General features: G+C 42.8%; 1 protein-coding gene across 2 annotated transcripts; it reads left to right on the top strand.

The window, feature by feature from the left end:
• Positions 1-30,316: 30,316 nt before the first annotated feature.
• Positions 30,317-36,541, top strand: LOC101016328 (putative spermatogenesis-associated protein 31C1). Of its 2 annotated transcripts, none has more exons than XM_031654030.1 (4): positions 30,317-30,601; positions 31,687-31,798; positions 32,367-32,427; positions 32,670-36,417. In XM_031654030.1, exons 1-4 carry the CDS (start codon positions 30,371-30,373, stop codon positions 36,388-36,390), a joined length of 4,125 nt encoding a protein of 1,374 aa, XP_031509890.1. In that variant the 5' UTR covers positions 30,317-30,370; the 3' UTR covers positions 36,391-36,417. The 2 variants fall into 2 exon arrangements, with proteins under 2 accessions (XP_031509890.1, XP_031509889.1); XM_031654029.1 differs by having other exon boundaries at positions 30,350-30,601; positions 31,741-31,798; positions 32,670-36,541.
• Positions 36,542-72,089: the final 35,548 nt, after the last annotated feature.

Raw genomic sequence — 72,089 nt, forward strand, 5'->3', positions numbered from 1 at the left:
AAATAATGTCCCTTGAGGGCATACTGGTGTTGGTTATTGCCTCTAGTGGTTGTGACAGAGGTTAGAGGAGCTAACCTAGAGTAGACTCCAAAGAGAGAGTTATAAACATCATCTTTTAAGCAACTGGGTACTTTGGTACCATTTAGCCAGCAATTTTTTTTTTGCCCACTCTTTCAGTTCACCAAAATATTGATCCTGGGTAAAATAATTTCCTATGATACTGGTATTGCATGGGTATTGCAGACAATGCTGTCTTTAATGGGAGCTTGGCCCTTACAAAGAATGTCTGTTTCTTGAAAATAGATTTCATCTTGTCACAAGGCCATGGAGCATTTACTGTGTTCCACGGGGTGACTGTATTTATTAGACTGATTTCTAGTAAAACACCACGTTTCGTAGGTTAAAGAGGCCACATCATACTCCCAGTCATAAGGGCTTTTAAGAAATAGCCCAATATCTTTCTAAAAGGGAGACCTAAATGGCTGTATATTTATAATGTTTTCTGCCAAGGCCATATCTAAAGCATAAGGGAGACAATTATTAAGGGAATACCAGTTTTAGGATTGAGTGGGGAATGGGCATAGATCCAGCAATTACTTTCATTAATTTCATGGGTACTTTGTCAGCTAAGAGAACGAGGGAATTATGGTCATGAGAGGAAAGCACGAGATAGAGTAAGATAAGGAGGAAATAGGAGAATCGTGACAGGGCTGTTGAGGCTGGAGATGGAGTATATGTGTTGCAAGTAGGACATGTCACTAGGATGAAGATGGGACGTTGTAGAGGACACAGGAGTAGCAGGAGAACACATAGACCCGAAAATCAAGTCAGAGACAAAGAAGGGGAATCTGAGTGAATCTAGTTCCATGATCTTCGGCAGAAGCTGACTTCTTCATCATACCATTTTCTTGCTCTGTACTTCTTGGGATGGATGTCTATCTCCAGCTGTTGGCTACTTTTTAGAGATTCTTTTCTTTTCTGTCTTTTTTTTTTTTTTTTTTTTTTTTTTTGAGAACAAGTCTTGCTCTGTCACCCAGGCTAAAGTGCAGTGGTGCAATCTGCTCGCTGCAAAGTTTGGAGGTTCTCTTCTTTTCTTTCTTTTTTTGGTTTTTTTTTTTTTGTTTTTTGTTTGTTTGTTTGTTTGTTTTTTGAGACTGAGTGTCACTCTGTTGCCAAGGCCGCAGTGGTGCAATCTCAGCTCACTGCAAGCTCCACTTCCCGGGTTCATGCCATTCTCCTACCTCAGCCTCCCGAGTAGCTGGGATTACAGGCGCCCGTCAATTATCGCTCGGCTAATTTTTTTGGTATTTTTAGCAGAGATGGAGTTTCACCATGTTAGCCAGGATGGTCTCAATCTGCTGACCTCGTGATCCGCCCGCCTCGGCCTCCCAAAGTTCTGGGATTCTGTAATCCCAGGCGTGAGCCACGGCGCCTGGCCTGGAGGTTCTTCGTAGAGTCTCAGTGTGAGTCTCTGGTTAGAGTGCCTTCTAATCTAAATAGATTTTGTATTTTTTCAACTAAAAGACATGCACCCAAGTTCAAACACTCCGTAATTTGTTAGCAGCGTTAGCAATGAGCGAAACAATAAAAGGTCCCCTCCCTCTGGGTTCAAGGTTAGTTTTCTGATGTTGGTGTTTTTTCAAAATGCCAGATCAGTCACTTATGAATCAAGTCAGGACCAATGAGGGAGTTTAAAGATACAGGAAGCCTCAATTGTGGAGTATAGTGGGTCTGTGGGTACTTAATTAATCCTTGACAATCTCGGAGGATGTTGAACTTAGTTTGGAATCTTCTGCTAGTTTGCATTAGTAGGATATTCTCATGAGTATTCCCGTAATGATTCAAAGAGGATCATTTGTGTGGAGGTAGGCGCAAGGATCTGAGAGTCACTGTGATGGGTAATATCTGTGGCCATGGCAAGTTCTTTTTTCAGACCGTTTAGCCAGTTTAGCTTGAGGATGCTGTTGGCTCTTTGTAGAGAACTTTATCACTGAGGATGGTAAGGACAGTGGAATCTTTGGCTGCTGTGTGTTACCTTTCCTATTTCCTGAATAATTTTGCCTATGAAATGTGATCAGTGATGGCATATCCAGGCTGGAAGGTCCCAACCTCCTTCCAGAGGTAGGAGCCATTGACATAGAGCATAAGATCAACTTAGGGGATAAGGGATTCTGGCACACCTAACCTAGTGTGAGACAGTGATCTGGTTTCAGTAGCACCATTGCGTGTGTGAGTGTGTGTGTGTGTGTGTGTGTGTGTGTGTTGAGGGGGTTCCCTTATTGGACAAAATGTACATGGTAGCAGGGTAGAGGCAGTAGAGGGGGTAACCCATGTGGGGAAGATTCACTCTTGATAAATCTTGGCAACTGACGTCCTTGAGGAGTTTCAACAGGGAAAGCCTCTAATCATTCTGAAAACACGTGGATTATAATGAGTGCATATTGGTAGTCATGTGCTATTGATGATTGAATACAGCCTATTTTCCAGTGAAGGAAGGACGTAAAGGGAACCACTTTCCTTTTTTGCTCCACCTTTATCTTTTTGGGGGATTATGTTTTTGGTAGGTGCAGCAAATGGCAACAGCTTGGTCCAAATAAAATCTAAAGGGTCCAAGCCATATTGTTTTGTTTAATATATACTACATGTTGTCCTTTCTGTGGTAAATCTGGGTGAGTAAATTGTACACAATGACTTGGGAGACAGACTTAGGAGTTACCAAATGGCCATCTGGGTATTTCCGAAGTCCACTTCAGTGGATCAAGCATCCACCTTTTTCTCATCCAATTCTTTTTGACTCTGACATTGTTATCTGAGCTGTTTGAATTTTACATTTTCTTTAGAAGCACTGTAAAGAAATTGCCTCTGTCAATTTATTTAAAGAGGGTAAATAATCCTAGCAAGACTGTGGGTATTTGAAACGAAGCCCACGTATCTAGTCACAAGGTTTGGAGACTTCCTGGATTTCTTAGGTGGCCAAGGAAGAGGATGTTAACTTAGCATCTTTATCAGCCAGTTTATTTCCCTGACCCTCATCTGAGTATTTTATACTATATCCCTCAGTTTTAATTGTAACAACTAGCTGGGGCAATAGCAATGACACTAGAAGTTCTGCTATTTGGGGTTTACTTTTGACTGGGGACAAGTTGCTGTCATGAATCCTCTGTTTTCAAAACATACCAAAATCATGCACTATGCCAAAGACCCAGGGTCTGTCACTACAGATGCTTACCTGAATTCCCTCTGTCCTATGTAAGCCCGAATGAGAACAATTAATTTAGCCACTTTGGCTGATTTAACGTGTGGCAAACTTGGTATTCAAGAGTTTTGTGTAGATCAGTGATGGCATATCCAGGCTAGAAGGTCCCAACCTCCTCCCAGAGGTAGGAGCCATTGACATAGAGCATAAGATCAACTTAGGGGAGAAGGATTTCTGGCACATCTAACCTAGCGTGAGATAGTGATCTGGTTTCAGTAGCACCATTGTGTGCATGTGTGTGTTCAGGGGGTTCCCTTATTGGACAAAATGTACAGGGTAGCAAGGGATTTTGGCAGCAGTGGACTGTGATTGGGTGAGGAGGAGGAGTAATATTTCATGAGAAGCAAGTCAAGAAGCAAACGAGTGCCATGTGTTTTCATGAAGCAACAGGGTTGACACAGCACGGTAACGTACACATCAAGTGGGCGGCCTAACACTAAACCAGAAGTAACCTGGACGAGTTTGGAAGTCATGGCCACGGTTTGTAGGCCAGGAGGATATGCTTTAGCACTGGCTGGTTTTGTGGGAAAACAGAGATAAAGACTTGGTTGAGTCTCAGGGTGCTCAGAGAAGACCACAGCCTTGGGGTGCCATGGTGGCCACAAACTCTTCCTCCATCCCTTACCAGTCTTTAAGAGCCTTTTCCTTCTTAAAGGCCTGTCACTTAGCAAAGAGCTTTCAATGAATCCTCCTCTCTGGGCCACTTGTTGGATTGCAGCCAATCAGTGATGGAGGGCTGGACACAACTGTGGGATGCTGTGATTTTGTTTAGCTCCTGGGTCTAGAGTGCTCTGGGGTCCACTGTACTTCTGGGATAAAACACAAGGCCATAACTCTCTTGCTCATTTACGAACAAAAAATTGAGGGCTAGCTAAACAGGGACAGAGCAGAAGCAGCTTTCTGTAAGACACACCCACCAGTGTGCCATGTCAGTTTACCATTGCCATGGCAACACTCAGGCATTACCACCCCTTTCAGCGGCAATGACCTGATGACCCAAAGGTCACCACCCTTTTCCTAGCAATTTCTGCACAGACCACCCCTTCATCTACATGTAATTAAAAGTAGGTATACGTATGACTGCAAAATGGGGCTGAGCCGCTACTCGGGCACCCTGCCTATGGGGCAACCCTGGGAGCAGTCGCTGAGCGGTGACACCACAGGAGCTGTAACAGTGTTGCTTTGATAAAGGTGTTTTCTTCCACCTTACCACTGACTTGCCCTTGAGTCCTTTCCTGGGTGAAGCCAAGAACCCTTGCAGGCTAAGCCCCACTTTGGGGTTCGCCTGCCCTGCATCAGCATCAGTTTTTTTTTTAACTTATAAAATGGTTTTTGTGATTCTGTTATGTATTTTTTAGTCATGAACTAACATTTTTTTCCTCAATTGGTAGTTGCAGTTTCCTCAAAGCTCATTATAAATACTCCTTAACCTGCAAAGTTCGGCAGTCACAGCCTGCTCTTCTAGGAGCAGCCTGACTCACCACCAAGCAGCTCCCCAGGTGGTTTTACCTCCCATATTTCCCACATGAGGAACTATGCCTCAGTGATCCCTGGCGAAAGTTGTATTCTCTATTAGTATGGTGCTAACTTTGGAGTGAGTTTGTTTTGGGGAGTAATAATTTTAGTCAACAGTACTACTGATTATTTTATCTTTTTTAGGCTTATGATGAATACCTGATTTATAATGAATATGTTTTTCTACTTTTACATGTTTCAAGGAAGGAAACAAGAACATACAGAAACACGACATACTTCATCAAGCCACATTTTAGCATCCTGGCTGAGTATTCATCACTCAGCAAGATAGAGAGACATAAACTATTTCCAGCAAGAATACTTCATAAATGATGAATAGAAGAAAAATAGAAGTCCTAAAAATCTTGTAGAACTGTCTTAATTTGCTAGTATCTTTACACTGTATCCTAAGTCACTCTCTAGCTTCTTGCTCTAAGAATATGAAATGTAAGAGCTAATGGGACCACCAGTGCCTGTATAAATAACAAGAACCAGCATGTCTTTATTTATGGCAGGGAATACTCTACAAACTGGGACAAATGCCACTCTGGTTCAGTTTGGGGAAGCTCCTCACTTCACCATCCTGACGTTGAATAAATGATTCAAAGGCAACTACAGATGCAACCTGAGCCACCAGATAGGCTTTTGTAAATGAAGTCATCTCACCTGGCATTCATTACAGAGAAAACAAGAAATAATGTACTATATGCCATAGTTGTCTAGATCTTATACATATTTAGGTTCACATTAAATTGAAGAGAAAACAACATAGGCTGAGAATCAGAAAACCTGAACTCTGTCCCGGCTCAGCCACTGACCAAAGGGAATTAACCAATCTCTTTGAATGTCAGTTTCTTCATTAAGCATCGCAGAGAATGTCAAAACCAACTTTACAAATACTGTCATTCCAATAACCACACAATTCAGATATAAATCATCTTTACAAGGTGAAACAAAAATGTACATAATATTTTACATAAACATTTTTAGAATAACTTTATTATAACTGCATAAGCAAAATAATCCAAACCTTTATACATTTCTACAAGGATCGTTACGTATATCAATTTTTCGGTTTTCTCTCGTGCCTATTGTGTCTCCTGAGCAGGCCCCTTTCCGGCTGACACATGTGTGCTCAGTGTTCTCCCACAATAGCCTGACCTGGCCTGAGCCCGCACCCCTGTGAGCCTCCTTTCTTTGCTTACAACAGCAGCTTGCCTGGTGTCAGTTATGGACCATTCTTTCTCTCAGCCTTGTTTCAGGGTCCTCTGCCTCTTAAAGCTGCTGCTGTAGCTTGGCTAGAGACCCGCTGCTCTTGCATCATGGAAAAGTGTCACACATATGCATATGTGAAAGAATAAGCAGAGCTTCATGTTGTGATTTAGTTTTTTAAAAAGTCAGAAGTACCTTCACTTGATTTAAGCTTGTAAAGACATAGGAGGGAGGCAACTGAGAATCACCGTGGCAAAAAGCAAACATCAAAAATCACGTTAACATGCTAAAGTGTTGTGGAGCACAAAGCTAGCTTTATTGGATCAAGTATTCATGAGAGTTTTTCTATTTGCTTTGTTATGCTTTCTATCAGACAGGCCTCATTCTCTGTGTTTTTTTTTAAACACACTCATTTTTTTCTTTGGTCTGTTTGGATCATTATCACATCTTATGTTTTAAAACTAGCAAAATGTTATATGTAAGTTATAAGACAGTGTAAGAAATAATAAAATGAACACTGATGTACACATTACCTGCCTAAGAATCAAAAACTACCCATATTTTTAGAGTCCTTAACACCATCCTGTTAATTAGTCCCATTTCTTATCTTTATAATTTTACCAAAATAAATGCGTTAGTAAAGGACATTGAACATTATTGTTTTACGTATTTTTTTAGTTTCAACAAATGGAATCACACTGAATATATTTTTCTGAAATTGCTTATTGGTTCAATATTACATTTGTAAGATACATTCTTATGATATGTTCGTCTGTACTTTCTGTGCATTGATTTATAATATTCTGTCACAGGATAATACTGTAATGAGCATTCCATTTTATTAGATTGGGGTTATTATCCATTTTTTTTCTATTACAAAAAGTAGGCGTCCTTTTCTTGTATGAGTCTCCCAGACATAAGAGTTAGATTTTCTCTAAGGTATAAACCCAACATTCAAATCATTGTGTCAAAAGATTTGTACACTGTTGGTTTTACTAAGTTAAAATGAACTGTTTTCCAATTTATGCTCCCAGGAGAAGTTAAAGGTTCTGGTAGATCTATATTCTCAACAATACTTAATAGTATCACACTTTTTAACGTTAGTCAACTTGGTTTGTCATGGAATTTTAATCTGCATTTTTTGGAAGTCCTGAATCAAGAAAAAAAATCAAGTAATGAAAAACTATTATTTTACTAAATAAAAATGCTATCAACACAATAAAGCAAGTAAACGTAGTCAAAAGTGGAGACGGACTATTTCATTCTGATAGTCAAAGATGGCCTTGCTGGTCATCTGAGTTGAGAGGTGGCTGGTAAGATGAGATGTTAAGTAGTTGTGGAAGGGGCCTACTGGCACAGGGCATGCTCTAAGGCCCTGAAAACAAGCAAACATTCTTTCCCTGTAAATACCTGAACTAAGTAAAAACAGTCCTGGCTTTGCACATTTTAATATGTATAAGTTTAATTAGCATAGTGTAGTTAAATAGCACTAGTCTCTCAACAACATGGTTACAATTTCAGTTACCACAATATGCTAACTGTGAACAACTGTACAAAATACGAACTTCGTTCCTAGCTCTTAATTCCACAGATTCCCATGTAAGTAAATAACAGACAAGCGTCATGATCAGTGACTATTAATCTTCTGGGGATGCTGCAACAAAGCACGAAAAACCCGGTCGCTTAAAACAACAGAAATGTATCGGCTCATAGTTCTGGAGGCTGGAAGTCAAAACTCAATGTGCTGGCAGGTTCATGCTCTCTGCTGGCTCTAGGGGAGAATCCTTCTTCCACTCTCCTTCCTGTTTGGGTTTCCCAGCCATCCTCGGTGTTGTTCGAACTACAGATAGGTCACTCCGTTTTCTCTGTGCGTCTTCACATCATCTTTTTTCTGTGTGTGTCTGGAGCTGTATCCAAATTCTCCTTTACTTTAAGACACCAGTTAGTCTGTTGGATTAGGGCCCACCCTAATGACCTCATTTTAACTTGAGAACCTCTGTAAATATGCTGTTTCCAAATAAGCTCATATTGTTTTGAGATATTGGGCATTAGGATTTCAAACATATCTTTTTTGAGGGGACACAATTCACTTATTTCAAAACCTGTCAGTGACTGATCACTGCGCATCTGCTAGTTTGCACACAGCCAGCAAAGTCTGCAATCATCTTGATAACTTGTCTCCCAGTGAGAAACCCATGTGACATTTATAAATATGAATAATCAGAAGAAAAAAACTGGTCAACAACCATTGATGTGCAGCAAAGAAATAAAAAATGTGATAACACTGGAAGTGGAATTCAAATACAATGTAAATGGAATAATAAAATTGGCTCACCACAGGAAATACAGAAGAGAAACTTGGCACAACGCAGTGTTTTGACATAAATGAGGAACGTAATTGTGATGAAAAGGATGAAGAAGCCCCAGAGGAAGTGACGCCAGCAAAGACAGCCACAAACTTCATATTAAAGGAAGTCTTGTAGATATTTCATGACACTGACAATGTTAGATGCTGTTCCGAAAACAGCACGACAATTCACCAAGGCATAGAAACTTCTGGCTCCTTATCATAAGCTATACGACAAGAAGGAGGCAAGCACTATTCAAACTGGGCTTGATACACTTCTATAAATAAATGAAACACTTTAATTGGCTGTTGTTTAATGTTTTAAATTACAGTGTAAAAACTAAGTACTGGCCAGGCGCAGTGGCTCACTCCTGTAATCCCAGCACTTTAGGAGGCCAAGGCGGGCGGATCACGAGGTCAGATCAAGACCATCCTGGCTAACATGGTGAAACCCTGTCTCTACTAACAATACAAAAAATCAGCTGGGCATGGTGACGGGTGCCTGTAGTCCCAGCTACTTGGCAGGCTGAGGCAGGAGAATCGCTTGAACCCAGGAGGTGAAGGTTGCAGTGAACCAAGATTGTGCCAAGCCTGGGCGACAGAGTGAGAATCCATCTCCAAAAAAAAAAAAAAAGAAAGAAAGAAAAGTACAAATTTCACTATGCTTCATTTACTTATATATTTATAACCAACAGTAAGAGATTTTTAATGTTTTGGCCAAAATTTTTAAATGACACAGAACAGTCCATTTTTCACGTGGATTATTTAGGTCACTTTACAGAGATCTTCAGTTTACATAGTGATTTTTATGGCCCTGCACTGCCGTGCAAAGAGAGGACTGTCTGTGTCTTAACCAGTAAGAAGGACGGCAAGAAAGAGGTTCTCAGCCAGATATTGCATTTGTAATAAAATGATGGGAGAGGGAACAGCACTTCAGATATGAAATGTACTGTGTGGGGAAGCTATTTGAACAAAAAAAAAAAATAGCTTAATTTAACCCGATGAAGCACACTCAGCCACCTCTAGATGTCCCTGCTTATTCTTCAAATCTTCTCTTTTGTGGCCCCAAAGAATGATTCCCTTTCTGGAGTGAAAAATAACCATTGCTTTCTTTGCCTGGAACTTGAAACTGAGTTGTGCTGTATCATCCAAAACTGATCAATTCTCTCTTTTCTGTTAATCAGTGAGGTTCAAAGGAGCCAAAGACAAACCTCTCCTGTTTTTCTTAGAAACAGAAAGATGTTGCAGCTGTAACCACAGGCTGCTTTTAATCCTGAAAGTCAGCCTGATAATGAAATCCAGTGATTAATTTCTGTCTTCTAATCAATGAGTAGACATATCCATTTATAGTACGTTAGAAAGCCTCAATTCCACTGAAACAAAAAGCAAGAGGCCTTGCGAATGTTGGAGTGTGCTAAAGGAAAAGCATGGACTGATGTTTGGGGAGAGGCTGGTCAATGTGATGAGGTCATCTGCGTTTGCTAATAATGCTTATCAGGCCGGGTGTGGTGGCTCACGCCTGTAATCCCAGCACTTTGGGAGGCAGAGGCAGGCGGATCATGAGATCAGGAGAGCGAGACCATCCTGGCGAACACGGTGAAACCCCATCTCTACTAAAAATACAAAGAGATTAGCTGGGCGTGGTAGCGGGCACCTGTAGTCCCAGTTACTCGGGAGGCTGAGGCAGGAGAATGGTGTGAACCCGGGAAGCAGAGCTTGCAGTGAGCCGAGATTGCGTCACTGCACTCCAGCCTGGGCGACAGAGCCAGACCCCGTCTCAGCAAAATAAAATAAAATAAAATAAAATAAAATAAAATAAAATAAATAGTGCTTATCAAAGCTAGGCTGCTATGCAGAGACAGAGACAATCCTCTATACTTCTTTATTATTAGTGTTCAAAGGGATGGCTCCCAAGTCTTTGAGAAAGACATTTCCATGTTGTAGGAGATTTATAGGGGCAGAGAAAAGGGTTATAACTACAGGACTTCTGATTTTTTTCCAAAAGGAATCTCACTCTCTCGCTAGGCTGGAGTGCAGTGGTGTGATCTCGGCTCACTTCAACCTCCGCCTTCCAGGTTCAAACGATTCTCCTGCCTCAGCCTCCCGAGTAGCTGGGACTACATGTGTTTACCACCACGCTCAACTAATTTTTGTGTTTTTAATAGAGACGGGGTTTCACCATGTTGGCCAGGATGGTCTCGCTCTCTTGACCTCGTGATCCGCCCTCCTCGGCCTCCCAAAGTGCTAGGATTACAGGTGTAAGCCACCATGCTCAGACATAATTGCAAGTTTTCTAAAGTTAAGGCTCTTAGAAATGGGAGGTCAGGGGCCTATAGTCAGGTTTTGGGTGGGACAAACAGTAAATTCTTTGGGCAGAATTGAATGTTCCCAGGCAGGCGCTTTAGAGGGGGCTGGGGCTTCCTAGGGGCATGGCTCTGAGCTGATAGAGGCTGTGTTGGAATTTGGCCAAGTCTCTTAGTGTATGTATGAGGAGGAGGGGCGTGCAGAAGAAGCTGTTTGTGCCAAGAATTTGCGGTTTTCACAGGTTAAGACCGTGGTGCCTGGGATCATCTGCAAGGTATTAGTCAAATGTTGATACAATGATTGTTTGCAGACTTGTCCGAGGGCTTAGGCAGATCTGGACCTGTTGATACTGAAGGATCTGAAGGTAGAGGAAGAAAACATAATGTCTCAATAATATTTGAAGTAGGAGTAGGAAAACAGAGATTTAAGGAGGTGAGATCCCTTAAGGCTTCAGAAAGAAGTTCACTTCCAGTGCCTGCCTTCAGAGTAAATGGGTCATTAAATTAGTTCCTTGAAACTAACCTAGGAATGATGGTGAAGAAGGGAATGAGAGGAAGAACTTTAATAAGAATGCCTGACAGATAATACTAGGTTAATGGGAGAGAAAGAAATTTCCAAGAAGTTGTCACAGGAAAGGGTTCATGAACAATAATTTAAAAATTAGTTATTAATAATATGAATAAATACATAAAAATAAATAAATAAAAAGAGATCTGCCAACAGCCATACTTACAGCACTAGATGGATTTTAACTAAATTGAAACTTGAGTTTTTAATGAATGTTCTACAATCCAAAATTTATTTCAGTTTAATTTTTGCAACAAAACACCATTTCTTTACTTTTTGCAAAAGTAAAAGTAAAATGCTACTTGTACTTTTTAAAGAAAAACTAATTTTAAAGAAAAAAATAAATAGCCAGACGTGGTGGCAGGCACCTGTAATCCCAGCTACTCGGGAGGCTGAGGTTGCAGTGAGCCTAGACGGCTGCACTGCACTCCAGCCTGGGTGACAGAGCAACACTCTCTCTCAAGCTTCCTCAGTACTCATATGTAAACTTCTACTTTCTCCTTCAGATTACAACCACCATCATGCCAAAGCTGTACACTCTCAGGGAATCCCTGTGGATTTCACTGATGACCACTTGACCAACTATTATAAAGATCAAGGCCAGGGGTTCTCAAACTCTCAACATTTGTGTGCTCATCTCCCCTTCACCCAGAGACTCCCCAGGGCTGCCGGGCCACACTTTTTTTTTGTTTGACTGGAAGGTAATTCGAAAGGGATGGAGATTTCCAAGAGGTGTTAAGAGACACATAAAGATTTTTAAATATTAAAAAGAAAGAAAGAAAGAAATGGGCATTTGTGAGCTTTGGTCATGAGAAGGCAGGCCTCGCAGTACTTAACTACTCCTTGCAAACCCCTGTCCAAAGACAGGACCAAACTCCAGCGAGGCTTCCAGCAGCACAAGGGTGTCCCTCAGATGATCCCAGCCCTCCTTAAAATGACTGCCTGAAAAAGCTCACTTGCAAGGAGAATTTAACCCTTTGTTTCAGGCAAAACCTGGTGATGGGCAGGTAGAGCCCTGAATCCCCTCTTAGAACCTTAGAAAGCTTGCAATTATAAATGTTTTCTCCACCTTTGAAGTGTAAATCTACACCCAGAATTGTCTCCTCAAAGACCTGAGAGCTGTCTCTTTGAAATGCAAACATTCAGGAAGCTAACTCTTGCTCTTGCTGCCAGTTCCTGAGGGAGGGGAAAGGCCTAGCTTTGGTGAGCACCTTGCTCCAGCTTGCACAGTTGACTCTTCTATTGCCATCAAAATCAACATGTAGAGTTTTTTCAAACCCAATGACAGCCCATTACAATGGAGGCCATAGCAATGGAGGTCTCTAAATGCAAACAGATGGTGGGACAGTTTCCTGATAACAGCCAACTTTATTCCAAGCATAAGCATGTCATGAAATTATTGGATGGCAGATTATGCTTGAGTTATCTATGGTCTTCCTTTTTCTCCCTGGTCTCATCCCAATAGCTTATAGATCCTTTAAAGGCAAAGGCCAAATATTCAGCTAAGTTAGGCATAGTTTAGATGCCCAATATCAATTTTAGCTATGCGGGAGAACCTATTTAAGATGTTGAGGACGATCATGTGTGTACAGGGCAAAAAGTATGGCACAAAGAGATAAGGGGATGGAGAATCACACCCTCCCCTCCCAACCACAGACCGTGACCTTGGGCAGATCCTCTAACACCAGGCCCACCCAGGCCCCATCTGACAATGTGCCGCATTCTACATGACCTCAGAGTTCTTTTGGGATTCCAGCTGAAAAGCTATACTATAATGTAGCTGTGGTTTCCAGCTGGCCCCTGTTAGTACATCTAGCTTTTCTTCCTCGCCACGGAAGCACCATGGGAGAACGAAGCCCGATGCTGAGCATGCTTTGGCCAGGTGGGTGCCGCTGATTCGCAGACCTCAGCGACTGTGTTCCGCCTCCACAGAGGCCAGGGATGTTTGTTTCCCCAGTGTGGTCATATATTTCAGCCAGTTTTGTGCACTTTGCCCTCTTAATTTGCTTCACTTTCAGGCTCAGTGAACCTGACCTGCAAGTCGCCCTCCAGTTTCCCTCAGCAAGTACTCACTGGGCAGCCCCAACATATGAGAAGTGTGCACAGAGGTGAACTAAATTACTAAAAACTATTACTTTTCTAAAATGCTTCCTGGCTTCCAGAACTCACCATCTGGGAGAAAGGTCAGATGCACACGGAGACAACTCAACAACACAAATGATCATCAGTGATTTAAAGAAGGTACTGGAAATCATGGAATAAGAACAAGAAGAGATTACTTTCCAGGGCTCTCAGAAAGTTTCTAAAAAGAGGTGCCATTGACCCTGACCTAAGTATTGTGATGGAGACATTACAGAGCTGGTAGGAAGGAGAAGGAGACCTTACAGAGCTGGTAGGAAGTGTGCTGGAGCACACTTGGGGTGAGATGAGTGGCACTTTCGTGTGGGAGCTGCAGACCCGGTTTTGGAGGAAGAGTTAGGAGCCAGGATCTTGTCAGGAATAATTCTGTGTCCAAGTGCAGAATTGTGGTTTGCTCCATTACTGCCAGTAACTCCATTTCTCAATCATGATGGTGATGCTTTTTTTTTTGGCTCCAAATCCCAGAGATTGGCAGTACTGAAGACATATTACAACAATTAACTTTTCTACTTTGAGATGATTAATTTTTACAAAGTACCAAGAACAGCTGTTTGGCATGTAGCAGTGCAGCACGAGTGTCTCGTAAATGAATTAAACAAAATATCTCTCCAACACACACACGGTAATTCTTGCTGCATGTCAGCCTCCACTTCTCCCTCCATTATCTGGTGCCGTGAAGCTGAGGCAGCTGGCTTGAGTGAAAGCTTTCAGATCTCACTCCAACAAAGAGCTTTGATTGAGTCACTTAGTATAAGGATGTCCAGGATGGTCTCGATCTCCTGAACTCATGATCTTCCCGCCTCGGCCTCCCAAACTGTTGGGAGTACAGGCGTGAACCACCTTGCCCGGCCTATAAATAATTTTTAAAACAGATGTAGAAACTTAGCATGCTTCTCTTTAGAAATCCTAGATTTATGCAGAAGGCATTTTAGCCTATATTCCTCCCTACACGGGCATCAGCCTCTGTCTCCTGAATTAGGTGCTCATGGGTCTGGGCCAATAGTTACTGGGAGACACCCCAGGGCAAATGCCAGATGAGGCACTCACACCTCTGGATTCAAACTTTTTTTGCTCTTCTAGATATCTGAAAATTTGCCTTACTTTGACTCAGCCCATGCATTAAAGCAGATGCTTTTAAATATTTTATGATGCATGTTTTAGGAAAGGGTCTGTCTGGATATTTTTTCCTTCAATTTGCATTTTTCATTCAATTCTTCTTTCACACTATCCTAAGCGTTAATCAATTCTTGTCATTTATGTCAGTTAGTACAAAACTTCACTATCCTGTTCATTATCACCATTTCATTTTGTTCTGCATAGCCCAGGCTATTTATCTAAAAATTTTTAAAAGATATCTAAGACCTTGAAGGATTCTTTCTCAGGGACTATACTGTTTGTGTTGAGGGAAATGCTCATCTGTTCCCCTGCTTTACTTTCTTCTTGGGTCACGGTCTTTGATGACTGCGACCTTACAGAGGATGACAAAAGAGGGCCCACACTGAGACAATGATACCTGCTTGCCCCTTTGGATTTTATTTTCTTAGTGTTCCCAGAATATTAATAAAATGTTGAAAACAGATTGATATCATCAGAATGTGCGCCTCACTTAAGATTTCTCTCTCTAATAAGAAGTTTTTGTTTCTTAGTTCCTTTGGTACCCTAATGTTTAGGTAAATCATCTCTGAGGAAAGGATATGAAAGTCATAGCAAAATATGTGCTGGACTTGAATGAAAAATATCTGTTTCATAAAAGTTAAGCAGGCAACCAAAATTTACCTTTTTAACTTAAATTATCTAGACATGTATTTACATTTCTGCTTCATTAAAATATATTTGAGATTGAATGTTCCTGAGACAGACTTTGGAATGCCCTATCTTTCTAAAATATATTTTTTATCTTTTGTGGACTAAACAGGTATTTTAAAATGAACTTAATGATTGCTAATTACTAAGTTATCTAAACACTTATTTAAAAATAAACTTAATGATTGCTAATTACTCAGTTATTTATGATGCATTTCAAGATTAACTTTATTGTCTAAACCTTTTAACACAAATGTATTAAATTATGAAACAGGGAATTGGCTATTTTTGCTCAAATATCTATTGTCACCAGACTGTTTTTCAGAGTTAGGCAAGGTTTATCATTTTCTTTTTTTACTATATGCTATTCTCTTGAACTGTAAATAATATTTTATAATCACCTAATTTGTTTTATCAATTTTAAGTAATATCCCTTGATGTTTTATGAATGGTAGAGAATATAGCTCATTTGCCCCACTCTCTTCTTCTAAAACTGTATTTCCAATTTAGTCTTTAATATATAATTTTAAGGAATTTTTTAAAAATTTGCTTTCTCTAAATAATATAGTTACAGTGCTTAATTCTTTGCTTAAATAATATACTGTATAAATAATATACTGTCCATCCAATTTGAACACCACTGATTGGCTCAGTAGGATGTGGAGATTAGTATACAATTTCCCTGCCCTCCAACATTCCCTGTCATAGCTTTCGACTTGCATCAAATATGGTTCTAGGCTTATATTTTCACATTTTATGTAAATTACATCCTATTTTGTAATTATAATAAAGTCTGTGCTTTGTTCATAGGTTAATTTTGATCATAGAATCTCAAGTGAATTGACAGCATCATTATTATGTTTTCTTTTTTTTTCAAACCAGTCACAAGTGGTGTCATTTGATTTGTGTGAAGGCAAGGAAATGATACACAGATACACCGAAGCCTCCCAAAAGAATCCTGTTTCCAAGATTCAAGAAGATGAATTAATATTTTTCCATTAATTGTTTGAAATTATGTCATTTTTTCACTATGTGTCATCAATTTTAAAGCACTTCTGAAAAGACATAACAATCTACATGAGATGGCATTTTAAATTCATAAAAATATAGTATTTTCCTCAACTTTTATACATTTATGATGCATTATTTCTGATTTCCCAGGAATTTTACTTTCCTTTGTTTTGAATGATTAAAAAAGAGACATAGCACCTTTTTCCAGCACATCATCAAGGTAGCCTAGTTATTATTCTTCTCTTTATGAAGGAATTGAATTGGGATGGACGGCTTGCCAGGCCTGCTGCCACTTGTCAGCATTGCATCCCTACAGTCAACCACACTTGCATCTAATGACCATCTCTTTTATTAAATTTCTTTTGTACCTTTTCTTCCTGAATGAATGCATGATAGTTAATTTTCCTGTTCACTTGCATGTGTCAAGAAGGTTTTAATTCTTTTTATATTGCATTAATATTTAACTTAAGTTTATAATTGCAAAATGATTTATACTCAGAACATTGAAGACTCCTTTGTTTTGTGACATCCTGTCAAAATGACGAGATGACAGATCATCCTTTAGGGAAAAATTGGTTTTGATTGGCATCAGCCTTTCCAACAGCAATGCTGGAGATAAGAATAAAATGAAGTAATATTTTTCAAAAATTAAAAGGAAACAAATTTTAATCCTTGGATTATTTGCAGCCAAAATCTTTTAAATAAGAAAGCACAGAAAAAGACATTATAAAATAAGGCCTCAAAAGTTTTATTTCAAATAAATCCCTTAGAAAATGCCTAGAGGACATACTCCAGTAAGAAGAGAAATACACTGTGGTGTTAGAATTGAGGGTTCAAGAATCAATGGTAGTGGTGTTTATCATACCCTAAAAAATACATGAAAACATAACATTGAAGACAACCCCGAGTAAATTTCAGAAAGCACCCCCTTCAACAAAGGGCTGTCGTAATGGAGAAAGCAAAACCAGAGGTGGCAAGAGAAGGCTAGAGTACTTACTTGGTTTGCTGAGATGAGATTAATCTTGACACATGTAGGAAATTGAGAAAATTAACAAAAATAATGATATAACCACCATTACAATGTTAAATTTTCCAGATTTCAAACAAATGGAAAAAGATTTGATCTGTAGAGTGAGAGGTACAAATAGAGAGGAAAAAGAAACAGGAAAGAAAGTATGAAAAATCATAAAATGAGATGACAGAATAAGTCATAATGGAACAACAATTACATAAATCAAACGTTAAGATTGCCAGGTAAAATTTTTAAGTGTCAAAAAGACACACAATATAACCTATCGAAAATAAATTAGTGGAAAAAATGTAGCAGGAAAATATGAATAAAAAGAGCTAGGTCCAATTTTTGATAAAAATTTGAATTCAAGTTGATAATATCCTAAAGAAGGAAAATTCTGTAGACCAATAGAAAAAATAGCAGATGCACAGGTGTGCTCACAAACATGCACGCTCATGACGCTAGTGATACAAACTCAAATTCCCATTACAGTTGTATACAAACATTATGACCGACAAGAAGAAAGTTCCTTTAAGCCCACTTGGAGCATTAAGACAAATTTACCATGTGAATCCCTAAGTGAACCCTGAGTTACTTCTGTGAAGGAATGTAGAATGATATCATAAGTGAATTTCATATAGCACTCAAAGCTCCCCCTCTACATGGTTCAGGATAGACTTGAGTATCCACGGTTCTGGAGTGGAACGGAGGAGGAAGGAAAGTTGCATTCAGACAAAGAAACTGTGTACAGAGCACACTAGAGATATCAGAAGAGGCTGCTCATGGCCAGTCGTGGTGGCTCATACCTGTAATCCCAGCACTATGGGAGGCCAAGGCAGGTGGATTGCCTGAGCTCAGGAGTTCAGGACCAGCCTGGGCAGCAAGGCAAAACCCCATCTCTACCAAAAATACAAAACAAAACAAAACAAAACAAAAAATTAGCTAGGCATAGTGGCACATGCCTGTGGTTCCAGTTACTTGGGATGCTGAGGTGGCAGGATCGTTGAGCCCGGGAGGTGGAGGTTGCAGTGAGCCCAGATGGTGCCACTGCACTCCAGCCTGGGCAACAAAATGAGACCCCATCTCAAAACAAAACAAAACAGAAAGAGGCTACTCAAGACCAGACTCAGCGGCTAGGCCTTGAACTCCAGTCCCACCTCACACCCTAAGGTTCCTAAAGAGTCAGTAACTTAGTTCACCCTACCCCACTCCTGGCTTTGGGATGTAGCACAAGTTTCTAAACTTATGCAAACAGTGAGGACTATGTATTTTGACGAAATATGAAGAAATGGAGTCAAGACAACATATAAAAGATATTTTTGCCAGTTTTATTGATTAACAAAGAAAAATTGTATATAGTTAAGGTGTGCAGTGTGATATTTTGATATCCATATACATTGTGAAGTGATGATGACCACAATCAAGCTAACATAGTCATCACTTCACTTGGTTACCTTTGTACTTGTGTTTGTTTGGTGGAGAACACTTGAGATCTACTCTTTCAGCAAATTTCAAGTATACATTATCATTGACTTTAGTCACTATGCTGTACTTTAGATCTCCAGAACTTATTAATCTTATAACTGAAAGTTTGTATCTTCTGACAAACATTTTTTCTTTTCCCCCAACTCCCAGGCCCTGGTAAGCACTGTTCTACTCTGTTACCATGAGTTTGACATTTTTAAAGCATGCATATAAGTGAAATCATGCAGGATTTTTTTGTGTGTGTATTCATGGCTTATTTTTCTTACCATAATAAACTCCACGTTTATCCATGTTGTTACAAATGTCAATATTTCCTCATTTTTAAAGGCTAAATGATATTCCATTACGTGTGTGTGTGTGTGTGTGTGTGTGTAATACATTTAAAACATCCATTCATCTGTCAATAGACACAGGTAGTTTCCATATCTTTTCTGTGTAAATAACACTACAATGAACACGTAAGTATATATATCTCTTTGAGACAGTGATTTTCTTTACTTTGGATATATACCCAGATGTGGGATTGCTGGATTATATGGGAGTTCCATTTTTAATTTTTTGAGGAAACTCCATACTGTTATCTGTAATGGCTGTACCAATTTACATTCCCATCAACTAAGCACAAGGGTTTCCTTTTCTCAGTATCGTCAGCAACATTTGTTACCTTTTTACTGTTATAATAGCCTTCCTAATAGATGTGAGCTGATATCTCATTGCGCATTTTCCTGATGATTAGTGATGGCAAACATCTTTTTCTTAGTATATACCTATTGTCAATCGTATGTCTTTTAGAAATGTATCTCTTCGGGTCTGATATGGTTTGGCTGTGTCCCCACCCAAATCTCGTCTTGAATTGTAGCTCCCATAATTCCCACATGTTATGGGGGGAACCCAGTAGGAGATAGTTGAATCATGGGAGTAGTTTCCCCCACACTGTTCTCGTGGTAGGAAATAAGCCTCATAAGATCTGATTGTTTTATAAGGGGTTTCCTTTTTCACTTGCTTTCATTCTGTCTTGCCTGCTGCTGTGTAATATGTGCCTTTAGCCTCCCGCCATGAGCGAGGCCTTCCCAGCCACGTGGAACTGTGAGTCCGTTAAACCTCTTTTCCCTTATAAATCACACATGCCTTTATCAGCAGCATGAGAACAGATGAATATAGTAAATTGGTACTGGTAGAGTGGGGTGTGGTTGTAAAGATATCCAAAAATGTGGAATCAACTTTGGAACTGGGTAACAGGCAGAGGTTGGCACAGTTTGCAGGGTTCACAAAAAGACAGAAAAACGTGAGAAAGTTTGGAACTCCCTAGAGACTTGTTGAGTAGCTTTGACCAAAATGCTAATAATGATACGGACAATGAAATTCAGGCTGAGGTTGTCTGAGATGGAGATGAGGAACTTGTTGGGAACTGGAGTAAAGGTGAATCTTGCTATGTTTTAGCAAAGAGACTGGTGGCATTTTGCCCCTGCCCCAGAGATTTGTGGAACTTTGAACTTGAGGGAGATGATTTAGGGTAGCTGGCAGAAGAAATTTCTAAGCAGCAAGGCATTCAAGAGGTGACTTGGGTGCTGTTAAAAGCATTCAGTTTTAAAAGGAAACAGAGCATAAAACTCTGGGAAATTTGTAGCCAAATGATGTGATAGAAAAGAAAAACCAATTTTCTGAGGAGAAATTCAAGCTAGTTGCAGAAATTTGCATGAGCAACAAGGAGCCAAATGTTCATCCCCAAGACAATGTGGAACATATCTCCAGGACCTGTCAGAGACCTTTGCAGCAGCCTCTCCCATCACAGGCCAGGAGGCCTAAAAGGAAAAAATGGTTTCCTGGGCTGGATTCAGGGCCCCCCTGCTGTGTGCCACCTAGGGACTTGATGCCCTGCATCCCAGCCACTCTAGCCATGGCTAAAAGGGGCCAAGGTACAGCTTGGACTGTGGCTTCAGAGGTTGCAAGCCCCAAACCTTGGCAGTTTCACATGGTGTTGAGCCTGTGGGTGCACGGAAGTCAAGAATCGAGGTTTGGAAACCTCTGCCTAGATTTCAGAGGATGTATGGAAACACCTAAATGTACAGGCAGAATTTTGCTGCAGGGGTGGAGTCCTCATTGAAAACCTCTGCTAGGACAGTGCAGAAGGGAAATGTGGGGTTGAATCCCCCACACAGGGTCCCCACTGGGGTACTGCCTACTGGAGCTGTGAGAGGAAGGCCACTGTCCTCTGGACCCCAGAATGGCAGATCCACCAACAGCCTGACCATGCACACGGGAAGGCTGCAGACAATGCCAGCCCATGAAAGCAACCAGGAGGGGGGCTATGCCCTGCAAAGCCACAGGGGTGGAGCTGCTCAAGGCCATGGGAGCCCATCTCTCACATAAGTGTGACCTGGATGTGAGACATGGAGTCAAAGGAGTTCATTCTGGTGTTTTAAGATTTGACTGGCCTGCTGGATTTTGGACTTGGGGCCTGTAGCCCCTTTGTTTTGGCCAATTTCACCCACTTGGAACAGGTATATTTACCCCCCTCCCTGTACCTCCATTGTATCTGGAAAGTAACTAACTTGCTTTTGACTTTATGGGCTCATAGCTTGAAGGGACTAATCTTGTCTCAGATAAGACTTTGGACTGTGGACTTTTGAGTTAATGCTGAAATGAGTTAAGATGTTGGGGGACTGTTGGGAAGGCATAATTTGTTTTCAAACGTGAGGACTTGAGATTTGGGAGGAGCCAGGTCAGCATGATATGATTTGGCTGTGTCCCTACCCAAATCTCATCTTGCACTGTAGTTCCCATAATTCCCACATGTTGTGGAGGGACCTGGTGGAAGGTAAGTGAATCATGGGGGCAGTTTCTCCCATACTGTTCTCATGGTAGTAAATAAGTCTCACGGGATCTGACTGCTTTATAAGGTGTCTCCCTTTCACTTGGCTTTCATCCTGTCTTGCCTGCTGTCATGTAAGATGTGCCTTTCATCTTCCACTGTGATCGTGAGACCTCCCCAGCTACGTGGAACTGTGAGTCCTTCAAACTTCTTTTTCTCTATAAATCACCCAGTCTCAGGTATGTCTTTATCAGCAACATGAAAACAGACTAATACAAGGTCCTTTGGAATCATCTGAATTCCTAATGTATTTGGATATTAACTTCTTATTAGATGTATAGTGTGTAAATATTTTCTCCTCTTCTTTAGGTTGTCTTTTCATTGTATTGATTGTCTCCTTTGCTGTGCTGAATCTTTTAGTTTGATTTAGTCCCATTTGTCTATTTTTGCTTTTGTTGTCTATACTTTTGGGGTCAAATCTGAAAATTTATTACCAATACCAGTGTCAAGGAGCTTTTCTCCTATATTTATGTCTAAGAGTTTTACAATATTGGTCCTAGGTTGAGGTCTTTCATCCATTTTGAGTCAGTTTTTGTATGTAGGGTGAGATAAGGGTTCAGTTTCATTCTTCTGCATGTGGATATCCAGTTTTCCCATCACCATTTATTAAAGAGACTAAACTTTTATCATTGTGTATTCTTGGCACCAATGCTGAAGATTAATTGATTATAAAGGCATGGATTTATTTCTGTGCGCTCTATTCTGTTCCCTTGGCCTACATGTCTGTTTTTATGCCAGTACCATACTATTTTGATTACTATAGCTTTATAATTTAGTTTGGAATAAGCTAATGTGATGTTTCCACTTTTGCTTTTTCTGTTCAAGGATGTTTTGACTGTTTGGTCAAAACTATTTTTGTGGTTGCTTTTGTGGATGCATACAAATTTTAGAATTGCTTTTAATCATTTCTTTGAAAAATGACATTGAAATTTTGATAGGGGTTGCATTTTATCTGTAGATCATGCTGAGTAATAGACATATGTGTCTTCTTCAAATTCTTTCATCAGTGTTTTACAGTGTTTTGGTATGTAGAAATTTTACTTTCTTATTTAAATTTATTCCCAAGTAGTTAACTTTTTGATACTATTGTAAATGAAATTGTTTTCTTTTCTTTTTTTTTTTTTTTGAGACGGAGTCTGACTCTGTCACCCAGGTTGGAGTGCAGTGGAGCAATCTCGGCTCACTGCAACCTCCGCCTCCCGGGTTCATGCCATTCTCCTGCCTCAGCATCCCGAGTAGCTGGGACTACAGGCACCTGTCACCATGCCCACCTAATTTTTTGTGTTTTTAGTAGAGATGGGGTTTCACCATGTTAGCCAGGATGGTCTTGATCTCCTGATCTTGTGATCCAACTGCCTCGGCCTCCCAAAGTCCTGGGATTACAGGCGTGAGCCACCGCCCCCAGCCCAAGATTGTTTTCTTAATTTCTTTCTGGGATAGTTCACTGTTAGTATATAGAAATGCAACAGGTTTTTTTTTTTAATGTTAATTATGTGTTCTGCAAATTTGCTGAATTTGTTTCTTAATTCTAACAGTTTTTAATTGGAGCCTTTAGAATTTTCTCTATATAAGATCATGTCATCTTCAAACAGAGACACTTTCACTTCTTTTTCATGTTGGATGCCTTTTACTTTTTTCTTACCTAATTGCTCTGGCTAGGACTTCCAGAACTTTTCAGAAATTCCCCAAAATAATCTAAGGGAGTCCATTGTCATTAGACCTGCTTTATAAGAAATCCTAAAAGGAGTTCTTCAAACTGAAATGCAATAAGACTAATTAGTATCATGAAACCATATGTAGTTATAAAAAGTCACTGGTCAAAGTAATTATACAGTCAAATTCAAAATACTCCTAATACTGTAATGATGCAGTATAATCACTTTAACTTTTAAAAGGTTAAAAGACAAAAAATACTACAAATAAATATAATTACAAAATATACAAAGAAATAAACTCTGACATCAAAAAAAAAAAAACATAAAAAGTGGATGAGAGCAAAGTGTAGAGTTTTTGTATATGATTGAAGTTAAGTTGTTATCAACTTAAAATAAATCATTATAACTACAATCGTGCATTTCTTAATGTGGATATGTTCTGAATAATGCCTCATTATGCAATTTTGTCATGGTGTGAATATCACAGAGTGTACTTACACAAAATTAGATAATACCACCTACTACACACCCAGGCTATATGGTATAACCTATTGCTTCCAGGCTACAAATCTGTACAGCATTGTACTATACTGAATGCTGTAGGCAACTGTAATACAATGATAAGCATTTGTGTATTTAAATGTATCTAAACAGATAAAACAAAAATGTTATAACCTTATGGGACCACCATTGTATATGTGGCCCATCATTGACCAAAACATCCTTATATGGCACATGATAGCATATGATGTTTTATGTAAGCCTCATGATAATCACAAAGACAAAACATGTAATAGATACACAAATGAGAATTTTACCACATGGTTAAAAAAGAATTACTACAAAGACACAGCAAAGAATCAAAGTATACCACTACAGAAAATAATCAAAATAATCAAATCATGCACAGCCAGAGAGAAATAAAAGAACAAAGAAACTACAAAACGCCTATCAATAGTTACTTCAAATATCAGTGGACCAAATTAGTGAAACAAAAGACCCAGAGTGGCTGAACGGAGAGTAAAACAAGAACCAAATATATGCCACCTATAAGAGACTCTCTTCACCTTCAGAGACACACATAGACTGAAAGGAAAGAGAGGGAACAACAAAAAAGAAAGAGTAGTTATTCTTACAACAAACAAAATAGACTTTAAGTCAAAAGCTGTAACAAGAGACAAAGAAAGTTATTATAGAATGATACAAGGGTCAATTCATCAAGAGGATATAACTACTGCAAGTATATATTCTCCCAACATTGGAGCACCTAATTATATAAAGCAAATATTAACAAATCTGAAGAGAGAAGTAGACAACAATAATACAATAACAGTAGGGGACTTCCATATCCCACTTTCAACAATGGATTGATCATTCAGACAGATAATCAATAAGGAAACAGCTGACTTGAACTACACTATAGATCAAATGGACCAGACATATACAGGACATTCCTTTCCAAAACAGCAAAATACACACTCTTCTCGAGCATACACAGTACATTCTCCAACATATGTCATATATTAGGCCAGAAAACAAGTCTTAGCAAATTTAAGAAGGTTGAAATATTATCAAGTATTCTTTTTGACCACAATGGCATGAAACTGAAAATTAAAAACAGGAGAAAACTTAGAAAAGTGACAAATATGTGGAAATCAACCAATACACTTCTGAACAACCAATAGATCAAACAAAACATAAAAAATAAAATAAAATATCTTGAGACAAACTAAAATGAAAGCACAACATACTAAAACTTATGAGATGCAGCAAAAGCTGTTCTAACAGGGAAGTTTATACGGATAAGTGCTAAATGAAGAAAACAGATCTCAAAAAAATATATACCTCAAAGAAATAGAAAAAAAAATCAAGCCCAAAATTAGAAGAAGGAAGGAACTAACAAAGATCATAGCAGAAATAAATGAAATAGACTAGAAAATCAATAGAAAAGATCAATGAAATGAAAAGCTGATTTTTTGAAAAGATAATAAAAATTGACCAACCTTTCACTAGGCTAAGAAAAAAGAGAGAAGTCTCAAATAAATAAAATTAGAACAAAAAAGGAGATGTTAAAATTGGTACCCTAGAAAGGATAATAACAGTCTACTCTAAACAACTATGTGTCAACAAATTGTTTAACTTAGAAGAAATAGAGACATTTCTAGAAACATACATCCACTAAGACTGAAACATGAAGAAATAGAAAATCAAAACAAATAATGAGTAAAAATAATGAGTTAGTAGTCAAAAAGCTCCTGAAAAAGGAAAATCCAAGACCAGATAGCTTAGCGGAGAATTCTAAAAAGTGTTTAAAGAAGAATTCGTATCATTTCTTCACAAACTCTTCCAAAAGTTGAAGAGGAGGGAACACTTCCAAACATTTTTTATGAGGCCAGCATTACCCTGATAACAAAGACAGAAAAGGATACTATAAGGATGACATATATTTTTAAGGTGCAAATGATGTATTCTTGGATTTGAAAACACAGGATTTGTTTGTACAAAGATTTGTGTGTGGATAGGTGGATGTGTACTGGTGTGTGCATGCATACATTCGCAAGCTTACCTTGTTTTATTGCACTTCACTTTATTATGCTTCTCGGATATTGCGTTTTTTTACAGATTGACGGTTTGTGACAACCCTGCATCAAGCAAGTCTACCAGTGCCACTTTTCTGGTAGCAGGTGCTTATTTTGTATCTCTGTGTTACATTTTTGTAATTCTTGCAATATTTCAAATGTTTTGTTATTATTTTGTCTGTTATGGTGATCTGTGATCAGTGATCATTGATATTACTATTGTCATTGTTTTGGGGCATCACAAACCATGCTCCCCAAAAGACAATGAGCTCAATTGATACATATGTGTATTCGAATGGTTCCATCGATCTGCCCTTCCTCCATCTCCCCTTCTCCTCAGGTCTCCCTGTTTTCTGAGACACAGCACTATTGAAATTAGGCCAGTTAATAACTGCACCTAGGCCTCTATGTGTTCATGTGAAAGTAAGAGTCACATATCTCTTACTATAAATCAAAAGTGAGAAATGATTAAGCTGAGTGAGGAAGGCATGTAAAAAGCTGAGACAGGCCAAAAGCTAGGCTTCCTGCACCTAACAGTTAGCCAAGCTGTGCACGCAAAGAAAAAGTTCTTGAAGGAAATTAAGTGTTACTCCAATGAACACATGAGTGGTATGAAAGTGAAACAGCCTTTTGCTGATATGGAGAAGGTTTGTGTGGTTTGGATAGAAGATCAAACCAACCACAACATTTCCTTAAGCCAAATCCTAATCCAGAGCAAGGCCCTAACTCTCCTTAATTCTCTGAAGGCTGAGAGAGGTTAGGAAGCCACGGAAAAGAAGTTTGAAGCTAGCAGAGATTGGTTCATGAGGTTTCAGAAAAGAAGTCGTCTTCATAAGATAAAAGTGCAAGGAAAAGCAGCAAGTGCTGATGTAGAAGCTGCATCAAATCATCCATGAGATCAGCTAAGATAAGCAACAAAGCTGGCTACACTACACAGAGGTTTTTACCGCAGATGAAACAACCTTATATTGGAAGAAGATGTCATCCAGGGCTTTCATAGCCAGGTAGCAAAATAAATGCCTGGCTTCAAAGCTTCAAAGAACAGGATGACTCTTTTGTTATGGGCTTAAGCTGAAGCCAAAGCTCAACTACCATTCTGAAAATTCTAGGGCCCTTAAGAACTATGCTACATCTACACTGCCTGTGCTCTATAACTGGGACAAAGCCTGAATGACAGCACATCTGTTTATCACATGAATATTTTAAGCTCACAGCTCAGCTTTAAAAAAAGATCCGTTTCAAAATATTGTTCATTGACAATTTACCTGGTCACCCAAGAGCGCTGATGGAGAACTACAAGGACATTAATGCTGTTTGCATGCCTGCTAATACAACATCCCTTCTGCAGCCCATGGATCAATGAGTAATTTAGACTTTCAAGGCTGATTATCTGAGAAATACATTTCAGAAGGCTGTAGCCACCATGTATAGTAGTTCCTTCGATAGATCTGGGCAAAGTAAGTTGAAAACCTTCTAGAAAGGATTCACCATTCTAAAAGCATTTGCAATTCATGGGAGGAGGTTAAAATTAAGAACATTTGTGATTCATGGGAGGAGGTCAAAATATCAACATTAAAAGAAATTTGGAAGAAGTTGATTCCAGTCCTCATGGATGACTTTGGGGGTTCAAGATTTCAGTGCAAGAAGTAACTGCAGATGTGGTGGAAATAGCAAGAGAACTAAGATGAAAAGATATGAAGAGAACTTAAGATGTGGCTGAATTGCTGAAATCTCATGATAAAATTTTAACAAATGAGAACTTGGATGAGCAAAGAAAGTGGTTTCTCGAGCTGGCACCTACTCCAGGTGTAGATCTGTGCAACCTTGTTGAAATGACAACAGAGTATTCAGAAAATTGCATAAACTTAGTGGATAAAGCAGTGGCAGGGTTTGACAGAATTGTCTCTGATTTGAAGGAAGTTCTACTGTGGGTAAAATGCTACCAAATAGCATTGTATGCTACAGAGGAATCTTGAAAGAAATAGTCAATTAATGCAGCAAACTTCATTGTTGTCTTATTTTAAGAAATTGCCACAGCCACCTCACCTCCAGCAGCTCCCACATGATCCGTCAGCAGCCACAACACTGAGGCAAGGCCACCGACCAGCAAAAAGAACTTGATGTCGAAGGCTCAGGTGATTGATAGAATGTTTAAACAGTAAAACCATTTTTAACTAAGGCATGTACATTAACTTTTTTAGACATAATGCTATTGCCCATTTAGTAGACTACAGTATAGTATAGACCTAACTTTTATATGCACTGAGAAACCAAAAATTCTGTGTGATTTGTTTTATTGCCATATTTGTTTTATTGCAGAACTGGCCACCAGAATCTTCCCTTCCCCTAGAATGCCCTTCACCCAAACCACCTGTGTTTTCCCCTCACCCATCATACCCCCCTCATTCTCTGGCCTGCCCTCCACTCCTCCAAAGCCTTCATTTCTGCCCCACTGCTGGAATGCACTCTGACTCCGTCTCGCTGTGACTCAGTGGCACTTCCACTGGGCACTGCCCCAAAGAGCCCATCTCCACAGTGGCCTGAAACCAAATCCACAGTATCTCTGAGGTATGCCTACAGAGCAGTCTCATAAGTTATTATGCACTTTAAGCATTACCAAGTCCAGAACTGTAAATGCGATACATTTACAGAAATACCACTTGAAGGTTTAACTACTTATCATTCTTTCATAATCAGAATTACAAATTTTGAATATTAATTATTTTAATGGGGGGAGGGGCCAAGATGGCTGAGTAGAAACAGCTCTACTCTGCAGCTCCCACTGAGACAAACACGAACAGCGAGGGATTTCTGCATTTCTAACTGACGTATCCAGACTCCCTCACTGGGACTGACCAGGCAGTTGGCGTGACTCCTGGAGAGCAAGGAAAAGCAGAGTCGGGTGACAGTTCACCCAGGAGCTGCACAGGGCAAAGGGACCTCCCTCCCCCAGCCAAGGGAGGCAGTGAGGAACTGTGCTGCCCGCCTGGGGAACTGTGCTTTTCCCACAGACTTTTGCAAACCCCAGATCAGGTCATCCCTTTGTGAGTCCACACCACCAGGGCCCTGGGTCCCAAGCACAAAGCTGTGCAGACCTATAGCAGGGACTCCAGTCGGCAGCCACTTCTGCAAGGAGGTGAGCTGCAGGAGTTTTTGCATGCTCTGGTGGCTCACAGAACTCCAGTGGAGCAGGAGATCCATCAACTCCCACGAGAAGGGGACTGAAGCCAGGGAGCCAAGCAGACCCACTCCCGCGGAACCCCACAAGCTAAGACCCACTGGCATGGAATCCCCACTGGCCAGCACAGCATCCTGGAGTCTGCCTAAGAAGACCAAGTTTCTGCTGGGAGGGGTGACCGCCATTATTGTGGGTCTAGTCGGCGGTTTTGCCCTGCCAGTGCTAGGAAGACTGGGTGGTTTGTGCTGGGCAGAATTCCCCTCAGTGCAGTACAGTGGCTGTGGCCGATATACCATTATTGTATATCCAAAGGAATATAAATCATTCCATTACAATGGTACATGCATGTGTGTGTTCATTGCAGCGCTGTTCCCAATAGCAAAGACATGGAATCAACCCAAATGCCCACCAATGATAGACTGGATAAAGAAAATGTGGTACATAGACACCATGGAATACTATGCAGCCATAAAATGGAATGAGATCAAGTCCTTTGCAGGGACATGGATGAAGCTGGAAGCCATTATCCTCAGCAAATTAATGCAGGAACAGAAAACCAAATACCACATGTTCTTACTTATAAGTGGGAGCTGAACAATGAGAACATATGGACACAGGGAGGGGAACAACACACCCTGGCACCTGTCTGGGGAGGGCCGGTGGTAGGGAGAACATCAGGAAAAATAGCTAATGCATGCTGCTTTTAATACCTAAGTGAGGGGTTGATAGATGCAGCAAACCACCATGGTACACATTTGCCTGTGTAAGAAAACTGCATGTCTTGCACATGTACCCCGAACTTAAAATAAATACAAAAATAAAATTTTAAAAATAAAAAAAAAAATCTTAATTGTATGTGGGTAGGTCCCTTTGATTGAAAGTGAGATAGAAATAATTTTTTAAAACTTACTTTTCAAAATTTGCAAAACCACATAAGTGTAAAAAGAAATTTACATTTTGTCCCTGGATTGATATAAGCCAAAAACATTGTGTGGGAAAGCTGGAGTTGAGGACGAACGAGATTCTGAGAATAAAAATCCGTGGTACATAGCCAAAATTTCAGAGTGAACTTCAGATTTTCAAGGGTCATAAAATAGGTAACCTGAAGCCACCGCCTCCAACAGAAAAAAGGAACCAGGTAATATCTGAGTTCCAGGGAGAAAGCATAGAAAATTGGCCGAGTTCTATCACTGACAAAACTTAGTGGGAAGGAGGGATCTGGAAGGTGGGAGGGTGGAGGGATCCCCGGCTTGGAGGGTGGGGAAGGGCTGTGCTTCAGCCTCCCCGTCCCGCTGCCCCTCCCCCTCCCGCTGCCCCTCCCCCTCCCGCTGCCCCTCCCCCTCCCGCTGCCCCTCCCCAACAAAGGAGCCTTTGTGATGTGAAGGCCCCAGCTCTGTGACGCAGGCCTGGGCCCCAGTCCCTAGTCTCCACGGGGATGCCCAGAGCTCAGTTGCTTGAAAGCAACGCGCCTATTCACATGGAGAATCTCCCCTTTCCTCTGAAATTACTTAGTGCCTCGTCGCTAAACGCCCCCAGCTCCACACCATGGGTGTTGGATATCTTCCTCACCTTGGTGTTTGCCCTGGGGTTCTTCTTCCTATTATTCCCCTACTTCTCTTACCTCCGTTGTGACGACCCACCCTCACCATCGCCTGGGAAGAGAAAGGTGAGGAGCCCTCAGTCCGGACCCACAGAGTTTGATTCTTTCCTTTCTTTTTCTTATTAGTTCCACTTTTCCAAATCCAGTGGAGAGACTTCTGCGACGGGAAGTCTCAGGAGAGACGAGAACATCATCCTTCCAGGGAGAGGCAGGGCAGCCAGGGTTGGTAGGGGTGGATCGTGTACTGGGATTTCCGTCCCAAGCTCTCAGTCCGCCTGTGGGGGAGCGCAGGAGGCGTCAAGACAAAATCAAACCCGTGGACTCAGCGCCAGGAACGGTCATGAGACGGGGGAGGTCTCTGTCCGAGGCCAGACCCTGAGCCCTGGCTCATCAGCCCCTTCCTGGGGCAGGTAGCTCGGGGCCCACTCTCCTCTGTATGGGGTGATCTGGGGGCTGTGCTGAGCCCCCGAGGGCCTCCCACCGGGGCCTGGCGTCTCCTCTGGTCTCCCGGGAAGCAGAATCCTATCTGACAGCTCAGCGGTGCCTGCGGGCCTGAGCCTGGGTGTTCCTCGAGCAGAGGAACCGGGACTGACAGCGCCCGTGGTGGACCTCATATTGAAAATCCGTGTGTGTGTGTGTGTGTGTGTGTGTGTGTGTGTGTGTGTATGATTTTTATGTTATTTTATTTTTGAGACGGAGTCTCGCTCTGTCGCGCAGGCTGCAGTGAAATGGAGGGATACCGGCTCACTGCAACCTCTGCTTCCCGAGTTCAAGCTATTCTCCTGTCTTAGCCTCCTGAGTAGCTGGGATTACAGGCACCCACCACCACGCCCGGCTAATTTTTGTATTTTTAGTAGAGAGGGGGTTTCACCATGGCCAGGCTGGTCTCAAACTCCTGACCTCAGGTGATCCACCTGCCCTGGCCTCCCAAAGTGCTCGGATTACAGGCGTGAGCCACCGCGCCCGGCCCCCTCTTCCTGTTTTTCTAAGAAGAAAAGCAGTTTGTCATCCATTTAAACATGAGTGGGAGGAAGCACACAGAGCTCCCTGAGCCAGAGCGCCACGCGGTTCATGAGTGCAGCGTGCCGCAGCCGGGCTGGGGGCGGAGATTGAGGGCCGGTCCTAGCTCCTCCCCCTTTCTTGTCTCCCAGTGTCATCTTGTCTCCCCGCGTCATCTTGTCTCCCCGCGTCATCTTGTCTCCCAGTGTCCAGTAGGGCGGAGAGGGAGGCCCAGAGGCAGGATGAAAAACCACAGTCTGAGAGGTAAGGCTCTGCCAGGGCACACTAGAGTTAATTTGATCTCGTCTGCCCCGGAGGGAACTGACTCTGAAGAAGTCGGTTGAAGAAGCCCGAGGCGGGGGCTCATAGGAAGGAAATCAGAACCCCGGGTCCTTCTCAGATTCCGAGCCGGAATGAAGCCTTGGTGGGCCAGGGACTAGGCCTTACCCAGCAGGGGGCAGTGTGTGTGTAGTGGGGAGAACAAGGCCTGCCTGGATGGGAGCGGGGTGAGGGGGCCTCCTGGCCCCTGGGAACAGCTGTTCAACTCTGCTAAGGCTGATTCCTCTTTGAGACCACCCCAGTCCTTTCTCCCCACAGGGCAGTTGTGAGGACTGTGGGGGTGGGGGGGTCCGTGTGTGGAAGCCCTTTGTGAATGACAAAGCCCTGCCCGCCATGCCTTGCTATTACCCTCGGGGCCATGTGGCTCTGGACACAGATGTGCGGGTTCCAGGGTCTAATTCCCCATGGTCTTCCCTAAAGAAACATGCACTCATCCTCCTGTGAGATCCCAGGCCCCTCCTGCACTGCCCTCACCCAGTCTCCTGATTTCCAGCTTGTAGACCGCGCCTGAGAGGCCTGGAGGAGCTTTGGAACCTGTTTTCACAACTGCAGAGGTGAGGCACTTCCCCTTCCCTTCATCCTTCCTGCCAGGGCTGGGATGTGACCCCAGGGCCGTAGGCAGCCTGGAGCTGACCTGGGATGGGGAGACCACAGGGACAGAGGATGGGAGTAAAACCCTGGGGCGAGGGGTAGCAGGAGAATTGGGCAGTCAGGATGTGGGGTGGTGGAGGGGCTCCCACTCTGCCCCCCGCCCCACCTGCTCCTGGCTGCAGCTTGTGCCTCCTGTCTCCTGCAGCCTCCTGGGGCCGCTCCTTGACAAAGGTGACTTTGGTCAGCTCTCCGGTCCAGACCCCCCAGGTGAGGTGGGCAAAAGAGCACCTGATGGAGCCTCCCGGTCCTCTCATGAGTCTATGGAAGATGCTGCTCCCATGCTTTCCCCGTTAGCTTCCCCAGATCCTCGAACCAAGCATCCTCAGGATCTGGCCTCCACCCCATCACCAGGCCCAATGACCACCTCAGTCTCCTCCCTAAGTGCCTCCCAGGCACCAGAACCTTCCCTTCCCCCAGAAAGCCCCTCACCTGAGCCACCTGCACTTTTCCCTCACCCACCACACACCTCTGATAGTCCGTCTCCTCCGAAAGCTTTCCCTGCTCCTCCCCTGCGGGACTCCACTCTGATAATTCCATCTCACTGTGACTCAGTGGCACTTCCACTGGGCGCCGTCCCTCAAAGCTTGTCTCCGTGTAAGGATTTGACGGCTTCTGTCCCAGCCATCTCAGGCCTTGGCGGCTCAAACAGTCAAGTTTCTGCCTTCTCCTGGTGGCAGGAGACTACCAGAACCTGGTGCGTCTTCAACTCGTCAGTCCAGCAAGATCATCTTTCCCGCCACCCACCAGAGACCTGTCAGATGGAAGCTGGTAGCCCGTTTTTACTCAACTCTGATGGCCAGAATGTCATGGGTATACAAGTCATAGAAAGAGCCAAAGTCAACATTTCGGAGGAAAAAGAAAACGATGGATCATTTCCAAAACAAATGAGCCCAGAAAAGCACTTGAATTCTTTGGGGAATTTGGTTAAATCATTGGATGCTGAGCAGGACCCCACAACCCCAAAACCCTTCTGGAACATGGGCGAGAACTCGAAACAGCTGCCCAGTGCTCAGAAGCTCTCAGATCCTAGGATCTTGCAGGAAAGTTTTCAGAAGAATTATAGCCAGCTTTTCTGGGGCCTCCCCTCTCTGCACAGCGAATCCCTGGTGGCTAATGCCTGGGTCACTGAAAGGTCTTACACTTTACAGTCTCCTCCTTTCTTGTTCAATGGAATTTCCAATGTCTGCCCAATTCAAAGGGAGACTACAATGTCCCCACTGCTTTTCCAGGCCCAGCCCCTGTCCCATCTGGGGCCCGAGTCCCAACCCTTTATTTCATCCACACCCCAATTCCGGCCCATACCTGTGGCTCAGGCCGAGGCTCAGGCCCATCTTCAATCCTCTTTCCCAGTCCTGTCTCCTGCTTTTCCATCCCCGATTCATAACTCTGGAGTAGCTTGCCCTGCGTCGCAGATTAAAGTGCAAGCTCTTTGCCTACCTGAAACTCAGCACCCTGAATGGCCTTTGTTGAGGAAACAACTAGAAGGTGGGTTGGCTTTACCCTCTAGGGTCCAAAAATCTCAGGATGTGTTTAGTGTCTCCACTCCTAACCTTCCCCAGGAAAGCTTGACATCCATTCTGCCTGAGAACTTTCCGATCAGTCCTGAACTCCGGAGACAACTGGAGCAACACATTCAAAAGTGGTTCATTCAACACCGGGGCAACCTGGGAAGGATCCAAGAGTCTCTGGATCTGATGCAGCTTCGGGACGAATCGTCAGGGACAAGTCAGGCCAAGGGCAAACCCAGGCCCTGGCAGTCCTCCACATCCACAGGCGAAAGCAGCAAGGAGGCACAGAAGGTGAAGTTCCAGCTGGAGAGGGACCCGTGCCCACATCTGGGGCAAATTCTGGGGCAGACCCCGCAAAATCTATCCAGGGGCATGGAAAGCTTCCCAGGGAAGGTTCTGGGGATGACCTCTGAGGAGTCAGAAAGGGACTTGAGGAAGCCCTTGAGGAGTGACTCAGGAAGTGATTTATTAAGACGCACAGAGAGGAATCGTATAGAAAACATCCTGAAAGCCCACGTCGGCAGGAAGTTGGGCCAGATGAACGAGGGCTTGATCCCTGTGAGTGTGCGTCGATCCTGGCTTGCTGTCAACCAGGCTTTTCCCGTGTCTAACACCCACGTGAAGACCAGCAATCTAGCACCCCCGAAAAGTGGGAAAGCCTGTGTGAACACAGCCCAGGTGCTTCCCTTCCTCGAGCCGTGTACGCAGCAGGTGCTGGGAGCCCATATTGGGAGGTTATGGGCCAAACACAGGTGGGGTCTACCCCTCAGGGTCCTCAAACCCATTCAGTGCTTTAAACTGGAAAAGGTTTCGTCCTTGTCTCTTACACAGCTTGCCGGTCCCTCCTCAGCCACCTGTGAACCTGGGGCTGGCTCAAAAGTTGAGGTGGCCACGTTCCTTAGAGAGCCACCGATGGCAAGTCTGAGAGAGCAGGTGCTGACCAAAGCATCTGACATGCCAGAGAGTCTGCTGGCCTCTTCCCCTGCATGTAAGCAGTTCCAGAGGGCCCCGCCAGGGATCCCATCTTGGAATGATCATGGGCCCTTGAAGGCTCCTCCAGCTGCACAGGAGGGCAGGTGGCCATCTAAGCCCCTCACATACAGCCTCACAGGCAGCACCCAGCAGAGCAGGAGCTTAGGAGCCCAGTCTTCAAGGGCTGTAGAGACCAGGGAGGCAGTGCCACAACCCAGAGTCCCCTTGGGAACCCGTATGCTGGCAAACCTCCAAGCCACAAGTGATGATGTGCGTGGTTTCGAGGCTCCAGGGACCAGCAGAAGTTCTTTACTCCCTAAAATGTCTGTCTCCCAAGATCCAAGACAGCTGTGTCTTATGGAGGAAGTTATTAGTGAATTTGAGCCTGGAATGGCCACGAAGTCAGAGACCCAGCCTCAAGTTTGTGCCGCTGTTGTGCTCCTTCCAGATGGGCAAGCGTCTGTTCTGCCCCTTGTTACAGAGAATTTGGCTCCTCAAGTGCCCCAGGGCCATCTCCAGAGCATGCCTGCTGGGAACATGCAGGCTTCCCAGGAGCTACGTGACCTCATGGCAGCCAGAAGGAGCAACCTGGGGCACAGGGAGCCCAAGAACCCAAACTGTCAAGTCTCATGCAAGAGACAAAGCCCGATGTTTCCCCCTCCTCACAAGAGTGAGAACTCTAGGAAGCCCAACTTAGAAAAACATGAAGAAAGGCTTGAAGGATTGAGGACACCTCAACCTACCCCGGTCAGGAAAACAGAGGACACCCGTCAGGATGAAGGCGTCCAGCCATTGCCATCAAAGAAACAGCCTCCTTCAATAAGCCACTTTGGAGAAAACATCAAGCAATTTTTTCAGCGGGTTTTCTCAAAGGAAAAAAGCAAGCCAGCACCAGTCACTGCCGAGAGCCAAAAAACAGGAAAAAACAGATCCTATGTGTACAGCAGCAGTGCTGAAGCTCAGGGGCTCATGACAGCAGTTGGACAGATGCTGGAGGAGAAGATGTCACTTTGCCACGCACGCCATGCCTCGAAGGTAAATCAGCACAAACAGGAGTTTCAAGCTCCAGTCTGTGGGTTTCCCTGCAACCACAGGCACCCCTTCTACTCCGAACACAGCAGAATGCTGAGCTATGCCGCCAGCAGTCAACAAGCCACTCTCAAGAGCCAGAGTTGTCCCAACAGAGAGAAGCAAATCAGAGACCAGCAGCCCTTGAAAAGTGTCCGGTGCAACAATGAGCAATGGGGCCTGCGACATCCCCAACTCTTGCTCCCCAAGAAAGCTGTATCCCCAGTCAGTCCCCCTCAGCACTGGCCGAAGACACCTGGTGCCTCCAGCCACCATCACCACTGTCCCAGGCACTGTCTTCTTCGGGGAGGTATCTAATTTGGTCAGTCACAAATTCATTTTTAGCCTTCCTTAGAGAAAAACAAATCCCCAAGAAAAAATTCACTCTATGTAGAGAAAAAATATTTTCTCTCATGTTAGTACACGCAGAACATTTAATATTCCACAATATATATGGTTTTTTTATTCATAAGAGGGTGATGGCTTTTATTTGTGACGTGTTTGGTGTGGGCTTGGTTTCTAGAAGCAACAGGAAAGGTGCTGACAGTGGTGCTGTAAGTCCACCTTCATCCTGAGTTCCTTCACTGAACCTTACGTTTCCGTAACACTGTCTTTACACAAACAACAAAAAATTCTAAAATCAAGATGAGAAAAACCTATGAAGAGCCCACTCTGAAATAGGATTCAACCCGTCTTTCCACTACTTGCTCTCTACCTCAAAGTTTATGCAGCCCTAGGGAGAAGGTTTGCAGAGATGTCACAGGGCTGAACATCGCCATGCAGGCTCCAGGAAGTGCCACAGCCCAGTAGCTTCCTGTGTCACATAGTGGAAGTTTGGGTGGGAGAGTGCTGGGCCCTGAGTTCAGAAGTGGGAGAAGTCTTGACCCTGGGTATCCTGGTGGAGAATAGATAATGCCTGCCCCTGGGAAGCCCCTTCTCTCCCTGACAAAGGCTGGGATGGAGATGGGCCCTCTTAGCTCAGCCAACATGCAAAGCACAGAGTCCCCATCCCACTGCCTCTCCCTTTCTCGCACTCTGGAGTGGCGGTGGGGACAGACCTTCCAGCTCTGTGCATGTATAGGTGGGGGTCAGGGGTCGGGGGTCGGGGGGCAGCCTTCATGGAGGCTACGGAGGGCCCTGAACTCCCGTGCTCCAAATGAGTGAAAGACCCTGCTCCTGGGTCACCTGCCTTTGTCTGTCTCACCTACGTGTCTCTCAGCTTCAAAGAAGTAGTTCTGGGTGAATGGAGCAGGGTATGCGTGTGTGTGCAGAGGCTTCTGATGGTGGGACTCTGTAGAGCTACAGGGGATGCAGACAGAGAACTGAAAAGGGGGTGAAGTGTGTGTGAGGGGGCCATAAGTGGTGCCGTGACCCAGGAGACTCTGACATTCCAACCCCTTCGAGAGGCCTAAAGGGGCCTAGTGGCTCATCCTGGCCCCACCCCAGGGTCCGTCCCTGCTCCAGCTCCCAGATCACAGACCTAGAAAAACCACATTTACCCCCAACACAGAGGGCCATATTAGCGAGACGGCAAAGTAGCAAAGTGAATAAGGAAGACGAATTTCTTAACATCTTTGATAAACTTGCACATAATAACCTACTGAACTTTTTTTTTTTTTTTGGAGATAGTTTCGCTCTTTTGCCCAAGTTGGAGTGAAGCAGCACGATCTCGGCTCACTGCAACCTCCGGCCCCTGTTTCAAGCGATTCTTCTGCCTCAGCCTCCCAAGTAGCTGAGATGATAGGCACCCACCACCACACCCGACTAATTTTTGTATTTTTAGTAGAGACGGGGTTTCGCCATGTTGGCCAGGCTGGTCTCGAACTCCTGACCTCAGGTGATCTACCGGCCTCGGCCTCCCAAAGTGCTAGGATTACAGGTGTGAGCCGCCGTGCCTGGCCCACCTATTGAATTTTTTCAAGGATGTGTTGACAATAGGTGAAAAAGCAAGGACTAGAGAACCGCAGGCATAACTTGGAGTCTGGTGACCTTTAATATACACATAGCCCCAGGACCGCTCCCCGGGGAGTGGTGGTGACTTCCAAGGGCCCAGCAGCCGAGCTGGGATCAGACAGCCAACCTCCCCTGGCTCCTGAGGTCCTGGCTTTCCCCAAAGACCAGCAGGGGAAGAGGCAGGCAGGCAGGATTTGAACACACAAGGGAGCTGGAAGTGATGTGTCCAGAGTGGGCAGGGGCTGGGCAGGGCAGGAGCGGTCCTTGCTGTCTCCCTCTGCTTTCAGCAGAGCTTTCCTCCTCTCTGGACCCTGTCCATATGGGAAAACAGGAGGTCTCCACAAATCAGGGACAGGAGGAGCCAGGTCTCTAGAGGGAGTTTTCTGTGCCTTGTTCCACATACAGGCGTGCAGGAGGCCCAGGTCCTGGGGCCTCATTTCAGTGGTGGAGAGGCCTGTGCCAGGCAGTGCCACTGATCTAGATGGCGATGGAAATGGCCCTGCCCCCAACATATGGGGCTGGCTGGCACCTGGGATGGAGGGGGCAGTGGGCATGGTCCCCAGCCTGTGGCTCCTCCTGGGCCTGGTCCTGTCTGGGGCCCAGATAACTGAGGCAGCCTCCAAGGTGGGCACAGCAGTGACAGCGGAGCCAGGATCAGCAGGAGGGTCAGGGACCTGGAGCAGAGAGCACCCCCGGTTCCCCGGGAGCTCAGGAGAGTGTGGCACAGAGCTGGGACCCTGACCGCTGAGGATGGGCCGGGCCTGGCTGCTGCCAGGTTCCCTCAGGAAACCAAGAGGCGAGTTCTGGGATGTGGAGGAGCGGGATGTGGCGCCCACAGCTCAGGCTAGGAGAAGTGCCACAGGCAACGCTGAGAGACCAACAAGAACACAGGAAGCCACAAGCCCTGAGCCCTTCTGCGGTCAGTCTCCCATGAGGTGCAGCAAGGCCAGCAATGGAGAGACCCACAGAGACCTCCCGCAGGAACCTCACAGAGACATCCCGTACAGAGTGAGCACGCTGGGACCTCTCTCTGCCACAGAGAAACACACTGCAGCCTCCACAGAGACCCCACGGAGCTCCCAGAGACCTCGTGGTGCCCCACAGAGACCTAGCACAGAGATTCCCAGAGTCCTCACACAGAGAACCCCACAGAGGCCACACTGAGAGACTTCACTCAGTCCCACAGAGACCTCCCGCACATGTCAGAGATCTTCCATGGTTCTCACACAGAGACCCCACAGAGGCCTCAGAGACTTCACACAGAGTCATAAAACAGGGACCTCATGCAGAGACTCATGCAGCTCACTGCAACCTCCGGCCTCCAACTCCAGAAATGGCACACAGCACCCCCCACTGCCTCACAGAGACCTCTCTCAGAGTCCTCCTCACACAGAGACCTTGCCTGGAGATCTCCCCGTCTCCACAGAGACCTTGTACAGATTCCTCACACACAGGCCCCAGGCTGCTCCACACTCATTGCCCGGAAACCTCTCACACAGAATTCCCTCAGACATTCCACACAGAGATTTTGTAGAGCTCTCACAGGGTCCTCACAGGGTCCTCACACAGGGACTTCATATAGTCCCATGGTCCCTCACACAGAGACGTAGCACAGAGATTTCACACAGGGACTTCCCACAGAGACCCCACAGAGACCTCTGGAAGATAGCTCCCACAGAGACCTTCTGCAAAGGCCTCATACAGAGGCCTCACAAGAGACAACAGAGCCCTCTCGCTGCCCCATGGGGTCCTCCACAGAGCCCTCATGTGGCCTCACAAGTCTCCTACAGAAAGACTCGGATTTCACAGAGACTTTCCACATAGAACTCACGCAGAAACCTCACACTGAGGCTCCACAGAGACCTCACTCAGAGCTCTCACCAGGAGCCTGGCACTGAGGCCACCCACATGGCGCTCACACAGAGTCGTCGCCATAGGTGAGATGCCCCTCACAGACACTCCTCAGAGATCCCGCACGGAGGCTTCACGGACACCACACATCCGTTCTTTAGGGGCCCGAGCAGCCACCTGTTGACAGGTCCTTCTCAGTGGATACAAAACCACTTAGCACACCAGCAGCACAGCCGGGATGTCAGCTGCACTCCCAAGAACCCCGCGACACCCAGATACTGTCAGCAGTGCACTGAAGGGGCTTTTCTGCTTGGGGACATGCTCATACAATTTTTTTCTTTGGTAACGTCGCTGCCTCTGAAAAGAATTATGGATTCCACAGGTAGACCTGCAAATTGTTTTTTTACCACAGGTTTCTATTAGCTTGAATTCTGACCCACAATTTAGAGCATTCATTTTTTAAAATTATTTTTTGAGATGGAGTCTTGCTCTGTTGTCCAGGCTGGAGTCCAGTGGGATAATCTTGGCTCACTGCAACTTCTGCCCCCTGAGTTCAAGAGATTCTCCTGCCTCAGCCTCCTGAGTAGCTGGGATTATAGGCATGCACCACCATGCCCAGCTAATTTTTTGTATTTTTAGTAGAGACAGGGTTTCACCATGTTGGCCAGCTGGACTCAAACTCCTGACCTCAGGTGATCCACCCACCTCGGCCTCCCAAAGTGCTGGGATTACAGGCGTGAGCCACTGTGCCCTCCCAAAAATTTTTAAATGAGTAAAATATTACCAACCTTCAATGAAAGAAAATATCTTATTTGTCCAGTTTGTTATTATCCAGCCAAATTATATCAGTGTCATATATTTTTAAAGTTTGGGGGGGATAAGACTTGAACTTGAGACGCCTGACTTCTGTACTTTGAAAATATGATAAAAACCTCTAAACAAAATGAACCCCAGAAATGAAACAAACCAGCAAAGAGGCATCTGGACTCACACTGGTCTCCCAGGGCACTGTGCAGCCACACATAATTTCATACAGAACAGCTTGGATCACGTTTGCAGAGTTCATTTTATTTTTAGCAAGCTAATAATCATGCAAAGATTTCTCACAAATAGGTCAAATCTCTAGCAATATTCTTACTGTATCATTTGAAAAAATTATACTTCTTAATAATATTATTTTATTCCTTAAAATGCAGTAATGTCTGCAAATAGTAGTATGACACGTTTCTAAGACATGGCATAGTTCTAATGTTCCGCAAACATAGCTTAAGCAGATGAGCAATTTAAAAGGATTTATTTTTTAAATCGTTCTATGAAATGCACATTTTCTAAGATAGGCAGTAGGGATCCATTTTATATTCATTATAGGGCTAAAAAAGGAATGTTTTGAAATCTTACAAAATAAATTAATCTATGCTTGAGATATACTCGTAGCCTAATAAATATACTGAGGAAGGGCCACCTCTGAGTGGAAGAAGGTATACATTTAATCAGCATTTGTGTAATAAAAATGAATTATGAATGGCCTCACTAACTATATATGCAGCACTTTCCAAAGGGTGCACTATGCTAAGACTACGTACTCCTCATTGCTCATAAGCAAACTGTTGTCCTTGCCTTGGCAGAATCTATTTTAACATCAGCTGTTATCACTAGATTATCCAGCGGGATGACAGGGTCACAGTCCTTCCTCTAAGAGAGGCAGAGCTGACGCCAAGCCTCTTTTAGCCTATTTGTTTCAACAAGAAATCCCCTTTCTATATTCTTCATAATTAAACATTTTTAACTTAGATTTTCTACTTCCTTACAATGTCACTGCATCGTAAAATAAAGGAATTGACATGGATCTTCAGATTATGTGTGTATATGTATATACATACATACATATATATATATAGAGAGAGAGAGAGAGAGAGAGTGTTGTATTGTGTTCTTTTCTTTTTTTTTTTTTTGAGACGGAGTCTCGCTCTGTCGCCCAGGCTGGAGTGCAGTGGCGCGATCTTGGCTCACTGCAAGCTCTGCCTCCCGGGTTCACAACGTTCTCCTGCCTCAGCCTCCCGAGTAGCTGGGACTATAGGCGCCGCCACCACACCCGGCTAATTTCTTGTATTTTTAGTAGAGATGGGGTTTCACTGTGTTAGCCAGGATGGTCTCAATCTCCTGGCCTTGTGGTCGCCCGCCTCGGACTCCCAAAGTGCTGGGATTACAGGCCTGAGCCACCGCGCTCAGCCTATAGCGGGGACTACAGACACCTGCAACCATGCCCGGCTAATTTTTATTTTACTTTATTATTTTATTATTTTATTTTTTTGAGATGGAGTCTCACTCTGTCACCCAGGCTGGAGTGCAGTGGCCTGATCTCGGCTCACTGCAAGCTCCAATTCCCGGGTTCATGCCATTCTCGTGCCTCAGCCTCCTGAGTAGCTGGGACCACAGGCACCCGCCACCTCGCCTGGCTAATGTTTTTTTTTTTTTGTATTTTTTTAGTAGAGACTGGGTTTCACCATGTTAGCCAGGATGGTCTTGATCTCCTGATGACATGATCCACCCGCCTCAGCCTCCCAAAGTGCTGGGATTACAGGGGTGAGCCACCGCGCCCAGCCTAGACTTTTTTTTCAATAGTGCAACTTATATAGATAAGTTTAGTTATTAGAACAAAATAGAGTCAAGTAGAAAAAAAAAAATACAGAAAAATATACTTTTCAAATTGACTATTTTAACACAGTTAAAATAAGTGATTATACTTCAGTCATTTGATTTAAATTTGCTGAGTGGCCAGAAAGTCTAGAAACATAGAAAATGTCCATACTAAAGAGTTGATTGCTATGACATGTTGAATGTGCTGTTCCTCAATAGTAATTCATAGTTCAGTAATCTATGCAAAATTGCAATGAACAATGTGCATGAAAGCAACATTTCCATCAATCACTGTATATTCATCTGCCATACATTGCCTCAGATGATTTGTGTGTCTAATTTCACAGAATAAATTTGAGCCTTTACCCCAGAAGAAATAATCAACGAGGCTCGATCTATTAAAAAGATATTGACAATATTTCCAGGCTCTATTAACATCTATATTTTATTTTTAATTAGATTCACCTAGTCCAAAGCTTGTAAATATTTTTACCATTTGTATGTGCCCAGATGAAATGGATATCAATAATTAGATAATGGAGAAAACAACAAACACAGATCTTCTTTGTTGTTAAAATATTTTATGTCAGAGCATTTTGCTAGAAATAAAGTGATTTTTAATCTCCAGGAAAAAGACTGCCTAAATGACATTCAGAATGTATTACAAATTTAGATTTAGAATAGATTTATGTTTAAAACAGGCCTCATACTACTTTCAATAAATCGGGCACTACAGAACAGAATGTGGGGGGGCGGGGCGGTGACAATGATGTGAGGACTTCTTAACACTGAGCAAAGAAGCAAAAAACAAGTTGTCTTTCTACAGCGTTGATCCCTAAGAGTGATTTCTCTTCATAGACTGCGGTACAATTGCCAGTTGCATTATTACTATTTTACAAAGAACTCCCATAGAAAAACTTTCTGGAGGCTTTCCCCTACATACACAGCTACATTTTCTGCCGTGCTCGCACTGTTGTCAAAGTACGCAGCATCCAACCACAGACCATCAAGGGGCTTGATAATTGCCTCCTCCATATATCTTGTGAGGTTGGTCAGGTTTATAACCATTCCTGTAACACAATTAATCCTTATAACTGGGCCCATGGCCTCGTGGCTTGTCACCTTTTCCAAGCAGGTGCTCCTCTTCTTGGTTGCTCAGAGGTTTGCTGCGGCACCTTCCCTCTTTGCGGGGGGCTGGCCTCCACCGTGTTGTAACCAGAAGAGCCCACTTCCCTGGGGACAAGCCTTCTGTGCTCTCCACAGTCACGTCACGCTGCCACTGTGCAAATGATGCCAATTATAAATCTCAGAAAACTGTAAAATAATGCTGTGCCACGCACAGTAGATGAGGATTTAGAGACGGCTTACATCTTTCCCAAGAAACGTAGGTGACATCAGCCGGGCGTGGTGGCTGCTCACGCCTGTAATCTCAGCACTTTGGGAGGCCGAGGTGGGTGGATCATGAGGTCAGGAGATCGAGACCATCCTAGCTAACACGGTGGAACCCCGTCTCTACTAAAAATACAAAAAACAAAACAAAACAAAACAAAACAAAACCTAGCCGGGCATGGTGGCGGCGCCTGTAGTCCCAGCTACTCAGGAGGCTGAGGCAGGAGAATGGGGTGAACCCGGGAGGTGGAGCTTGCAGTGAGCCGAGATTGCGCCACTGCACTCCAGCCTGGGAGACAGAGCAAGACTCCATCAAAAAAAAAAAAATCTCACTTGTAGAAATTTACACAGGAAAAATGAAAACATATGCTCACAGAAAACTTGTATACACATGCTTATGGCAATAAATTTATTTATAGTTGCCTACCAACAAGTGATGAACAAATATATTTCAGTATATTGATACTACTTTCTAGCTATAAAAGGAATACTACTAAGCAAAAATAGAGGATGAAGTATTAATATACACAACATAGATGAATTTAAAAACACCATGCCAAGTGAAAGAAAACAAGTACCAAATACACACTGTAATATTCTATTCACAGAAAATTTGAAAACAAAAAACTGTAGTCTCTGAAAGAAAACCATTGGTTGCAGGGAGGTGGGGATTGATCGGCCACAAAAGGGCTGAGGAAACTTTTTATTTGATATCTTGATTGTGGCACCAATTATACAACTGTATGTACACATTTGTCAAAATTCTAATTGTATTATACACACGTGAGTGCCTTTAACTGTCTATAAATTATATCTCAATAAAATTGATCTTAAAAGATATATGCATACATATAATTTAATATGTATTTTATACATATATCTATCTCTTGACAATGGAGTGAAATGTATTCTTTCTTTTTTTTGAGACAGAGTCTCGCTCTGTCGCCAAGGCTGGAGTTCAGTGGCGTGATCTCGGCTCACTGCAAGCTCTGCCTTCCGGGTTCACACCATTCTCCAGCTTCAGCCTCCCAAGTAGCTGGGACTACAGGCGCCCACCATCACGCCTGGCTAATTTTTTTTTTTTTTTTTTTTGTATTTTTAGTAGAGACGGGGTTTCACCATGTTAGCCAGGATGGTCTTGATCCCCTGTCCTCATGATCCATCAGCCTCGGCCTCCCAAAGTGCTGGGATTACAGGTGTGAGCCACCGCTCCTGGCCTGTGAAATGTATTCTTGTGGTTAAACTGTCACTTAGCAAACATCCATAATGCTAAATATCCATATTAGTTCTCTTGTTTTGCCATTCTCTCACTTTTTCTACAAGCACCATTTTGAAGACAGCCTCATCAACATTATTAATTAGATTTGTGATCATGTGAAGACACAGAAGATTTTCTCCTTCAAAATATAAAGTCTTATTTCATCTGCTCTTGCAACCCTTTTATTCTTCTGCCAAGTGATGTAGATTAATTTATCAACTGAGTTATGCATGCATTTACTTTTTCACAGATCTTTTGTTATGCCTCTACTAGTTCTATGTTAGGGATATGACATGATATTGAACAGGATCAATATGGTCCCTGCTTTCACAGAGCCCACACCTAATGTGTGGATAGTCAGAACACAGTTACACAAACACAGTGGGAAATAATTATAACGTCTGATAGATCTGAAGTCAGTAGGAAAGGTATTGAAATGGAGAAATAGAAAGGAGCCTCGTTTTGATAATGAAATCAGAGAAGGTTTCCCTGCAACTTCCTTGGAGGGCAAAAGCCATGTCCTTTCCTTCTCCTACCCCATCACTGACCCCAATGAAATACTGAGCATAGAATTTTCACTCAATAAATTACCTTAAAATGGATTTCAAAATATTTATAAAGCACACTTGTGTCCATTAAAGTATGAAAGGACATGTACTTGGAGCATAAAACCCAACACACGATGGAAACATCACACAAATGAGGAACAGGAAACTAATTATGTGAAGGCAACATTTAAAAGACTTGTCAAGCTGGATAGAGTGTATTCTAAGAAAATGAAAACATATATAATAGCTAAATATTTGGCATTTGAGTTTGGGATGAAAAAATAGATGTAAAAGAAACAGTTTCCTTAATTAAGAATTTAATTTTGTGGGGCCAGGCATGGTGGCTCACTCCTGTAATCCCAGCACTTTGGGAGGCCAAGGCGGGTGGATCATGAAGTCAGGAGATCGAGACCATCCTGGCCAACATGGTGAAATCCTGTCTCTCCTAAAAAATACAGAAAATTAGCCAGGCCTGGTGGCGGGCGCCTGTAATCCCAGATACTTGGGAGGCTGAGGCAGGAGAATGGTATGAACCTGGGAGGTGGAGCTTGCAGTGAGCCGAGATCGCACCACTGCACTCCAGCCTGGGTGACAGAGCAAGACTGCATCTCAAAAAAAAAAAAAAAAAAAAATTTATTTTGTCCTTTGGAAGGAGAGAAAGAAAAGGCAGTTCACCTAGACCATCACTTGCCTTTTTTTAGTTGCAGCAAACGTCAGTTTTGTAACCAGGTATGTTTGCAACGTGTGAGTTCTTCTCCAAGTGCTAGCTAAGATGAGCTTCCCTACCCCCATCTCCAGCTGTGGTAATGCTTTACTCATAGCCTGTCTCTCATGCATCTGCCTGAATGCCTGCAGAACACAGTTGGACTGGCAGCTCATGTTTAATCCTCTCATATGATATTAACACCACTGGTCTCCATTTTTAATTTACATCTTAAAGCCTCCAGGCTTTAATTGTTTTACCGCTGTATTTCGTTATTTAACATCCACCACTTTTATGGAAAAAAAATGTGTTTACTCCTGTGTCTCATCTTAACGTTTCACTGACTGCTAAACTCACATTTTTTGTTCATTTGCATTGTTTCGAGAATCTAGATTGTATTTGTCTTTGGAAACAGTCACAGCCACTTCCAGAGGTTATTTCCCTGGTCATTTCCCGTAGACCCTAGACTGCTCTTCTCCCAGCCTTGGAGGTGCTGGGTTCTGGAAGGAGGAAGCAGTGAGTCCAGAAGCCCAGCCATTCCAGGCTGACATCTACCACGCATCAGCCCTCCTGTGTCTTCAGAGCCTCTTTCACATGTCTGTGTCCTTGGCGCTTGCTGGAACCATCCTTGCTTGTCTCTGTGAGTTCTGAGTGTGTGATTATTTGGCCTTAGGAGTCTTCTCAACAAAGTACAATCTCTGTTGTCTTTTTCCAAAAGACTTTATGAATAAAATGAAAATATGAGTAATATAAAATCAAAACATATTTTGATTTCTCATTTCAAAATTTTCTACCTCTATAGTTTAATAGAACTCAATTATTGGCCCCAGAAGATAATTTTTTTCCAAAAGTATTTTCTAAATAATAACCAGTTGACTATGTCCTTTATATATGTCACATAGAAGATCTCCACAGTATATTCTTCAAATTCAGCTTAGATAATCCATGGAGTGCTTAAGTTTCCTGTAACAAATAAGCTCCTATATCTCTGTTGACTAATAATTGACTAATAAAATTAAGACTTGTTTGCCAAAGATAAATTTGTAAAAAAATAAATCATTTTAGTTTGATCATGAGAAGCACAAACAAATCCATTATCATTAAATGTGAAAATCTAGAATATGTCCAGTTAATGGTCGAGTGTCAACTTTATGTCCCACAATTGCCATGTAGAAGCTAAGCTTTTGAAATGCAGAATTATTTTCCACTTTTCTGTTATATGCATATTACTATAAATGACAAGTATTTTAAATGCTGGATATTTTTTAAAAATGGCTTTATTTTCTTCTCTTTTGACAAAAGTTGGCTTTCAAGTTTAACTAAGTTTAAAAAAAAACGAACAACAAAAGTGTATTCCAATGGGAGAGAGATAAAGCATCTTTCTTATGTAAAATATAGGACCAGGCGCAGTGGCTCATGCCTGTAATCCCAGTACTTTGGGAAGCTGAGACAGGTGGATCTCCTGATGTTAGGAGTTTGAGACCAACCTGACCAACACGGTGAAACCCCATCTCTACTAAAAATACAAAATTAGCCGGACGTGTTGGTCCATGCCTATAATCCCAGCTATTCGGGAAGCTGAGGCAGGAGAATCACTTGAACCCGGGAGGCGCAGGTTGCAGTGAGTCAAGAGCATACCATTGCACTCCAGCCTGGGCAACAAGAGCGAAACTCTGTCTTAAAAAAGTAATAATAAAATAAAATATATATTATATATATGGTATATAAATTTGATACATTTTGCTTTATTTCAGGACTAATGTAATGCTTCAGAAAAGGAATGATGCTAAACTCGCTTAATTTCTCCTGACTATAAATAGCCCTTTACCACTTTCAATCTTCCCACTGATGACTCTATAACCTTGGGCAAGTTACTTGACCTCACTGAGCCTCTTTTGCCATCTATAAATCAGCTAATAGGACCTACCTTGTAGGTTTGCTGAGAGGTAGAAGACAATGGGTACAAACTATTTTAGTAGACTCTAGCACATGGTAAGGTTCAACAAATGTTACTTACTCTTCCCCCCCCCCCCCGCTATGCCTTTCATTTTATTTCTACTAAACTCTAAGTTATTAAAATATAGGCCAAAGTATTATTAATTTCCCTCTGTATTCTCCCCAGTTCCTGTTACGGAGCCAGGGACACACAGGCCCCATAATCCTTCATGGTCAATTGAACCGACAGTGAACTATGTCTTCATCCATTTGGGATGCTACAACAAAATACCATAGACGGGGTGACTTACAAACCACAGAAATGTGTTTCTTGCCGTTCTGGAGGCTGGGAAGTCCAAGATCAGGGCATTGGCAGATTTGGTGTCTGGTGAAGGCCTGCTTTCTGGTTCATAGGTGGGTGCCTTCTTGCTGTGTCCTCATGCGGTGGTAGGGGCAAGCCAGCACTCCTAGGCCTCTTTGATAAGAGCACTAATCCCATTTCCGAGGGCCCATCGTGACTGAATCACTTCCCAGCACTCCCCTCTTCTAATCTTATCACTTTGGGGGCTAGGATTTCAACGTATGAATTTGTGTGGGGGGCACAAACATTGAATCCATTGCAATGAACATCAAAGGAATGTACAGTGGATGTGGACCATGAGAGTGTTTGTGTGTCATGGCATACCTAATAATTTCATATCTTGGTTGCTGAAAATAAAACAAAAGCTTTCAAAATTTACATGCTTTTTTAGCACATCTTTTCTGGAAAAAAATCTATATTTTAGTACTGGTTTGTGTGGCTCATACTACATCTATGGCCATTAAAGTCCAATAGAACTCCAGAGTGAGGAAGCACATTGCTGTCTTTCTCTATGGTGTTTTCCAGGCAGGGTCAGATTGCCAGGATATCATCAGACATTTTTTGGTAGACAGTGAGGGGAGGGGGTGGAGAGGGTGCAGTTTATTATGTGTAAATTATGCCTCAATAAAGCTAGCACTTTTTAAAAATTTGCCATCATTCTTTAAATTATAAAGATATAAAGAAATTTTTGCACTGTCTCTCAAATTTGTCCAGAGGATAAAATGAGAGACATACAACAACGTAAAGTATTATTCAAAGACCAAATATTTATCCAAACTTTAATACTAGAGAAAGATGGACAGGTATAAGCATGAGCAAGGGTAAAATGAGAAAGAACAGGAGAAGGAAATGTTACTGAACCAAAGTCTGAGATCGGCTGCTTAAACAAGTTTTACAAGCTAATTTATGAAGATGGCTTCTTTCCTTAAACTTCAAAACCAACCTCTGCTGGCTTCGAACTTTTCTTCTGCAGCTTCCTCACGTCTCTCAGACTTCATAGCACTGAACAGAATTAGGGTCTTCCTCTGGATTCGGCTTTGGTTTAAGGGAATGTTGTGGCTGGTTTTGTTTGTTGGTTGGTTGGTTGGTTTTGAGAGGGAGTCTCGCTCTGTCACCCAGGCTGGAGTGCAGTGGCGCTATCTCGGCTCACTGCAAGCTGCGCCTCCCAGGTTCAGGCCATTCTCCTGCCTCAGCCTTCTGAGTAGCTGGGACCACAGGCGCCCGCCACCAGGCCCAGCTAATTTTTTGTATTTTTTAGTAAAGGCAGGGTTTCACCGTGTTAGCCAGGATGGTCTCGATCTCCTGACCTTGTGATCCGCACGCCTGAGCCTCCCAAAGTGCTGGGATTACAGGCTTGAGCCGCCACGCCCGGCCTGTTGTGGCTGGTTTGATCTTCTGTCCAGACCACTCAGACTTTCTCCACATCAGCAGTAAGGCTGTTTCACTTTCTCGTCACGTGTGTGTTTATTGGAGTGGCACTTTTAATTTCCTCCAGGAACTTTTTCTTTGCGTGCACAGCTTGGCCAGCCGTTTGGTGACAGAGGCCTAGCTTCCCGTCTGTCCTGGTTTTCAGGATGCCTTCCTCACTCAGCTTAATCATTTCTAGCTTTTGACTTAAAGTGAGAAATATGTGATTCTTCCTTTCACGTGAACACTTAGAGGTGATTGTAGGATTATTAATTGGCCTAATTTCAATACTGTTACGTCTCAGGGGATACAGAGGCCACAAGAGAGGAAAAGAGAGATGACGGATGGTCATGGAGCAGTCAGAACACACACATTTATTGGTTAAGTTTGTCATCTTATATTGGCACCGTCATGGCACCCCGAAACAATTACAATAGTAACATCAAAGATTACTGATCACAGATCACATAAAGGACATAATAGAAATTTAAAATACTGCAAAAATGACCAGATGTGACACAGTGACACAAAGTGAGCACATGCTGTTGGAGAAATGGTGCTGATAGACATGCTCAATGCAGGGTTGCCACAAACCTTCAGTTTATAAAAAAAATGCAGTATCTGAGAAGTGCAGTAAAGCAAAGCACAATAAAATGAGGTATGAGGCTAGGCGTGGTGGCTCACGCCTGTAATCCCAGCACTTCGGGAGGCCAAGGCGGGTGGATCACCTGAGGTCAGGAGATCAAGACCAGCCTGACCAACATGGAGAAACCCCGTTTCTACTAAAAATACAAAATTAGTCAGGTGTGGTGGCACACACCTGTAATCCCAGCTACTCGGGAGACTGAGGCAGGCAAATCACTTGAACCCAGGAGGCGGAGGTTGTGGTGAGCTGAGATGGTGCCATTGCACTCCAGCCTGGGCTACAAGAGCAAAACTCCATCTCAAAAAAAATATATATATATAGAAACTAGAAAATAATATAAAACCAACAGTAAGCAGAAGAAAGGAAGTAAAAAGCATCAGTGTAGAAATCAATAGAAAACAGGCAAAAATCATTTACAGGAAATAAATGAAACCAAACTCTGTCTGTTTGAGAAGGTCCGTAATATTGATAAACCTCTATTCAGGTGTATCAGGAAAAAAAGAGAAAACAAAAGCAACCTATCAGGAATCAGAGAAGTAACATAGCAACAGATTCAACAGATGCTAAAGAGATAATAAATGGTGATTATGAACAACATGGTGCCAACAGATTTGACAACTTAGATGAAGTGGACAAATTCCTCCAAGGACACAATTAGCTAGTCTCACTCAAAAAGAAATAGCCAGAATAGCCCCATATCTATTAAAGAAATTGAAGCTGGAATTTAAAACCTTTCCCCAAGGACTCCAACGCTAGGTCTAAATGGCTTCAGTGGAGAATTCTACCAAACATTTAAGAAAAACATGATACCAATTCTACTAGTTCTTACCAATTCTTCTAATTAAAGAGAAAATGGAGAAAGGAAGCCTATTAACCTCTTGCACTTTTCTCAGACTTCTAAGTGTGACACTGGAATGACCAGTTCATGGGGAGAATTTTATATTCTTTACAGGTGAACGGGCTACAACTGCAGGCAATTTCAGTTTCTTTCCAAATTTCTTCAGGGGAATATCTGAGGAAAAATAAAGTGCTTTTGAAATATAAACACTTTCTAGGAATAAAGGAATGTTGCTTATACATGATTTTACCACTAGTCTCACGAAAATTGTGTGGAGGACTGTGGCTATAAACACATTGGTTTGAATTTTATGTAGACTCATAGCTTTTTATTGCTATTTTTAAATACAGAAAGTTCTAAAGGTATTAATTTTATTTGCCATTGTTTTGGAAACTTTATTTTTACATCTGAGGAAGATCTGCTGGAAGATGTCATTTGTTTGGGGTAATGCAAAATATTCCTGGAAGACACAAGTGAAATGGGCCCTCACTGACCAAGTAGTTTGTATAGATGTAGTGATTAAACTACTAAGCAGATGGGAGGTTGCAAAAATATTTGACAAAATGAAATATGTGCTTGCAGTGCAAAACCACTGAACCTGCTCACAAACAGGCATACTGAGAAAGATTTCTGTATGCCTGGTAGAACAACCTCTGTGGGCCATCTTAAGCACTGGTGAATAACGAACACTTTTATGTATTATATTACATCTGAAGTTCTCCACTTAACATGACACTTAAGCTGAATTTAAATGCCTTAATACTCTTGCCTTAATATTCTTCCAAGGTTTAGCACCTGATCCTTTTAATAAACAATAAATAGGTTATGGTTAACGTTTTTTGAAAGGTACTCAAATATGTCAAATTTATTGCTTCTAGATACACATCCCTTTGTACTGAACATTGTAAAAATAGCATAAAGTTTCCCCTTACTGCAATCCAAATTTTTGAAAGCCAGAAAATCTAATTATTATGCTTTAGCCAAACTACCTAATGCTTTCTTTATCCACAAGTAACTTTGCTTCAGTTTCTTGATGTTGGGTTTCATCTCACTGACTTTGGGCTTCTAAATGGGAATACTTATGTCCTCTTGGCTTCTTTGGGTCAAATCAAACAGTAGATCTAAAGTTACTCAAATACATTCAAACTACACAGATCCCTTATAAATTACTAGTATCATGGTAGGAAGGAAAAAATAAAAATATATCCTAGAACTCATTATCAAAATTATTGGTGTATCGTCTATACTAGCATCGAGTAGCTTTCTCAACCTGCTACACAAAATTACCAGCAAGAAAAAAAGTGCAAGAACAAGGTTGATGACTGAAGGGGCTCGGTGTCATGATTCCCTATTCTAGCATTCTCAGAAGGATCCCATCCATTAGACCCGCAGAAACTGCAGCCTATCCAAATGTGATCTGCTTAATCAATAATCAACAGTTCACACTGAAGGCAGTATCTTTGCTATACGTACTTGTCATAATGAAGGATGATGTACAAAGAACAAGTTGAGCCAGATGAACACTTTAATTTTGATGCCAAAATCGATCACTTTTTGTCACAATACCAGGCATAGACAATGGTTGATCCAGTGCACACTGTCTGTATTACCCCATAATTTCCTGCAGTAGACATGTCATAATTTGACATACTCCTTGATCATTAACACATTGCAGTAGTCAGACATACTTGTGAAGATTAAGCTAAATGTCAGTGGAAGACTCATTGAAGGCTTGGAAATCTTGCAACTTGCTCTCAGAGACACAGACAACAGAAATGATAAATGTCATTGGGCTGTGGTAGTGTTCTCACTGAGGTATCAATAAATAAAGGGATGCTGGGGAAAAAATGTTCTAGATACCTGCCCACTCTGAACTTAGAATTCTTTTCCTCACTGTGAAAGACAGCTCCCTGGACACTGCAGCCATTTCCTAGGAGGACTCTGAGCTGTGACTTTCAAAACAGAATGCACTCATCTGCCGTTTTTCTTCCAAAATTGCTTGTGAATATCCTGTATGCTATCCAAGTCTCTCCACCCTTGTAGTCTTTGCATAAATTGGTTCATTTTGTTCTTTTCAATTTTTTTGAGACAAAGTCTCACTCTGTGACCCAGGCTGGAGTGCATTGGCGATATCTTGGCTCACTGCAACCTTCCCCTCCTGGGTTCAAGTGATTCTCACGCCTCAGCTTCCTGAGTAGCTGGGATTACAGGCACGCACCAACACACCTGGCTAATTTTTATATTTTCAGTAGAGACAGGGTTTTGTCATGTTGGCCAGGCTGGTCTTGAACTCCTGGCCTCAAGCGATCCACTTGCCTCACCTCCCAAAGTGCTGGGATTACAGGCTTGAGCCACCGCACCCGGCCCCTTTGTTCTTATTTGTTGTTATTGCAGTGGGATTCTAGGAGGTGCTGGGGGTGGATAAGTTAATCAACATTCTTAACTAGCTTGAACAGACATCCCAGTATTGATAGTTGCAATCTTAAAAAAAAAAAAAAAGAAAGAAAGAAAAAACGAAAAGCCCAACAGTCATGGGATGAAAAAGTATTTGAGCGAGGATGAAAGAGTCAAACTCTCCCTGTGCACATGGAATCACAAGTATGGGCTGGACGCAGTGGCTCACGCCTGTAATCCCAGCATTTTGGGAAGTAGGTGGATCCGAGGTCAGGAGATCGAGACCATCTTGGCTAAAACGGTGAAACCTCATCTCTACAAAAAAAAAAAAAAAAATTAGCCGGGTGTGGAGACGGGCGTCTGCTGAGGCAGGAGACTGGCGTGAACCCGGGAGGCAGAGCTTGCAGTGAGCTAAGATCGCACCACTGCACTCCAGCCTGGGCGACAGAGCAAGACTCCGTCTCAAAAAAAAAGAAAAAAGAATCACAAGTATGTACACGTGCATCTGTCCTGGTACTAACACAACATTTTGGTTTTCTTATAATATTGAAATTTATTGAATACTGAAACAAATTTTATTGAAGTTGAGAGTTGTATCTTTTACCGTGACAGCCAACATGTATGTGCAATAAAAGCTATAGGAATATTTGAATTTGATCCCTAAAATAAGGAACTTGGATTAAATAATTTGGCAGTTGCTTTGTTTCATTTAAATTTGAATATTTTTCTGTTTTATTTTAATAGATTGTTCCTATTGCATTATTCAAAGATGTTAAAAAAAACTCTATGTGGTTGATTAGAGAACATTTATTATGTATATTTGTGAATATTTATAATATTGAATATTTATTAAATATGTACATATTATACATTATACCAGGTACATATTGTACATATTACACATTATATAAGGTAGGGAATACACATTGCTCATGTGGAGTTTATAATATACCTGAAAAAATAATATCAACATACATACTGTATGATTCTAACTACTTTTTTTTTTTCCTTTTGTTTTTGAGATGGAGTCTCGCTCTGTCGCCCAGGCTGGAGTGCAGTGGCGTGATTTCGGCTCACTGCAACCTCTGCCTCCCAGGTTCAAGTGATTCTCCTGCCTCAGCCTCCTCAGTAGCTGGGATTACAGGCACATGCCACCATGCCCAGCTAATTTTTATATTCTCAGTAGAGATGAGGTTTCACCATGTTGGTCTGGCTGGTCTTGAACTCCTGACCTTGTGATCCTCCCACCTTTGCCTCCCAAAGTGCTGGGATTACAGGTGTGAGCCACCATGCCTGGATGATTCCAACTACTTTTCTAGATGGATTGCTTTTACTCAGCAATATGTATTTAAGATTCCTCAATGTCTTTTTATGGCATGGTAGTTCCTTTCTTTTTATTGCTGAATAATATTTCATTGTATGTATTTACCACAGTTTATCTATTAACCTATTGAAGGAGATTTTAGTTGCTTCCAAGTTTTGGAACCAGTGAAATGTTATAAGGAATGATGTATTTCTTTAATTTTGAATTGTTATAACAAATATCTTAGGCCAGGTGCAGTGGCTCATGCCTGTAATCCCAGCACTTTGGGAGGCTGAGGCAGGCAGATTACTTACTCCATCCTGTTCCACCTATGGTGATTGCTGACGTGCACTTTGAATACACATGCTCTTCCAAGTTGCATACTGCGCTCAATCAGACACAGGTGTGAAAGAGAGGTAGGAAAGAGGGACACGGGCCCACTTTCAGCTCTGGTTTATTCAGCTCTTATCACTGATCTGTATAAGGACTGAAATGAAATCCTCAGCTAACACTGAACTGGAAGGACCAGCCTGTGTGAGATGAAGAGATAAAAACCTAAAACGATCTTAACAGAAACAAACCACTTTTCCAAACTAAGAAGAAGGCGATAAATGTAGTTTGACACTTTAGTTTAAAAATACACAAATTTAGGCTGGGCGTGGTGGCTCACGCCTGTAATCCCAGCACTTTGGGAGGCCGAGGCGGGCAGATCATGAGGTCAGGAGTTTGAGATCAGCCTGGCCAATATGGTGAAACCCCATCTCTACTAAAAATACAAAAATTAGCTGGGCGTGCTGGTGGGCTCCTTTACTCCCAGCTACTCAGGAGGTTGAGGCAGAAGAATTGCTTGAACCCAGGAGGCAGGGCTGCAGTGAGCCGAGATCGTGCCACTGCACTCCAACCTGGGCGACAGAGTGAGACTCCGTCTCAAAACAAACAAACAAACAAAAAAACTACAAATTTAGAATAATGCCTCTGAGCCTCCGAAACAAAAGTGACCTGAGTTTACATCCCTGTGGCCTTGACAAAAGCCTGTGGTATAATGAGGTCACCTCATATCTTAGTGAGTTTGAAGGGAATGAGGCCTCTCCTGCCCCAGCTTTGTGAGGTCAGACCACACGGAAGACCTTGAGCCCAGTTCCAGCCATTGGATATTCAGTAAGATGTCAATAAATCAGTGTTTGTCAACCATTGGATATTCAGTAAGATGTCAATAAATCAGAGTTTGTCAAGAGAAGGAGGGTGAAGGGCCTTCTACCCTGACATGCCAGGACTCGGACAGAGAGGAAGGCGTTAGTTGCAGGAGAGAGAAAACTCAGGCATGAGCAGGATGGTCAACGTTAAATTCTGCAAGTCCCTCCCATAGAGGAGGCATTAGACTCACGCTGAGAAGACAGGTCTGTCATTGGTGGATGGGGCTGCAGGAAGCTGTACCGCAGACAAATATAAACAACAACTCAGGAATGAGGATTCTCAAAAATGAACGTGTTTTCTCTCAAAGTAGTCTGACAGTGTGTTCATACAGTGGTTCTCTGTTATCTATAGAAGTCTAAACCCCATAAGAAGTCCAGAAGGTCCTTTGTTCCTCACTTCCTGCCTGTAAGCCAGTTTCATCTCCCAGACACACTCTGCCACCCTGTGTGCCCTGAGTCATAGCCCCTCTGCACTAACTACGCTTCTCCCAAAAACAACATACTCCTTTCACCTTCCTGCCTCTGCCCATGACTTTCTCTTTGTCTGGAATGCCCCCAACAGTTCCACTCTTAAAGCTCATATACCCTCAGGCCATAGTTGAAAATATGCGTATCCTTGTTTATTCTTAACAGTTCCAATACAAATCCGCCTCCCCTTTGAAGTCTTCATGACTGCTATACTTTAACCTCCAAAGCAAAGTTAGATACCCCTTGATCTCTGCTCCCATGACACCCACCCACTTTGATTATGGCATGTTCCACATTCTAATTATTTACTTACTGTCTCCTCTAGTTGACTCTGAGCAGACACCTTGTCTTATTCATCTCTGCATCTGAAGAGGTTTCACACAGGGCTCCCACCACGATGGCTGAATGAGCACTCAGAGAGGAATCTGTACCCAGGTGAAGGCATGGACTCTTCAGCACTGGGCTTCTGTGATCTCATAACATCTTGCCTTAATATTCTTTCAAGGTTTAGCACCTGGTCCTTTTAAACACGTTCATTAATAAGTAGGTTATGGTTAACTTTTAAATAACTAGTTACTCCTTATTATGAAATAAGAATTTTAGAAGATGCTAAGTGATCTATATACGTGGGGCAGAGGAAAGTATCAATGGCCTATGACGCATCATTAAGTTTCTTTTCTATTTCCTAGAATTTTCTACTCACATTACTGTCTTATTCAGTGTTCTTTTGTTTGGTGTTGAACCAGTGCAAAATCAGAGGTCAAAATGGATTATTCTAAAGGCTGGAAGCTTGGTAGCTTCAAGAAGAGCTTCAGGAGCAGCTCCAGCTACTCTAAGTAAATCTCTCCCAGGCTCTCTGATCGCTTTTCACCACTTCTCTCTCCACATTGCTTCAGCTTTTCTTTCAACAGATCAACTATGTCTGCTTTTCTAAGCTCCTGGTTAAATATGGAAACACCAAAGATCCCAAAGTTTAAAATTCTAAGTTAAAATGACCCATAAGGGAAGTCCAGTATCTCTCAATCCCAATTCCCACATTTTAAAGAGAAAACGTGGTTGGGTCAGTTGTTCTCCCTTTAAATGAATAGGCTCAGGTATTGGACATGATTCCATAACACAAACATGACAGGCAGGGCCCACCATTGTGGGGTCAGTCCTCAGATAAAAACTTCATTTATTTTTGAGATGGCATCTCACTCTGTCACCCAGGCTGGAGTGCAGTGGCACAATCTCGGCTCACTACAACCTCTGCCTCCTGGGTTGAAGTGATTCTCCTGTCTCAGCCTCCTGAGTAGCTGGGATTACAGGTGTATGCCACCAGGCCTGGCTAATTTTTGTATTTTTAGTAGAGAGGGGAGTTTTACCATGTTGGCCAGGCTGGTCTCGAACTCCTGACCTCAGGTGATCCACCCACCTTGGCCACCCAAAGTGCTGGGATTACAAGTGTAAGCCACCACTCCTGGCCAAGAACTTTATTTATTTAATGAGGTGGAGTCTCGCTGTGTCACCCAGGCTGGAGCGCAGTGATGCGATCTCAGTTCACTGCAAGCTCCGCCTCCTGGGTTCACACCATTCTCCTGCCTCAGCCTCCTGAGTAGCTGGGACTACAGGCGCCCGCCACCACGCCTGGCTAATTTTTGCATTTTTAGTAGAGGCAGAGTTTCACCATGTTGGCCAGGATGGTCTCGATCTCATGACCTCGTGATCCATCCGCCTTGACCTCTCAAAGTGCTGGGATTAGAGGCGTGAGCCACTGCGCCTGGCCCACTCTCTGTTCTTTTTAACTCAGGAATCCCTGTCTCCTTCCTGTTTTGTAAAGCTTCAGCCTTCTGAGACTTAAGAATAAAAGTTCAAAACCTAGATAAAAACTACATCTTTTGAGATGCAGTGCTAAATTCTCAATTTGTGTTCACTAGAAGACATATACTTGCGCAGTGACTAATTTGATAGTTATTTCCCGTGGACTGATAAGTACATTCTTTTTTCTTTCTTTTTTTTTTTTTTTTTTGTGAGACAGAGTCTTGCTCTGTCAGCCAGGCTGGAGTGGCATGATCTCGGCTCACTGCAACCTCCTCCTCCTGTGTTCAAGCAATTCTCCTGCCTCAGCCTCCCAAGTAGCTGGGATTACAGGCGTGTGCTACCACGCCAGGCTAATTTTTATAATTTGAGTAGAGACAGGGTTTAACCATGTTGACCAGGCTGGTCTCAAACACCTGACCTCAGGTGATCCGCCCTCCCCGGCCTCCCAAAGTGCTGGGATTACGGGTGTGAGCCACTGTGCCCAGCCCAAGTACATTCATTTTTAAACAGTTAAGAAGTTTTGTAATGACTTGTGAAATGAGGTGATGAAATATAATTAAAATAATCACTATTTTAATGGTGGTTCTCCATGGAATATTTCGCAAAATTATTCAGCACCTTGTTAAGTTTTTAAGAACTAATAATGAAATATCACAATAAGCCAGGAACATAGTGTTATAAATAGATACAAAATACTTTAGAGATTGAAGTTTTGTATTCACAGAGATGGGAGTGAAATAAAGTAGTTGTTCTCATAACTCTTTTAGCACTGAGACTATGTGACCTGTGACTTTAAGATGGGGAAGAAAAGCCAGATTTTATATGCAAAATGCTGGACAACAGATTTAGAGAGAAAATGTATCAAAATACACACTGAGGCAACAATTGCCTATTTACAGATGAAACAGGAAAGACAAGATACAGAATTACAAAATAAACATAAATGGTAATACATAGCAGCATATCGAGCCAATTTATTTGGAGAAAATAATGAGAACACGCAGGCCAACACTGATGCTATTACTTGTTAAATAGACAAAAAATAGTTTTTCCATTCTGGAGACTGTTTTTAGTAGTTTACTACTAGACAAGACGGTTATGTTGAATAGACTAGTTATAAAGCTAATGTACTTGCTCTGTTTGTTTCTTCATTTCTTTAAGTTCTGGAATAATTTTCAGGAGAAAGAAAATCATAAGAGTTTAAAATTTCTTTCTCTTGAAATTGAGATTTATATTATTGAAAAATTAAATAACAGGTCACTACATAAATGGCCCTGAATATTTTTTGATTTATTTACTTATTTTTTTTATTTTTTTGAGATGGAGTCTCACTCTGTTGCCAGGCTGGAGTGCAGTGGTACAATCTTGGCTCACTGCAACCTCTGCCTCCGGTGTTCGAGCAATTCTCCTGCCTCAGCCTCCCCAGTAGCTGGGACTACAGGCGTGCACCACCACATCCAGCTAATTTTTTGTATTTTTAGTAGAGACAGGGGTTCATCATGTTGGCCAGGATGGTCTTGATCACTTGACCTCGTGATCTGCCTGCCTTGGCCTCCCGAAGTCCTGGGATTACAGGTGTGAGCCACCGTGCCCAGCCAAAGATGGCCCTGAATTTTCAGAGACTAGATTCATTCAGTGAACACAGCCAAGGCTCTGTTAAATGACAAAGACATGACTCAAACCTACTTTAACTCATGTAACAAGATGCTCAAGGGCAGACCTTAGGGCATAAGCAGCATCTCTAGAATTGAGTCCTACCTCTTCCGTCTCCACCTCTCTGGGTTGGTTTCATTTTATTTGTTTACTGCAATGACTAGTTGCAGACCACACCCATCTAGTAATATCTATACAGATCAGAGTTTACTTCTATATGATAATGGAACAACTTTGACATGACACTTCTTAAGCAATTTTGACATGTAAGTAACTGTTCTGATATTCAAAGCTCTCAATTGTATGATAAGCAATCGAACTCAACTAGCTAAACAAAGACAAAAAAACCTCCACTATGTAAACAGAGAATCTTACCCCATTTTGAGTATTTTAGTAGCTCAGTAAAAGAGACAAAATATACAAAAATTGAAAATGCCCTTTAATGTCAGTTCATTTTTTTCTATGATCATAATAGTAAGAGCTGTGCATGTGTTCTTTGATTTAAATAGCACTGCATTCTCCTTTGATATGATTTTTATATCCTGCCACTCTCTATGAGTGTGTGTGTGTGTATATATATACACAAACACAAAATATGTATATAGAATATATATATTGGCACATACATTCATATATCAAATTTGAAATGAAAATATTAAGTATGGCTGTGTCTCAAAAAAATAAAAAATTAAATATAGAAGAAAATATTGAGCATGAACATAAAAAACAAGAGCTGGTATAATTAGAATTACTGTTTTGAAACTTTTAAGTACTTTTGGTCATATTAATCAGTTGCTCTAAAATTTCAATGTGGACATTTTGAAGGTGCACAGTTGCACACATCCCAGTTGGAGAGTTTCAGTTTGGTTCGGATCAAGTAAACACATTCTGCCTTATCTACCGATTAAACTGATAATCATGGTCAAAATGCATAATGTTACTATCAGAATACTGAAAGTTGGGTAAGAGTAGTAAACATTCACCCCTAGACACCGCCATGGGGTTGAAGCCCCACAGCTTGTCTGCGTTGCTCCCCTAGAGGTTTCAGCAGCAGGGCACTGAAGCACTGAAGAAGCAAGCCACACCCCCATTACATGCCCTGCAAGAGGGACAAGGGAACTTTTCCCGTTTCAAAAGCTACACATGTAACCCTGAATGTGGTATGAAGCTCAGGACTTGAAGGATGACCTAGCAGTGATTTGCCTAACTTGATTTCCTCCTTCCCTCCCTTCCTCTTTCCTTCTTTCCTTCCCTCACTCTCATCGTCCTTCATCCTTCCCTTCTTCCTCTCTCCCTCTCTCCTTATTTCTCCTCTCTTATTCCTTCTCTTCCACCCTTCCTTCTCCTTCCTTCTGTTTTCTTCTTCTTTCTTCTTACATATTCAAGCTTGAACTCTGAAACAGACTTAAACTAGAACTGCAAACAGACAGACTGAAGGAGATAGACACACGAAGAAACATTCAAAATATCAACAAATGCAGATGATTTTTTGAAAAAATTAAAATAGACCACTAGCTAGACTAATAAAAAAGAAAAAGATTCAAATAAACAATCAGAAATGACAAGGAAAATATTACCACTGACCCCATAGAAATATAAACAACTATCAGAGAATATTATAAACACCTCTATGCACAGAAACTAGAAAATCTAGAAAAAATGGATAAATTCCTGGACACATACACCCGCCCAAGACTAAACCAGGAAGAAACTGAGTCCCTGAACAGACCAAAAATAAGCTCCAAACCTGAATCAGTAATAAATAGCCTATCAATCATAAAAGATCCAGGACCAGACAGATTCACAGCTGAATTCTACCAGACGTACAAAGAAGAGCTGGTATTACTCATACCAAAACTATTCAAAAAAATTGAGGAGGAGGGATTCCTCCCAAATTCCTTCTATGAGACCAACATCATCCAGACACCAAAACCTGGCAGATATACAACAACAAAAAAACCTTCAGGCCAATACTCTTGATGAACGTTGATGCAAAAATCCTCAACGAAATCCTGGCAAACCGAATTGAGCAGCAGATCAAAAGGCGTATGTGTCCACCATGATCAAGTAGGCTTCATCCCCAGGACACAAGATTGGTTCAACCTACACAAATCAATAAATGTTATGCATCACATAAACAGAACTAAAGACCAAAACCATATGATTATCTCAGAAGATACAGAAAAGGCTTTCAATAAAATTCAACATTCATTCATGTTAAAAACTCTCAATAAACTAGGTATTGAAGAAGCATACCTCAAAAGAATAAGCACCATCTATGACAAACCCACAGCTAATATCATAATATCATACTTTTAATGGGCAAAACCTGGAAGCATTCCCCTTGGCAACTGGCATAAGACAAAGTTGCCCTCTCTCACTACTCCTATTAAATATAGTATTGGAAGTTCTGGCCAGGGCAATCAGGCAAGATAAAGAAATAAAGAACATTCAAATAGTAAGAGAAGAAGTCAACTATCCCTGTTTGCAGATGACATGATCATATATCTAGAAAACCCCATAGTCTCAACCCAAAAGCTTATTAAGCTTATAAGGAACTTCAGGAAAATCTCGGTTTACAAAATCAATGTGCAAAAATTACTAGCATTCCTATACACCAACAAAAGTCAAGTCAAGTGCCAAATCAGGAACAAACTCCTGTTCACAACTGCAACAAAAAGAATAAAATACCTAAGAATATAGCTAACAAGGGAGGTGAAAGGTCTCTACAAAGAGAACTACAAATCACTGCTCAAATAAATCAGAGAAGGCACAAACAAATGGAAAAACATTCTATGCCCATAGATAAGAATCAGTATCGTTGGCTGGGCGCAGTGACTCACATCTGTAATCCTAGCACTTTGGGAGGTCAAGGCGGGCAGATCATGAGGTCAAGAGATCGAGACCATCCTGGCCAACATGGTGAAACCCTGTCTCTACTAAAAATACAAAAATTAGCTGGGCATGGTGGTGCCCGCCTGTAGTCCCAGCTATTCGGGAGGCTGAGGCAGGAGAATCACTTGAATCTAGGAGGCAGAGGTTGCAGTGAGCTAAAATCATGCCACTGCACTCCAACCTGGCAACAGAGTGAGACTCCATCTCAAAATAGAGAGAGAGAGAAAAAAGAGTCAATGTTGTTAAAATGGCCATACTGCCCAATGCAATTTACAGATTCAATGCTATGCCTATTAAACTATCACTGACATTCTTCACAGAACCACAAAAAACTATTTTAATATTCATATGGAACCAAATAAGAGCACGAATGGCCAAGATAATCTTAAGCAAAAATAACAAAGCTGGAAGAATCAGGCTACCCCACTTTGAGCTATGCTACAGGGCTACAGTAACCAAAACAGCATGGTACTGGTACAAAAACAGGCACATAGACCAATGGAACAGAATACAGAACCCACAAGTAAGACCACACACCTACCACTATCTGATCTTCAACAAACCTGACAAAAGCAAGCAATGGGGAGAGTATTCCCTATTCAATAAATGGTGCTAGGATAACTGGCTAGCCATACACAGAAGATTAAAATTGAACCTCTTCCTTACACCATATAAAAAAATCAACTCGAGATGGATTAAAGACTTAAATGTAAAACCCAAAACTATAGAAACTCTGGAAGACAACCTAGGCAATACCATTCAGAACAGTCACAGGCAAAGATTTCATGATAAAGACACCAAAAGCAATTGTCACAGAAACAAACATTGACAAATGGGATCTAGTTAAACTAAAGACCTTCTGCACAGCAAAATAAACTACCAACAGAGTAAACAGACAACCTACAGAATGCAAGAAAATATTTGCAAACTATGTATCTGACAAAGGTCTAATATCCAGCATCTACAAGGAACTTAAAACTAATTTACAAGAAAGAAAACTGCTCCATTAAAAAGTGGGCAAAGGATATGAACGGATACTTTACAAAAGAAGACACACATGCAGCCAACAATCATATGAAAAACAGCTCAACATCAGTGATTGTTAGAGAAACGCAAATCAAAATCACAGTGAGATACCATCTTACACCAGTCAGAATGGCGATTTTTAAAAATAAAACATTATAAACTATATCTAATATTTATAGAACACTCCACTCAACAACAGAATACACATTTTTCTAAAAGAAAATTATATCCTGAAACATTGTTCAGCAGAACTGTTACAATTTCTTTTTTAAAAACCTGAAATTTCTTCTTTTAATTGGTAATCATTTTTTTGACTTTTAAGTTCAGGGGTACATGTGAAGGTTTATTACACAGGTAGACCTTTGTCATGGGGGGTTATTGTACAGATTATTTCACCACCCAGCTATTAAGCCTAGTACTCATTAGTTATCTTTCCTGATCTTCTCCCTCCTCCCACCCTCCACGATACCAGTGGGTGTTGTTACCCTCTATGCGTCCATGTGTTCTCATCAGAATGGCTATTAAAAAGCTAAAAAATAGATGCTGGTGAAGTTGTGGAGAGAAAGGAACAATTATACATTGTTGGTGGAAGTGTAAATTAGTTCAACCATTGTGGAAGACAGTGTGGTGATTCCTCAAAGACCTAAAGACAGAAATGTCTTTCAGCCCAGCAATCCCATTACTGGGCATATACCCAAAAGAATATGTATCAGTCTATTATAAAAGCACATACACACGTGTGTTCACTGGAGCACTACTCATAACACCAAGGACATGGAATCAACCTAAATGCCCAACAATGGGAGACCGGATAAAGAAAACGTGGTACATACACACCATGGGATACTATGCAGCTATAAAAAAGAACAAGATCGTGTCCTTTGCGCAAACACGAGTGGAGCTGGAAGCCATTATCCTTAGCAAACTAATACAGGAACAGAAAACCAAATGCAGCACGTTCTCCCTTATAGTGGGAGCTGAATGATGAGAGCATGTGGACACACAGAGAGCAATATTAGGGTGGAGAATAGAAGACAAGACAAGATCGGAAAAATAACTAATGGGCATTAGGCTTCATACCTGGGTGATGAAATAATCTGTACAACAAACCCCCATGACAGAAGTTTACATGTGTACCAAACTGATATGGAAGTGCTGGTGTGTCCGGAATTGGTGGGTTCTTGGTCTCACTGACTTCAAGAATGAAGCCGCAGACCCTTGCGGTGAGTGTTACAGTTCTTAAAGATGGTGTGTCCGGAACTTGTTCCTTCAGACATTCAGATGTGTCTGGAGCTTTTTCTTTCTGTTGGGTTCGTGTCTCGCTGGCTTCAGCAGTGAAGCTGCAGACCTTCTCAGTGATGTTACAGCTCATAACAGCCGTGAGCAGCAACAAGACCCATTGCACAGGGAAAGAACAAAGCTTGACTGACCCATTGCAGAGTGAAAGAACACATTAAAGGAACAGGGTGAAATGGGACCCAGCAGGTTGCGGCTGGCTGGCTGGCAGCCTGCTTTTATTCCCTTATCTGGCCCCACGCACACCCTGCTGATTGGTCCATTTTACAGAGAGCTGATTGGTAAACTTTACAGAGAGCTGATTGGTCCATTTCGACAGAGTGCTGACAGGTACGCTCACAATCCTTGAGCTAGACACAGTCACAGAGTGCTAGTTAGCTAGATACAGAGTTAGCCAGATACAGAGTACCAATTGGTGTATTTACAAACCTTGAGCTAGACACAGAGTGCTGATTGGTGCCTTTACAATCCTTGAGCTAGATATAGAGTGCTGATTGGTGCACATACCATTCTCTGGCTAGATATAAAAGTTCTCCAAGTCCCCATCTGGTTCAGGACAGAGTGCTAGTTCTCCAACTCCCCACTAGGTTAGCTAGATATATGTTCGCAAACCTTGAGCTAGAGACAGAGTACTGATTGGTGTATTTACAAACCTTGAGCTAGAGACAGAGTACTGATTGGTGTATTTACAAACCTTGAGCTAAACACAGAGTGCTGATTGGTGCATTTACAATCCTTGAGCTAGACACAGAGTGCTGATTGGTGCATTTACAATCCTTGAGCTAGACAGAGTCGCAGACTGCTAGTCCTCCAAGTCCCCACTAGGTTAGCTAGATACATGTTCACAAATCTTGAGCTAGACACAGAGTACTGATTGGTGTATTTACAAACCCTGAGCTAGACACAGAGTGCTGATTGGTGCACATATCATTCTCTGGCTAGATATAAAAGTTCTCCAAGTCCCCATCTGGTTCAGGAGCCCAGCTGGCTTCACCCAATGGGTCCTGCACCAGGGCTGCAGGAGGAACTGCCCGCCAGTCCCAAGCCAAGCCCCGCGTGCACTCTTCAGCCCTTGGGACCGGGCGCCACAGAGCAGGGGGCGGGGCCTGTCGGGGAGGCTCAGGCCGCCCGGGAGCCCACCGCAGCGGGAGGAGCTCAGACATGGCGGGCTGCAGGTCCCGAGCCCTGCCCGGCAGGGAGGCAGCTAGGGCCCGGGGAGACTTTGAGCGTGGCCCCGGCGGGCCGGCATTGCTGGGGGACCTGGCACAACCTCCGCAGCTGCTGGCATGGGTGCTAAGCCCCTCACTGCCCTGGGCCGGCGGTGCCGGCCGGCCGCTCAGTGTGCGGGGCCCGCCGAGCCCGCGCCCGCTGGAACTCACACCGGCACTGGAGCGCAGCAGGCAGCCCCGGTTCCCGCCCGCGCCTCTCCCTCCACACCTCTCCCTCCACACCTCCGCAAGCAGAGGGAGGGGGCTCCGGCCTCAGCCAGCCCAGAGAGGGACTCCCACGGTGCCGCGGCAGGCTGAAGGGCCCCTCAAGCACCGCCAGAGTGGACGCTGAGGCCGAGGAGGCGCTGGGAGTGAGGGCTGCTAGCACTCTGTCACCTGTCACTGGGAAGGGAAGAGGGTGGTCCCTTTAAATGATAGGGAAGGGGAGAAGGGAAGTGCTGCCTAGAGGAGGGCGTGGTCCCTGGCTAGGGCTCCACCCCCACGGACCTAGGTGAGGACAGGCACTTCTGCTTTCACGCCCAAGTGTAGCATTTTCCAAGACCATCCTGGCCTGCCACATCCCCATCATGGGCCTATAAAAACCAGAGACCTTAGCAAGGCAGGGACACAAGCAGCTGGACATCATGAGGAACGCATTGGCAGACACAAGCGGCTGGTCATCAAAAGCACACTGGCAGAAGAGCAGGCTAACAGACACCAGAAGGCCATCAGACCATCCACCAGAGGAACAACAGCAGGGTTTGGCCGGAGCTGTTGGAGAAGTGTCCCGCCCCGGAGCAGCCCGACTCCAGGGGAAAACCATCTCCCTTCTGACTCCCCGATCTGCTGAGAGCTACTTTTACTCACTAAAACCTCGCACTCGTTCTCCAAGCCCACCTGTGATTTGATTTTTCTGGTACACCAAGGCAAGAAGCCCCCAGATGCAGAAATAGCTGTGTCCTTGTGATAAGGAAAGGGCTCTAATTGAGCTGAGTAACACAGGCCGCCTATAGATGGCAAACTAAAAGAGCAGCCTGTAACACATGCCCCTGGGGCCTCAGCTGTAAACATTCACCCCTAGACACTGCCATGGGGTTGAAGCCCGGGGAAGCCCGGCAGCCTGTGTGTATGCTCCCCTAGAGGTTTCCCCACAGCCTGTGTGTATGCTCCCCTAGAAGTCTGAGCAGGGGGGCACTGAGGGGAACCACGCCCCCATCACATGCCCTGCAAGGGGGACAAGGGAACGTCTCCCATTTCAAAACCGACACATGTATCTCTGAACTTAAAAAGAAAGTGCTAATCTACCCATTCACTCTGCTCAGAGTACCAGGAGAGAGTTCCCTGCTGTATATAATTTTTTTACTTTAAAATACAATCATAGTAACCTTGTTGACACCTTAGCACTAGGCAAAAAAGGAAGTCCTTACTCCAGCATGGTGGAGACAGACTCATGCTGTGGCACAGTTTGGCCTCTCAAGGGCCAGGAATAAGATCAGGCCCCCAAACTTCTCCACTGGTGAACAGAGGTGGCCCCTACGGGATAGAAGCATTTGACGCTTGAGTGGCAACAAAGAGGCCTCTGTGAGAAAAAGCCTTCCCTGATTCCCTGATCCTACACCATGAAGAGGTAGTGAAAGCTGTGAGGCATTTGTGGTGGCCCCACAGGCTTTTATCTCAGCTCATGTTTCCAAGGTTGGCAGAGTTGCAAACTGTGTAACATAGAGTTTTCTAGCTAGAACACCAGGTAAAGGTACCCCTGGGAACAAGAGTATAGGTGGAGGATCACAGGAAAAACAAATTTTCTTGCTTGTGTTTACAAAGTTCTGGGCTCATTTCTTAGCTGGACATGCACAAAACAAACTTGAATAAGCAGAACAAATGCCTTGAGGATTGAATTATGTATAATGTAGACTATTGCCTACATCCCAGACTAGCACCTGGGAGGCACACAGGTAGGCCAAACTAGAACATCCTTGCAGAACCTTGAAAAATGAAACTAAATAGTAGGCATTGTTTTTGAGAAAATTGTTCTTCAGGGTCTTTTTGTTAAGGGCACTGTACGTGAGCCATTACTCTTAAATGGGTGACTACATATAATGTTTTTGCTAAGATAGCTATTGCTAAGGGTGCTGTTGCTATAGCCATTGTTGTTAAGGGTATTGTTCCTAGGGGCAATGTCATTAAGACATTTTTGCTAAGACCGTAAGTCTAAGGAAGTTTTAACTAAGGGATTTACTTGTTAAGGTTGTTGTGGCAAGAATTGTTGCTAAGGATGCTATTGCTGATAGCCTGATTTTATTGGTCACTCTTGTACAGTTGCTATAGCCAAGGGCAAGATTGCTCTGGCACTGTTGCTCATCACTGTTACAAAGAATTTTATTTATTTATTTATTTAGAGACGGAGTCTGGCTCTGCCGCCCAGGCTGGAGTGCAGTGGTGCGATCTCGGCTCACTGCAAGCTCCACCTCCCGGGTTCATGTGGTTCTCCTGCCTCAGCCTCCCAAGTAGCTGGGACTACAGGCGGCCGCCACCACATCCGGCTAATTTTTTGTATTTTTAGTAGAGACGGGGTTTCACCGTGTTAGCCAGGATGGTCTTGATCTCCTGACCTCGTGATCTGCCCGCCTCGGCCTCCCAAAGTGCTGGGATTACAGGCGTGAGCCACCGCGCCCAGCCAGGACTTCTTTATTGTTTTTTTTTTTTTTTTTTTTTTAAATTAAAGGCAGTGATGTTAAATGTGCTCTTGCACAGGGAATTTCTCCCAAGGTTGCTGTTGCTAGGGAACTGTTGCTATGGGCACCATTGCTAAGGAATGTTGCTAAAGACAATGTTTCCAAGGATATTGCTAAGAGCTTTGTTGCCAAGGGTGTTGTTGCTAAGAGGATTGTCGCCAAGGGAATTGTATTAGGTTGGTACAAAGGTGATTGCGGTTTTTGCCACTGAAATGGCAAAAATCTCTATTACCTTTGCACCAACCTAATAGTTAAGGACATTGTTGCTGCATATAGTGTTGCAATGGATTTTGCTCCTAGGGCACCTTAGATAAGGGTGTTGTTGCTAAGAAATGTTCGCCACACATACTGCCACCAAGGACATAGTTGTTACTGCCACTGTAGCTAAATGCATGGCTGATATGGCCATTATTGCTCTGGTCACAATTACAATAGCCACTCTTGCAGAAGGAGCAATTCCTATGACCACTGTTGCCAAAGACATTGTTATTAAGTATGTTGCCATTAATGGAACTTTTTCAAAGAGTGCGGTTGCTAAGCACATTTTGCCAAGTTTTTGCCAATGATATTGTTGGGAGGGCCCTTATGCTAAAGACATTGTTCTTAAGGGTGGTGTTGCAAGAAAGTTTTTGCTAAGGTTGCATTTGCTAAATCAAGGTTGGATGGTCACTATTGCTAAGAAAACTGTTGGTAAAGGCAACATTGCTAGGGGCAAAGGTGCTAAGGAAATTTTTCCCATGAAATTTGATGATAAGATAGTTGATGTTAGGCAGTTTTTAGAAAGGCACTTTCTTCGTTAGTATTAGTGTGTTTTGTGTTTTCTTAGTATGTTTGTTAGCGTGTTTTGGCATGCTTTGCTAAGAAATCTGCACTAAGCTGCTTTTGCTGAGGGTGTGGCTGCTATGTCCACTGTTGGTAAAGTCACTGTTGATAAGGCATTATTTCTAAATTTATTATTGCTAAGGAAATTGTTGCCTTTTTGTTAAGAGAATTGTATTCGTTTCCTAGGGCTGCCATATCAAAGTACCAAGAATGAGGTGGCTTAAAACAAAAGAAATTTCTCTTACAGTTCTAGAGCTTAGAAGTCCAAATCAGGTGGTAGTTGCTTCCTTCTGAGCACTCGGAATCTTTTCCATGTGTTTTTCCTTCGCTTCTGATGGTTCCCGCAAATCTTTCACATTTCTTGGCATCACTCCAGTCTCTGCCTTCATATTCACATCCCCTTACAAAACTTACTCTCTGTTGCTAGGAGAGTGTTTGCTAAGGAAATGCTTGCTAAAGGTATTTTTAAGGGTATTTCTCTTAAAGGCATTGATGTTCAGGATACTGTCATGAATAAGTTTTGGTACCAATGCAATTACCAAGAGTGTTGATATTGCAGCCCTGTTGCAAAGGAAACTTGTTGCTAAGGGTGTTGCAAGACTCTTGTGTTAATATTGTTGCAAAGAAAGTTGTTAACGATGCTGTTCCTAACTGCATTTGTTTCTATGTTGCAAAATGAAATATGTTAAAAGCACTGTTGCAAAAGATGTTCTTGCTAGGAGCATTGCTGCTGATGGAAAGGTTGCAAAGGTAATTGTTGATGGAAGCAATTTTGAAGGTCCTCTTTTTTTTTTCAGAAACAGCATCTAGCTGTGTAACCCCAGCTGGAGTGCAGTGGTAGAATCATACTTCACTGTAACCTCAAACTCCTGGGCTCAAGCAATTCTCTCCCCTCAGCCTCCCAACTAACTAGGACTACAAGCACAGGTCACCATACCTGGCTTTTTTTTTGGTAGAGACAGCATCTCTCTCTATTGCCCAGACTGACCTCAAACTGCTGGCCTCAAGCAATCTTCCTGCCTCAACCTTTCAAAGTGCTGGGATTACAGGCATTAGTCACCATGTCTGGTCAAGATTGTCATTCTTAAAGGCATTGATATTAAAAGGGTTATTGAAGAGTAAGGTTTTGCTATGGGTGCTGTTAGTAAGTGTACTGTTGCTAAGAAAGCTGTTGTTGAGAGCATTTTTGATAAGGGTATTATTGGGAAGGTTATTGTTCTTAAGGGTATTGCTATGGTTTGGATGTTTGTCCTGTCTAAACCTCATGTTGAAATTTGATCCCCAGTGTTGGAGATGGGGCCTAATGGGAGGTGTTTGGGTCATATGACTCACTCTTTGAGGCTGAGTGAGTCTTCTATCAGTTCTTGCCAGAGCTGGTTGTTAAAAAGAGCCTGACACCTTTCTGCGCGCTCCCTCTGTCTCTCTGACTCTCTGTCTCTCTCTCTCTCATCATGTGAGCTCTGCACACAGCAGCTCCCCTTCATCTTCTGCCATGAGTGGAAGCTGCCTGAGGCCCTCACCTGACACAGATGTCCAATCTTGAACTTCCCAGCCATCTGAATTGAGAACCAAGTAAATGGTTTTCCTTTATAAATTACCCATCCTCAGATATTTGTTCTGAGCAACACAAAATGGTATAAGGTAGGTATTGATGTCAAAACAAGTTTTGTAAGGGCATTATTCTTTAAGGCCTTGAAGTTA

This window comes from Papio anubis, chromosome 13 (genome assembly GCF_008728515.1).
Source record: "Papio anubis isolate 15944 chromosome 13, Panubis1.0, whole genome shotgun sequence".
NCBI lineage: Eukaryota > Metazoa > Chordata > Mammalia > Primates > Cercopithecidae > Papio > Papio anubis.

Excerpts from the sequence above, each read along its gene's own strand:
- LOC101016328 (XM_031654030.1), top strand. The coding sequence starts at position 30,371 with ATGCCCAGAGCTCAGTTGCTTGAAAGCAACGCGCCTATTCACATGGAG. Across the intron at positions 30,602-31,686 it reads CATCGCCTGGGAAGAGAAAG|TGTCATCTTGTCTCCCCGCG; the intron begins GTGAGGAGCCCT and ends CTTGTCTCCCAG. Across the intron at positions 32,428-32,669 it reads CTGTTTTCACAACTGCAGAG|CCTCCTGGGGCCGCTCCTTG; the intron begins GTGAGGCACTTC and ends TGTCTCCTGCAG.